This window comes from Coregonus lavaretus (genome assembly GCF_964263955.1).
Source record: "Coregonus lavaretus genome assembly, contig: HAP1_SCAFFOLD_2164, whole genome shotgun sequence".
NCBI classification, from domain to species: Eukaryota; Metazoa; Chordata; class Actinopteri; order Salmoniformes; family Salmonidae; genus Coregonus; species Coregonus lavaretus.
Window position 1 is genome coordinate 1 of NW_028159453.1, and position 72,089 is coordinate 72,089.

Sequence of the window (72,089 nt, forward strand, 5' to 3'; positions counted from 1 at the left end):
AGAGAGATCATAGACAAATACATTCAGTCAGCTCTCCACTTCACAAAGACAAGGCTGAACACAGTTGGGCTAAAGAGCAACTTATCAAGAGAATCTATTTGTAAAAATTGTAATTCTCAAAATGGATTGAAGCGGCATGAACAATGTTATTGTCTAACCTCTTCCTGGTTCCATCCTCTGTGCTCAGAGTTGTGTTCCTGGTCATTCATCATTGTCTGGTCGGGGTCCCCGGTAGCAGGTGAACCAGGGGGAGCTCTCTGGTAGTTCACACCAGCTTTAGGAATAGGATGGACCAACTGCAATACAACAAGAGCCAGACACTCTCAACAGTTAAGGGTGGTTATTATTATGTGCCAATCATAAGGTAGCAGATATGGTAAGAAACAGCGATCAAGATGAATCCATGGATATAACCCCATTAATGACAGTGGAATGTTTTGCATTGGTCACAGATGTGAGAGCAACCAATTTAAATGTTGTTGTGAGAGTGAACTGATAAATCTGCACCTGAGAAGGCTGGGCAGCCTGAGGAGATGACTGTGCTGTCTGATAGCATGGAGTGAATGAAAACTCTTGGTTTATAGGTTGTGTATGTCTTCTCCAGCCATTATAACATGAATCAGTGAAGACAGGAAAGGATATACTGTATTGGGTGCTAAAGAAAATATTTAAATTGAAAAGCTCTTCATTAGGCCCATAAGTGTGTGACTAGGCAGTGTGGTTCACATACCTCGTCCCGGGCGGTCATGGTAGAAGCAGGTGTGTTGGCCACTCCAGAAGAGCTCTGAGGATCAGCATCACCAGCCACGTCATGGATCTCCCTGGCCAAGATGGCCAGATCTTTAGCCAGGTCCTGACTCAGTCTAGAAGGGGAGAACAGACCAACATAGGGACACCTCAGGCACTCCTCCAAGAGCGAAAAATTGAAGTTTTGCAGTTCTGAAGCAAGTTTTACACATTTTGCCATGGGGCAGAGATTTTTTTGCGCATTCTTACAGCCTATTTCCTGCAATTCTATACATTTTGCCATGACTTATGCCATGCTAATTATATCTGAGTGAGAGTGACTAACAAAATCCATGGGGGCCCCCTGGAGGTCAGGGTCCCTGGGCACGTGCCCTGCGTGCCTGGTCGGTATTTGGCCATGATTACTAAAGGTATAGCTAGCTTGCTAGACTAACTTACCAATCAAAGAATTGCTAGTCATCATTGAGTGACTGCTAATGACTGACATAACAAGAGAAAAAATGCTGATGCACAACCAAATTTCGAACTTGCACCTTGTGCATTGTACTATTCTAACTCTCAAAAGTAAGTTGAGATGTCGACTGAGATCCTAAAAATAAATACAAAAGGTCTGGGGCCCTAAGCGACCGCTTATGACTGGAGCCGGCCCTGGCTGTCCACCTGCTATCTCAACTCACTTTGCTATCTCAGCACTGTGGGAGGACCAGTTCTGGTAGGCGTCTCCCTCGTGACTCTCCTGGTCCGAGTCTCTTAAGTGAGGTTTGGGGCGCGGGGGGATGAGGGGCTGGGAGCGGGAGGCTGAGGGGGTCTGGGAGCGTTTGTGTTTAGGGGTACTCTGGTTACCAGAGTCATACTCCTCCTCCGAGGTGGAGGTGTAGTCAGAGCCTTTCTGTCGTCGTCTGGAGCCTTGGAGCCATGAATTGGTTTGAACGGTGTTGAGATTAGGAGAAGGAAGGCAGGTAAAAACAGAGAGACACCATGAAAAGGACACCGCAAAAAAACTACAAACCCCACATATCCCATAATACCCAAATATACCCCAGAGACCCATACAGAAGGGTTTTGTAGAAGTGCTCATTCAGATGGTAAATGTACTGATGCAAGATCACAACCAAAATATTTCTGTATATGTTATTCATTAGGATTTTATTTTATTCAAAAACATTCACAACCTGAAATGAGCACTCAACCCAACAATAGTAACGGCTACTGTAAAAAATAGTAATGTTGTTGAAGACCATAGAAGAAGTCACAAAGTAAAGAAAAATGTAATTATTATCGCTCAAAAGGATAGTGTACGTACGTTATTCGACATTTGACCCACCTTATTCTCACAATATTTTCTAGACAGTCATGTTATCATGATTGAACATTAAATAATGATTATGAGAACATTGTGCAGATGGTATCACCTTTCACCACAGGTATTCTAGAGGACATTCCACGGTAGAGTGATGCTGACACTTTAAAAGCTATGTCAAATTGTGCGCTGACTCATTGGTCTCCCGGTCACGGCTGGCTGTGACACAGCCTGGGATCGAACCCGGGTCTGTATTGACACCTCAAGCACTGCAATGCAGTGCCTTAGACCGCTGCGCCACTTGGGAGGCCCCCTGTTACCAAACTTTGCATCTGCACTGTTCTTCAACTAAATGTGTTTTTGTAAAACTTTCAGTGGAAATTGTTAAAAGTCATCCTTGTGCATAGAGTTGTATGGTTTGTTTAACTTCGCAATCATTGGTTTTTGTTATGCATACATTTTAAAGTGAAGAATCGGCATCTCATGATCATTCTGTTACCGTGAAATTGCCCCTAGAGGAAATTATTGAAGGTGTTATATAGCAATACAGCATAAGTGTTGTTAGTGAAGGTCCTTATTACAAAGCCAAAGGTCAGGGACCTTTAAACAATGGCTTATGAAACCAATCTCCAGAAGAATACAACCTCGGCTTGCCCCCTTGTAACTTGTTAGTTGAACTAATTGTTTCAAACTCACTTAAACCAATTCATCCAGATCATTAATAGGACTGGCCTCCTTTATGCAGACCTAAATTGTGATGCTTCCAATCCAGAAGTTGTCATTTTTATGTTTCATTACATTTCTGTAGCATTTCAAGATTGGCTGGGACATATTTAAACACTTATTAAGACATATTTTTCCACCTGTAATGATCTCTTTGTCAAGAGACTGCAAAATATGATATAACATTACAAAGAGGAGACTGTGTGTGTAACTCACTGGCTGTGCTGCTGGTGTATTTGGCACTGCTGGAGCGGGTGATGGGCTTGCCGGGAGCTCCAGAGGCCCTGCCTAGCGCAGGCTTAGAGCTGGGCCCGGCGACGGAGGCCTTACGGCCAGAGCCGCTGTTGGACTCTGTGCTGCGGTTGGAGAAGCCTGTCCTGGGTGCGGAGGACTCTGTATCACTGGGAGTGGTGAAGGAGCTGGTCCTCTTCCGGGGCAGAGCCAGCATGTCCAGCCTGGAGAGCTGCTTCTTACTGTCCTGGGAGGCCTTGGTGGTCCTGCTGGCCTCCTGGGAGATCCTGTCCGTCTCTGTGCCTTCGTTGTCGGACGCCTCGCCCAGGCGAGCCCGGCGAAGCATGGAGGCTCTAGTAGGCCTTGGGGCATACATGCTGTTGGAGCGGCTCAGGGCCTGGGCCACTTTGGAGGACTTAGAAGAATCCTCCTTTTGCAGGGGGGCGGTGTACTTCTTGCGTGCAGTGGGCCGGGAGCCCTCCTGGTCTGAGGAGATGGTGTCAGGCCAGTAGGGTAAGCTGGAGCTCTGGGGGTCATCACTAAGGTCCATGGAGCCATGTTTTCCCACACTGCGTCTCATCCCCAGCCTCCTGCCTGGTTCAGGCTTACTGCTGCTGTCCGCTCCCTGAGACCACCGCTTCTCTGACAGGCGACCATGGGCTGATGGCTGGCGGATGGACTCCTGGGTGAAGGAGCTGGCAGAGGACCTCTCCCTCTGAAGGCCACAGGTGATAGAGGGCTTCTTGGATCCGGTCTTGGGGGCAGTTTGGTTGCTGTGCTGGCTGGCGGTGCTGGCTGAGTCCATGTCAGACTCACCAGACAGAGCGTCATCTATGGGGCGGGGAGCTACGTCAGTCTGGGCCTGGAGCTTGGCCTCCAGGGCAGCCAGAGCGTCCTCAGTCTCCTTGAGGTAGGAGTGGGTGTCCTGGCTGCAGATACCCTGGAACACCTCAGCAGGGTCTGGGTCATTCAGAGCAGGCTGGCTGGAGATGTGGGGGAGTTTGGTGACCTGTGTAGCATCACTTGGCTGGTCCTTAGTGAAGCTCTCCTGCCTGACCAGAGACACTGAGATCTCCTTGGGCTGAGGGCTGACTCTGCCCTGGTAGTCCAGGTTGGAAGCTGATGAGTTGGGCTTCACAGTCTTCTGTGAGTCCTGTCCACCCCGTTGTTTGGTCAGGGTGGCTGTAGAGAACTGTGGTGTATTGTGAGGAGGTGGTTGTTTTCTCTCAGTCTTGGGCGTATTGGGTCTGGATCCCCGCTCCTCAGAGTCAATGTAGAATGATGTAGACTTGGCTGGGAGTCTGGGCCTCTCCTCTTCTCTGTTCTGAGATAAACTCTTGTCTGTTGTCTCTGGTGTGGGCGTCGTCCTCTGCTCCACAATGGAGCCGTCGTCTGACTTACTGGCATCACTCAGGCTGTCTGGGTCCAGGTCGTCCTGTACATACAGGTTGTGGCCCTCCTGTGGGCAGGGGGTTCTGGAGCTCTTCTCTCTGATATCATAGGTAGAGTAAGTGTCCTGATGGATTAGAATGCTGGGAGTTGGAGTCTCATTCTTCTCCATCAATGGTGCCTGAGGCAGAATCCGCCGTGTTCTGGAACTCTGGCCTTTCGATTCCACACTTTTGACATTCCGACTGAGCATCGCCTGATAGCCGGTCCTCCCACCAACTGAATGGAAACAGAAGGATGCATTTTTTATGAAGTTGATAATCAGGACTATAACTTCAAATTCTGTGCAAATTCCCATGTCTTACCTCCTCCTGACAGCTCAATCTGTGAGGGGATGTCGAAGAGGCCTGAGGTGGGGCCAGAGTCTGTGTAGCTGTCTGCCAGGCTGGCCCAGCGAGACACCCACTTAGAGCCACCAGACAACTGCACGAAGGATCACTCTAGTTATTCACGTCTCAACAGCAGTCAGTAAACACAATAACGCTTACAATAGGAGGAAAAATAACACAATCCCGTTCAAGAAATTATATTCTATGATTGAAAAATCTATTAGGCGAATAGACACTTTTACAGCTTGGGATGTTGGGATATTTTTTATATCTGAAAATGACACTTTATGACAACAAAAACATTCCAACCGCCACAAACCCATTCCTATTCCTCAGATAGAAACCAAGGACACCACCAGAGAAAACCAGTTGGTCACACCCAAACCCAGCAGGAAGTAAAGAACTACAACAACAACACCCCCAGAAACCAATAGAGACTACACGATATCTGCGAGGGAGATGAGGAGAAACCATTGAGAATCAAGAGACCAAAACATGCAGATTTGTGCTTCCCAACTCGAAAAGCTTATTGACCCAGCAGATTAATTGATTGACTGATTAATTAATTGACTGATTGATTGTTTTTTAAAATTGCGTTAACTCTGGGAATCTGTCACCACACTGAGGCCAGCTGGGGGTTTACCTGCAGCAGATTCTGTCCTTGCCCTGGAGCTGGACTTATATCCACAGAGCTACTCTCCCTATGCTCCTCCCTGTCCTGAGCCTTAACAGGCTTATATGCTGCTGCTTCAATGTGGCTGGGCTGCTCTGGCCCCTCAACAACACCAAACACCTGTCAGAAACAAAGCATGATGTGTGAGTGTGAATGCTGTCGCTACAGGGCTGGAGGCTCATGGGGGCTTTTGTTAGATAGCATGGCTGTTGGATACTTGACAAGGCAGGTTATCTCAGGCTGAAGCTTATAGCATGACAAGGTGTGATATTAAAACAAACTTGGAGAGATAAGACTACTACAGAGAGTAAGGCAAAGAGACTTGCCTGGTTTATCTTGCTGCGTGCCTCCACCAGCTCTTCATCCTGGACCTCTGTCTCAATGGTGTAGGTGCCTGCTTCACTCAAGGCATCATCCTCCTCGTTCCCCAAGCTTCTGGGGCTTCCGACCTCCATGGTAAATGTGGCCTCCAGGCTCTGTGCGGCCTCCAGGCTCCGTGCGGCCTCCAGGCTCCGTGCGGCCTCCAGGCTCCGTGCGGCCTCCATGGTGTGGTTGGCCAGGGACATTAGAGGGGCTTTCAGGGGCACAGGCTGGTTGACGGTGGAGGTCTGAGTCAGGTATGGGACAGGGGGCTGAGGGGGACTTGGTGGGGTCTGGTGGGAGTGGGGCACTGCTGCCATTTCTGTTGGTGGTGGGCTGGTGGTAGGAGACACAGGTGAAGTCTTCCTCTCCCAGGTTGTGTTCATGCTTGGTCTAGTCTCCTGTCTGGACTCCCTCAGGAACTCAGCAGTGAAGTCCTGGGAAAGTTTGGACCTGCGGCCCACACTTCTAAAGGGCCTGGGCTGTATGGAGGAGGAGGGGGAGGAGAAGCTAGTATTGATCCGATCTTCCGTCTTCTCCCGCCTCAGGGAGCCGGCCCTCTGGGGGCCTCCAGAGCCCGGGCCCTTCAGGGGGATGGTATACTGCTGGGTGGGGGTGCTGGGGCCCAACTTCCTCTCCAGCTTGTTCCTGAGTGCCGGGCTGTCGGGCTGGACTGTGTTGTTGGTGAAGGTCTGTGAACGCTTCTTGCGTGGATTGTCATCAAAGAACTCGATGACGAAGACTTTCTTGGGGTCTGCTTTGCCCTGGCTCTGAGGAGGGGAGTGAGACTCTGGAGGGGAGCTGGACAGAAGCTCCTCTGAGTCAGGGGGGGTGAAGGGTCGAGGGGGGGACAGCTGGGTTGGTAGAGACGTGTGAGGCCCCATCGGTGGCTTTGACTGGATAACCTGCTTCCCGTTCACAACAGGATCCTCAGAGTTGCCCCGAGTCCCATCCTCATGGTGATGGCCTGATGATAAATACAGAAACATGTTAGCTTGAAAGCTCTGACAGTAACAGTGGATAGTAACATTGGATTCAGTGTATAAATCATTGAGTCACTCACCTGTGGAAGCCTTGTTGTAGATGGGCAGGTCACTGTTGGTGCTGAACATGTCCTCTGTCCGAGACCACCTCCGGATCATGCTCACGTCGCTTTGGACCAGCCAATCAGCCACCTTGCTCTCAGCTGACATCACCTCAGTGGGTGTGGTGACCGCCTCCTTACCCGGGAGCTTGCGTTGCTGGCGGAAGGAGAACTTGGTCACATGGTCCTTGATCTTGACTTTGCCCGGCGTGCATTCGTCAAACTCGATGGTGAAGGAGGCGTGGCTCTGCACCACAGGGGGTGTGGGGGTGGAGTTGGGGGCTGGGGGGAGAACAGGGACAGGGACAGCAGGGGGATCAGTGTCCTTAGTGGGAACCTCACGGAGCTCCCGCTGCTGGAACTCCTTGGTGGGGATCTCAAAGTAGCTGGGCTCCCTGTGGTATGAGTAGATGGACTTGGCCTGGCTGTCTGACAGGGAGCCGTTGACCTCCTGTCTGTAGCTCTCTTTAGTATTCTCTGTGGGGGCAGACACAGGGGGAAGACAGCAGGACAATATAGATCAATACTATATAGACCAATACTGTAAACTAGTGATGGGGGGGGGGGGGAATCGATACAGTTACATATAGCAATATTATTTTGGACGATATCATATCGATATTTGACTCAAAGTATAGATTTTTTTTTAATCATTAGCGTTAGCTAGCGCTAGTAGGCGCCAAAACTCGCACTTTTATTTCCCCGACTGATCAAAACTCATTTTCTCATGCTCTCTCGTCTCTCTGCAGCAGACATATAGTGAGCAATATTTTTGGAACATCAAATCGCAATATCGAATCGACAATACACAGAATTGTGAGAATCATGAGAAACGCAGTACACATCATAATGGCACCTAAGTATCGTGATAATAACGTATTGTGAGGTCCCTGGCAATTCCCAACCCTATTGTCAACTGCAGGCACAAAGGACATGCAGTATGAGGTGGGTAAGGGAAGGAATCACAGACACTACTCTAATGAAATATTACTGGGGAGAAATAACAACTGTGACATACTACAACAGTCAAGGAAAACAAATCACGGAAAAACTCAGTCTGCCAAGTATTCCCTATAAATCTGGAGCCACAAATAACAAGATGGCTTGACTAAGCAAACATACAAATACATTAGCCAATCAATGGGTGCCAGGCCAGCTGGGCGTGAAGAAATGTAACTGTGGGAGCTTGGAGTCCAAAGGAGAGTGGGCAGCATGAGGCTAACAGTCACCCTCCCTCCTCCACCCTGTACCCTGGGCTTACAGGGGTAATCCATCACGAGGCACTGCCCGCTGGCCTGGCATGGCCCTGGACCAACCTGGCTTAGTGTGACACTGGCAGCTCCTGGTCACTACTGAGGCACTACTGAGCTAAACACCATCCATCTCTCAATGGATGCATTGAAAACCTTTGGTGTGATGCATAACAAAGTGTTATATTTGTCACTCTAATCAAATACAATGGGTGTAACCTTTATGAGTCAGCACAGCTAATAACAATATTGAAGTGCCAGGCCTCTTTCATAGTGACACGCTCACTCTCACATATCCAGAGAAACATATGAATTGATAGTATAGTAATAGTAGAGTAGTGTTTGTTCCAGACCTGCAGGGTCCTCGTCTGGCCGCTGTCCTTCACTGTGTTCAGCATCATCCTCCCCCCACCACGACGGCTGTCCATACAGAGGAGTGGGCCTGGACACTGGAGCCTCACTGGCCACTAACAGACACGCAAGCAGATACATGGACAGAGAGAGGGAACAGAGTTAGTACAGCAGCAACTGAAAGATTTAGTCATGGTAGAATTATTGCAAACACCATAATGTCTGGGTTTGAAGTAAAGCTTTACATTGAAACATTCCAAAAAAGCGTAACACAGTCGCAGTGGATACTATTAGGGATAACATTGTGCATTTTGTCCTACTAAAATGTTTCATCATAATTTAATAACTTTGATAAGAATCAGCCATTGACAAAGCAGGTAGAGGGGCCTGGCGTTATAAACGAGGTCATGTGATACACAATACATAATCCTCCTGGGAGGAGAATGAGAGTGGACATGGTAATCCTAATCTTCACTAAAGGGAGGAAACACTTTTCAAACAACATCACTGGCCTGCTGAGTTTATGATGACTCATCTCTCCAGAGCAGAACATTGAGACAAACTGATAACCTTCCATCTACAGTATTTGGTCATACAGTACTTGCTGCTGTCCTGCTTGAATGCATACATACATTATCATGGCTGATCCATTAGTGGTGGTCCCTAGATTCTAAAAGGCCACTTCTATAGACACCAAAATACAGGTTGGTTCCATACGCGTTTCCATATACAGTGAGGGAAAAAAGTATTTGATCCCCTGCTGATTTTGTACGTTTGCCCATTGACAAAGAAATGATCAGTCTATCATTTTAATGGTAGGATTATTTGAACAGTGAGAGACAGAATAACAACAACAAAATCCAGAAAAACACATGTCAAAAATGTTATAAATTGATTTGCATTTTAATGAGGGAAATAAGTATTTGACCCCCTCTCAATCAGAAAGATTTCTGGCTCCCAGGTGTCTTTTATACAGGTAACGAGCTGAGATTAGGAGCACACTCTTAAAGGGAGTGCTCCTAATATCAGTTTGTTACCTTTATAAAAGACACCTGTCCACAGAAGCAATCAATCAATCAGATTCCAAACTCTCCACCATGGCCAAGACCAAAGAACTGTCAATCTCCCTCGGCCTGGGGCTCCATGCAAAATCTCACCTCGTGGAGTTGCAATGATCATGAGAACGGTGAGGAATCAGCCCAGAACTACACGGGAGGATCTTGTCAATGATCTCAAGGCAGCTGGGACCATAGTCACCAAGAAAACAATTGGTAACACACTACGCCGTGAAGGACTGAAATCCTGCAGCACCCGCAAGGTCCCCCTGCTCAAGAAAGCACATATACAGGGCCGTCTGAAGTTTGCCAATGAACATCTGAATGATTCAGAGGAGAACTGGGTGAAAGTGTTGTGGTCAGATGAGACCAAAATCGAGCTCTTTGGCATCAACTCAACTCGCCGTGTTTGGAGGAGGAGGAATGCTGCCTATGACACCAAGAACACCATCCCCACCGTCAAACATGGTGGTGGAAACATGATGCTTTGGGGGTGTTTTTCTGCTAAGGGGACAGGACAACTTCACCGCATCAAAGGGACGATGGACGGGGCCATGTACTGTCAAATCTTGGGTGAGAACCTCCTTCCCTCAGCCAGGGCATTGAAAATGGGTCGTGGATGGGTATTCCAGCATGACAATGACCCAAAACACACGGCCAAGGCAACAAAGGAGTGGCTCAAGAAGAAGCACATTAAGGTCCTGGAGTGGCCTAGCCAGTCTCCAGACCTTAATCCCATCCCAATCTGTGGAGGGAGCTGAAGGTTTGAGTTGCCAAACGTCAGCCTTGAAACCTTAATGACTTGGAGAAGATCTGCAAAGAGGAGTGGAACAAAATCCCTCCTGAGATGTGTGCAAACCTGGTGGGAAACTACAAGAAACGTCTGTCCTCTGTGATTGCCAACAAGGGTTTTGCCACCAAGTACTAAGTCATGTTTTGCAGAGGGGTCAAATACTTATTTCCCTCATTAAAATGCAAATCAATTTATAACATTTTTGACATGCGTTTTTCTGGATTTTTTTGTTGTTATTCTGTCTCTCACTGTTCAAATAAACCTACCATTAAAATTATAGACTGATCATGTCTTTGTCAGTGGGCAAACATACAAAATCAGCAGGGGATCAAATACTTTTTTCCCTCACTGTACGAGCTGAAAGGTTGCTGATGTAGTTAAATGATATTTATTGCTCACAAATGTTCATTGATTGCAACACAGATTCCAGGTTGGTAAGTGGTAAAAGAAAGCATTGTAATCCAGACAAGGTTTGACAGGTTCGAAGTGATAAATGGTAAAAAGGTAAAATCCCAAAGTACTACATGATAAGTAACAACAGGAAAATGTAATCCAAAAGAAAAAGGTAGAAAAGTGTTACTCTACAATGAGTCTTCTATCAGGTCCATCACCTGTCCTAATGAGTTCAACTAATGACGCCATCTTAACCATAATATGCCAGGGTTTCCCAAACTCGGTCCTCGGGATCCCAAGGGGTGCACGTTTTGGTTTTTGCCCTAGCACTACACAGCTGATTCAAATAATAAACTAATCAAATTTTTATAATTTGAATCAGCTGTGTAGTGTTAAGGCAAAAAACTAAATGTGCACCCCTTGGGTCCCTAGGATCGAGTTTGGGAAACACTGCTTTATGCTATTCTATAGGTAAACCACACGTGACCACCATGTGTCAGTATACCATAAAAGGATATCAATATACATAATTAGCATAAAGCTCAGTTTCCATACAATTCTATAAAATAATAAGCATTTCTACACAATTTCTATACGTTTATATTCAATAACAAATAAACCAAAATATCTTCTTTACATTTTCTTTCATATAAAATGGCTCTAACAAACCATATTAATCTGTTTTTATCCCCTACAATTGACCAATAAGGGCACTATGGCAGATTTCCTGTCACCCTCATTGCTGTGATGATGTCTAACAGCTGGCTGGCCAGCCCGGGACGCTAGGTTATATGGCATAAATCAGATTATCCACATGCCTGGTGTCTATGAAAACAAAACAGCCACATTAGGGCTCTCACACTGGCCTAAATAAACTAAAGCACTACAACTCCAAAGTGCTGTTGCCCAGGACACACAATAAGACATCAACAGAGGGAGGGAGGGGAACAGAAGGGCATGTCACTAATTCCATTTGGCTTACCCAATGCTTCATTTCTAGCTACACAGGATGGATGACACAACCTAAAATGGCTTGTGGACTCTCTCTAGTGCTGCACTGAGAAAATTTAAGCTTTTCTATGTTGGTGTGTATCAGGAATGATGAAGCCACTAATGAAAGACATGAAAATGAACTTTAAATCCAGCGCTCTTCTTAGGCCGTGGAAACCATAAGGATACATTTCTACATTATGTTCTACACTGAACAAAAATATAAACGCAACATGCAACAATTTCAAAGATTTTACTTAGTTACAGTTCATATAAGGAAATCAGTCAATTTAAATAAATTCATTAGGCCCTAATCTATGGATTTCAAGACTGGGAATACAGACATGCATCGGTTGGTCACAGATACCTTAAAAAAAAAAAAAGTAGGGCGTGGATCAGAAAACCAGTCAGTATCTGGTGTGACCACCATTTGCATTATGCAGCGCGACATCTCCTTTGCATAGAGTTGATCAGGCTGTTGATTGTGGCCTGTGGAATGTTGTCCCACTCCTCTTCAATGGCTTTGCGAAGTTGCTGGATATTGGCGGGAACTGGAACACGCTCTCATACACGTCAATCCTAAGCATCCCAAACATGCTCAATGGGTGACATGTCTGGTGAGTATGCAGGCCATGGAAGAACTGGGACATTTTCAGCTTCCAGGAATTGTGCGCAGATCCTGGCGACATGGGGCCGTGCATTATCATGCTGAAACATGAGGTGATGAATGGCACGACAATGGGCCTCAGGATCTCATCACGGTATCTCTGTGCATTCAAATCGCCATCAATAACATGCAATTGTGTCCATTGTCCGTAGCTTATGCCTGCCCATACCATAACCCCACCGCCACCATGGGGCACTCTGTTCACAACGTTGACATCAGCAAACAGTTCGACCCCACACAACGCCATACACTGTCTGCCATCTTCCCGGTACAGTTGAAACCGGAATTCATCCGTGAAGAGCACACTTCTCCAGCGTGCCAGTGGCCATCGAAGGTGAGAATTTGCACACTGAAGTCGGTTACGACGCTGATCTGCAGTCAGGTCAATACCCTGGTGAGGACGACGAGCACGCAGATGAGCTTCCCTGAGATGGTTTCTGAGAGTTTGTTCAGAAGTTATTTGGTTGCGCAAACCCACAGTTTCATCAGCTGTTCGGGTGGCTGGTCTCAGACATTCCCACAGGTGAAGAAGCCGGATGTGGAGGTCCTGGGCTGGCGTGGTTACACGTGGTCTGCGGTTGTGAGGTTGGTTGGACGTACTGCCAAATTCTCTAAAACTACATTGTGGGCAGCTTATGGTAGAGAAATTAATATTAAATTCTCTGGCAATAGCTCTGGTGGACATTCCTGCAGTCAGCATGCCAATTGCACGCTCCCTCAAAACTTGAGACATCTGTGGCACTGTGTTGTATGACAAAACTGCACATTTTAGAGTGGCCTTTTACTGTCCCCAGCACAAGGTGCACCTGTGTAATGATCATGCTGTTAAATCAGCTTCTTGATATGCCACACCTGTCAGATGGATGGATTATCTTAGCAAAGGAGACATTCTCACTAACAGGCATGTAAACAAAACTGTGTATGGAACATTTCTGGGATATTTTATTTCAGCTCATGAAACATGGGACCAACCCTTTACATGTTGCCTTTAATATATACTGAACAAAAATATAAAGTACATGGCCTGTCAGGGTAGACTACAGTAGGCCAGACAGGGTCACATCCTGGCCTACTGTACACTCAGAGAGCCAGCAGGTTCTTTCTCCTCCTGCTGCTTTACAGACAGCAGAAGGAGAAGACAGACTCCACAGTCCACACCCTGTAAGGCTTCAGGAAAAACAGACATCTCTGAGCCTCACAGTGTGAAGTCCCTGGACTGTCAACAGGGTGTGGCCTGTGGGGACCCGGACACTGTGGTCACCTCAACAGTCCAGCTGCTTCAGGAGGAAATAAGGAGTCAGTCAGCAGCTACATTAACCCATCACATACATCACATATAGGCAGAGTGGGAGAGGAGGAAGCTGAATGTATTCTATTGTATTGGTTCAGATTATTCCAAAATGGCGTAGCAGTGCGGTCGTGTAAATAGCCCGTTTTTATATTTTTTTCCGCCTCACCCAACGTGGAAAGGATTCTATTATTTCTTTATAACTTTTATCAAGAACCTTAAGCTGAAACTAGTCTAGCTGCAACCGAATGGCTACTTGCTATTAGCCACCGTTAGCGTCTTCACCATTGTCCGTGGCCTGCACTACCCACCAGCCAGCTCTAGCCTGGACAATTTGTCGGCCAGTCTGCACAGCGTGCTATCGACCCAGAGCATATCGGATTTTCTGACGGAATCACTGGACACTAGCGCCGGATCATCGCAACCAGCTAGCTGCAACCAAATGGCTGTTGTCGTTGGCTAATTACCATTGCCCCTTAGCAAGCACCAGTTAGCCTTGAGCTAGCCTCGAGCCAGGCCTATCTCCCGGCTATCTACCTCTCTGTCAACCGGACGTGACCTAGTGTTGACACGGAGTCCCGCCGATCCAACACGACTGGTTTGCCGACGAAATCGTCTGATGTGGTTTCAACAGGCTTCCCGTTACGACGTCGACCACGAAGATCCATCTGCTAGCCCGGGCCCACTAGCACACGCAAGCCGGGCCTCTTGCTCGCCAGTGCTGTAGCAGCCCCCAAACTACCTCCGAACTCTCCTATTGGTGTTCACCGGACCTTAAGATAACTCAGCTATACAGCTGATGCCTGCTGTACTGTTCCTTTTTACGGTACCGCATCCTGTCTATGTTTAGCCTCAGCCCAAACTTTGTCGCCATTACCAGCTGTTGTCTTAGCTCTGTCGAATACCATCTATGATTGCTTTATGCCTCTCTCCCATGTCAATATGCCTTGCTTATTGCTGTTTCGGTTATTTCTTAATGTACTATTTCACTGTAGAGCCCCCAGCCCAGCTCAACCTGCCTTAGACAGCTCCTTTGTCCCACCCCCCATACACGCAGAGACCGACTCAATCGGTGCCTCCAGTGATGCTCTCTCTTTCATTGTTACCCAACGCTTAGGTTTACCTCCACTGTACTCATATCCTTGTCTGTACATAATGCCCTGAATCTATTCTACAACGCCCGGAAATCTGCCCCCTTTTTTCTCTGTACCCAACGCACTAGAAGACCAGTTCTTAAAGCCTTTAGCCGTATCCTTATTCTACTCCTCCTCTGTTCCTCTGGTGTTGTAGAGGTTAACCCAGGCCCTGTAGCCCCCAGTATCACTCCTACTCCCCAGGCGTTATCATTTGTTGACTTCTGTAACCGTAAAAGCCTTGGTTTTTTGCACGTTTACATCCGAAGCCTCCTCCCTAAGTTTGAGTTATTCACTGCGTTAGCACACACCGCCAACCCTGATGTTCTAGCAGTGTCTGAATCCTGGCTTAGGAAGGCCACCAAGAATTCAGAAATGTCCATCCCCAACTACAACATTTTCCGTCTCGATAGAACTGCCAAAGGGGGTGGGGTTGCAATCTACTGTAGAGATAGCCTGCAGAGCTCTATCATACTATCCTGGTCTGTGCCCAAACAGTTTGAGCTTCTACTTCTAAAAATCCACCTTTCCAGAAATAAGTCTCTCACTGTTGCCGCTTACTACAGACCCCCCTCAGCCCCGAGCTGTGCCCTGGACACCATATGTGAACTGATTGCCCCCCATCTATCCTCAGAGTTCGTACTGCTTGGTGACCTAAACTGGGATATGCTTAACACCCCGACCATCCTACAATCTAAACTAGATGCCCTAAATCTCACACAAATTATCAACGAACCTACCAGGTACAACCCAAAATCCGTAAACATGGGCACCCTCATAGATATCATCCTGACAAATTTACCCTCTAAATACACCTCCGCTGTCTTCAACCAGGATCTCAGCGATCACTGCCTTATTGCCTGCGTCCGTAATGGGTCCGCGGTCAAACGACCACCCCTCATCACTGTCAAACGCTCCCTAAAACACTTTAGTGAGCAGGCCTTTCTAATTGACCTGGCCCAGGTATCCTGGATGGATATTGACCTCATTCCGTCAGTAGAGGATGCCTGGTTGTTCTTTAAAAGTGCTTTCCTCTCAATCTTAAATAAGCATGCCCCATTCAAAAAATTCAGAACTAAGAACAGATATAGCCCCTGGTTCTCCTCAGACTTGAATGCCCTTGACCAGCACAAAAACATCCTGTGGCGTGCTGCATTAGCATCGAACAGCCCCCGCGATATGCAAGTTTTCAAGATAGTCAGGAACCAATATACACAATCAGTTAGGAAAGCAAAGGCTAGCTTTATCAAACAGAAATGTGCATCCTGTAGCACTAACTCCAAAAAGTTTTGGGACACTGTAAAGTCCATGGAGAATAAGAGCACCTCCTCCCAACTGCCCACTGCACTGAGGCTTGGAAACACTGTCACCACCAATAAATCTACAATAATCGAGAATTTCAACAAGCATTTTGCTACGGCTGGCCATGCTTTCCACCTGGCTACCACTACCTCGGCCACCAGCTCTGCACCCTCCGCTGCAACTTGCCCCCCCTTCTCCTTTACACAAATTCAGACAGCTGATGTTCTGAAAGAGCTGAAAAATCTGGACCCCTACAAATCAGCTGGGCTAGACAATCTGGACCCTTTCTTTCTAAAATTAGCAGCCGAAATTGTCGCAACCCCTATTACTAGCCTGTTCAACCTCTCTTTTGTAACCTCTCTTTCTGAGATCCCCAGAGATTGGAAAGCTGCCGCAGTCATCCCCCTCTTCAAAGGGGGTGACACTAGATCAAAACTGTTACAGACCTATATCCATCCTGCCCTGCCTTTCGAAAGTTTTTGAAAGCCAAGTTAACAAACAGATCACTGACCATTTTGAATCCCACCGTACCTTCTCCGCTATGCAATCCGGTTTCCGTGCTGGTCATGGGTGCACCTCAGCCACGCTCAAGGTCCTAAACGATATTATAACCACGATCGATAAAAGACAGTAATGCACAGCCGTCTTCATTGACCTGGCCAAGGCTTACGACTCTGTCAACCACCGCATTCTTATTGGCACACTAAATAGCCTTGGTTTCTCAAATGACTGCCTTGCCTGGTTCACCAACTACTTCTCAGATAGAGTTCAATGTGTCAAATCGGAGGGCCTGTTGTCTGGACCTCTGGCAGTCTCTATGGGGGTGCCACAGGGTTCAATTCTCGGGCCGACTCTATTCTCTGTGTATATCAATGATGTTGCTCTTGCTGCTGTTGATGATCGGATCCACCTCTATGCGGACAACACCATTTTGTATACATCTGGCCCTTCATTGGACACTGTGTTAACAAACCTCCAAACGAGCTTCAACGCCATACAACACTCCTTCCGTAGCCTCCAACTGCTCTTAAACACTAGTAAAACTAAATGCATGCTCTTCAACCGAACGCTGCTTGCACCCGCCCACCCAACTAACTACTCTCGGCGGGTCTGACCTAGAGTATGTGGACAACTACAAATACCTAGGTGTCTGGTTAGACTATAAACTCTCCTTCCAGACTCACATTAAGCATCTCCAATCAAAAGTTAGATCTAGAATCGGCTTCCTATTTCGCAACAAAGCCTCCTTCACTCATGCTGTCAAACATGCCCTCGTAAAACGGACTATCCTACCGATCCTTGACTTCGGCGATGTCATTTACAAAATAGCCTCTAACACTCTACTCAGCAAATTGGATGTAGTCTATCACAGTGCCATCTGTTTTGTCACCAAAGCCCCATATACTACCCACCATTGTGATCTGTACGCTCTTGTTGGCTGGCCCTCACTACATATTCGTCGCCAAACCCACTGGCTCCAGGTCATCTATAAATCACTGCTAGGTAAATCCCTGTCTTATTTTAGCTCACTGGTCACCATAGCAACACCCACCCATAGTCTGCCCTCCAGCAGGTATATCTCACTGGTCCTCCCCAAAGCCAACACCTCCTTTGGCCGCCATTCCTTCCAGTTCTCTGCTGCCAATGACTGGAACGAACTGCAAAAATCTCTGAAGCTGGAGACTCTTATCTCCCTCACTAACTTTAGGCGTCAGTTGTCGGAGCAGCTTACCGATCACTGCACCTGTACACAGCCCATCTGTAATTAGCCCATCCAACTACCTCATCCCCATATAGTTATTTATTTTGCTAATTTGCACCCCAGTGTCTCTATTTGCACATCATCTTTTGCACATCTATCATTCCAGTGTTAATACGAAATTGTAACTATTTTGCACTATGGCCCATTTATTGCCTTACCTCCATAATTTACTACATTCGCACACACTGTATATATATTTTCTGTTGTATTTTTGACTTTATGTTTTGTTTACCCCATATGTAACTCTGTGTTGTTGTTTTTTATCGCACTGCTTTGCTTTATCTTAGCCAGGTCGCAGTTGTAAATGAGAACTTGTTCTCAACTGGCTTACCTGGTTAAATAAAGGTGAAATAAACAAATAAACAAATAAAAATGGCTGGAGGTCTGGCATGTCATAACCTTGTGACTGTCAGTAGTTAAAGCCACTAGAGATGGTCCATCCTTCCATTCCACTGCTGGGTAATGGGCTTGGATGAGCTGGATTACAGAGTGGGATCAGCTGGGTTTACTCTACTGTCATACAACAGGGTTGATCAACTTACAGTCATGGAAGCTATGACATCCAGTTTTAAAGATTGTGGGGTGAGACAGCAGTACTGCTTATAAAGAGTTACAACATATGATCAATAGGCTTGGCTGGATTACACAACCTCAACTGACATACCCAAATTCCAAATCCAAACTTCAAGACATCAAGGCTATTTACAGTATGATGAGAATTCAAGAGAAAACATCAAGCGATCAGTGAACTGCGCGTAAAAATGTGCCCCACTCATTTGGAATAAAGAGCACTTTTGTTAAGTAAAGTTCATGTCTGCATCTTGTTAATGGATACTATTTGAGAGTAGTGTGGAAATTGCTCAGCCAACAGTGTGTTTTGACCCTGTGAATGAAACTCATTCAAAGAGGACAGCTTTGAACCTTCCATTTCCCTGTGCTATTTAGATGCTTATCAATTTGCCAGAGGTACTGACTGTGTGTGTGAACAATGAACATCTCTACAAGATCTGAAAATAAAGATACAAAATAAGATATCACTGGTTGAAATCAGACAGAGTACATCCCTCAGTGATTTAGGAACATAACTGCCCTGAAAATCATATTAAAGTAGAGCCCGACCAATATGTTTTATCGGGTCCGATACACATTTTGATTTTATTGGGGACAAAAATTACAGATACCGACATATGACGATATACTGATTTACAGCGGGGAAATAAAAAGTGTAATTTTTCCACACTAAGTTATCATAAATTGCCATCCAAAAGAGCATTTGTCCACTAACTATGCTTCAAATGTTGATTTCATACATTGTGGCAATAATTTACATTTACATTTTAGTCATTTAGCAGATGCTCTTATCCAGAGCGACTTACAGTTAGTGAGTGCATACATTTTCATACTGGCCCCCCCATGGGAAACAAACCCACAACCCTGGCGTTGCAAGCGCCATGCTCTACCAACTGAGCTACAGGGGACATTATCAGAATGGCCGCAAGTGTTCAGATAAGCATGAAATTCCCTTTTTTCATCCTATTTATTGAATATCGGTTTAATTATCGTCTGATACTAGGGCTGTTACGGTGAACGTATTACCGCCACACAGGCAGTCAGGAGTCATGACCACAGTCAAATTCCACTTGACCGTTTAGTCACGGTAACTAGGCTTCTCCAAGCTCTGATGTTGCCGATCGTCATTAGTAGCCTACCAAACTTGCTAACTGCCTGGTACTCAGCACTCTATTGTCCCTCTAATCACTCTGACATCAATGCAAATGTAATCGAAAATCTAATCAAACACTTAATGAGAGCCCAAGAGCTCATGTTGTGCAACATTTGTATAGGCTATGCAATTGCGTGAGAAAACAGAATGATGGCCTCTATTAAAAAGAGGAGGGCTCCCATCAGCTTTCTATAGGCTAGGCCTACTATATTTATTTCTCAACTTTCCTAATATTAAGCACATTGCTTTGCTTCACAACAGGAGTATAGCCTACCTGGCTGGCATGAAAATGAACCACGGGAAAAGCGTCCTCCATTCGCTATTTAAGTGCATAATTGTATTATTTTCACCCATGCCCCAGGTGCATGATAAATGGTCCATTCTAAATCAAAACTAATTTCACACATATATTATTTAGTATATGTTAAGACAACATTAAATTAAGAATAGTCTGATGGGTGACAATATTAGCCTATCACTTGTGAATGATGTATTACCACTTGTGAATGAAGCCCAGCGTGTGCATGTAGCCTAGCCTATAGGCCTATATGTTTTGATAAGGTTTGTATCACAACTAAAGTGGCCAAATAATTTCTTAAAATGAAGCACATTAATCCGCTTTACAACCGGTGTAGAGCCTTACTGGCATACATACAGTGAGGGAAAAAAGTATTTGATCCCCTGCTGATTTTGTACGTTTGCCCACTGACAAAGAAATTATCAGTCTATAATTTTAATGGTAGGTTTATTTGAACAGTGAGAGACAGAATAACAACAAAAAAATCCAGAAAAACGCATGTCAAAAATGTTATAAATTAATTTGCATTTTAATGAGGGAAATAAGTATTTGACCCCTCTGCAAAACATGACTTAGTACTTGGTGGCAAAACCCTTGTTGGCAATCACAGAGGTCAGACGTTTCTTGTAGTTGGCCACCAGGTTTGCACACATCTCAGGAGGGATTTTGTCCCACTCCTCTTTGCAGATCTTCTCCAAGTCATTAAGGTTTCGAGGCTGACGTTTGGTAACTCTAACCATCAGCTCCCTCCACAGATTTTCTATGGGATTAAGGTCTGGAGACTGGCTAGGCCACTCCAGGACCTTAATGTGCTTCTTCTTGAGCCACTCCTTTGTTGCCTTGGCCGTGTGTTTTGGGTCATTGTCATGCTGGAATACCCATCCACGACCCATTTTCCATGCCCTGGCTGAGAGAAGGAGGTTCTCATCCAAGATTTGACGGTACATGGCCCCGTCCATCGTCCCTTCGATGCGGTGAAGTTGTCCTGTCCCATTAGCAGAAAAACACCCCCAAAGCATAATGTTTCCACCTCCATGTTTGACGGTGGGGATGGTGTTCTTGGGGTCCTAGGCAGCATTCCTCCTCCTCCAAACACGGCGAGTTGAGTTGATGCCAAAGAGCTCCATTTTGGTCTCATCTGACCACAACACTTTCACCCAGTTCTCACCAAGCTGCTTGGCGATGGTCTTGTAGCCCATTCCAGCCTTGTGTAGGTCTACAATCTTGTCCCTGACATCCTTGGAGAGCTCTTTCGTCTTGGCCATGGTGGAGAGTTTGGAATCTGATTGATTGATTTCTTCTGTGGACAGGTGTCTTTTATACAGGTAACAAACTGAGATTAGGAGCACTCCCTTTAAGAGTGTGCTCCTAATCTCAGCTCGTTACCTGTATAAAAGACACCTGGGAGCCAGAAATCTTTCTGATTGAGAGGGGGTCAAATACTTATTTCCCTCATTAAAATGCAAATCAATTTATAACATATTTGACAAGCGTTTTTCTTGATTTTTTTGTTGTTATTCTGTCTCTCACTGTTCAAATAAACCTACCATTAAAATTATAGACTGATCATTTCTTTGACAGTGGGCAAACGTACAAAATCAGCAGGGGATCAAATACTTTTTTCCCCTCACTGTAGGCAGCGCGTGAGTTTCAAGTTTGGGGCAGATAACTTTCACCATAAAAATGCACCTTTATAATTAAGCATTACATGCATAATCGCATTTGCAGTCACTTTTGAGAAAAGTGTTTTCCTGCTAATTGATTGGATTTTGGAACATTCATGCTTATAACCTACTGCCGTGTGCGCATTGCTGCGCTTATAATGTGAAGAAATAGCCTAATAGTTTATCAACATTTTAAGCTAAACGTTCTGAACTGTTGCATCAGCCTCATTGTTTTAAAAAATAATAATTATTATAATAATAATAATAATAATAATAATATTGTAAAGTGGTTATCCCACTGGCTATAGGGTGAATGCACCAATTTGTAAGTCGCTCTGGATAAGAGCGTCTGCTAAATGACGTAAATGTAAAAGTTTTTTTGATGCGAGTGGTTGTATTAATTTGGGATCCATCACATCCAACAACTGTCCCAGAGTATGTTTGGAATATTGATTTATTGCACAGAAGGACAAGTTGACTTTTGTACTATGGGTGATAGTAGATTGACATAGGGTAGTGCTTTTGCAGTTCGTTAGGCCTACTCATCTTGTTGGCTGACGAAAAGTAGGCTAACATCTTCTAACATCTTCAATATGCGCCTCGGAATTTGATAAGAGGGACGCGTGCAGTTGCGTTCCCGATGTGTCTTCACTTGTAGCCTACTTCTTAGCGGAGATGCCTTTGAGAAGGACCCGATCACGTGACAGGCATTGGCTAATAAGAATTGAGATATCTGAGAGCCATGTGAGTGAGAGGTGCTTTGGAGCACGGCAGGGAATTATAATTATTTTATTCAGCCCAAGGGCACAACGGCCACTTTGGCTGCAAAAGGCATGGATTGTTTAGGGGGCATTGCGGCCACAGAAGGGGGATGCCGCCGGGAAATTCGAGGCATTCGAGGCACTCCGACATTGCTCGTCCTAATATGTCTATATTTCTTAATTCCATTATTTTACTTTTAGATGTGTCTATTGTTGTAAATTGTTAGATACTACTGCACTGTTAGAGGTAGGAACACAAGGATTCCACTACACCCGCAATAACATCTGCTAAATATGTGTATGTGACCAATAACATTTGATTTGATGACAAAGCGAACAGGTTTGTAGAAATGTTGCCAAAAATAAAATAAAAACAGAAATACCTTATTTACATAAGTATTCAGACCCTTTGCTATGAGACTCAAAATTGATCTCTGTGGAGAACCTTCCAGAAGGACAACCATCTCTGCAGCACTCCACCAATCAGCCCTTTATGGTAGAGTGGCCAGACGGAAGCCACTCCTCAGTAAAAGGCAAATGACAGCCCGCTTGGAGTTTGCCAAAAGGCACCTAAAGGACTCTCAGACCATGAGAAACAAGATTCTCTGGTCTGATGAAACCATGATTTAACTCTTTGGCCTGAATGCCAAGCGTCACATCTGGAGGAAACCTGGCACCATCCCTACGGTGAAGCATGGTATCATGCTGTGGGGATGTTTTTCAGCGGCAGGGACTGGGAGACTAGTCAGGATCGAGGCAAAGATGAACGCAGGAGTGGCTTTGGGGCAAGTATCTGATTGTCCTTCAGTGGCCCAGCCCGAGCCCGAACTTGAACCCGATCGAACATCTCTGGAGAGACCTGAAAATAGCTGTTCAGCGACACTCCCCATCCAACCTGACAGAGCTTGAGAGGATCTGCAGTGAAGAATGGGAGAAATTCCCCAAATACAGGTGTGCCAAGCTTGTAGCGTCATACCCAATTAGACTCGAGGCTGTAATCGCTGCCAAAGGTGCTTCAACAAAGTACTGAGTAAAGGGTCTGAATACTTATGTAAATGTATTATTTTAGTTGTTTTTTTATAGATTTGCAAACATTTCTAAAAACCTGTTTTTGCTTTGTCATTATGAGGTATTGTGTGTAGATTGATAAGGAAAAAAACAATCGAATCCATTTTAGAATAAGGCTGTAACGTAACAAAATGTGGAAAAAGTAAAGGGGTCTGAATACTTTCCGAATGCACTGTAGGAGGTCCTGTTTCTTTGTTAACCTCGCAACAAAGAATAGCCGCATGGGCGCACTTCCTTGGAAATCGTTTGAAGAAAATATCCTTTCAATTTTATTCAGCTATATTCAATTGTATTATTCATACTATAAAACAATAAAAAATTATGCCACGGAATTCTAAGCAACTCTTGTCTGCTATATGAACTAGTATAGCCCACAGCAATATGGCATAGTCATATCAGGGCCTAACATTTTCTTCATATTATGTTTCTTTAGACCTGTCTAAAATAAATAATGGATTCATTGTGATGGTGTAGGCTATATTAAATGTATTTATTAGACTAAAATGTAGATGTTCCAAAAGGTCTGCATTGGTGGCTTGTAGGCTATGCATGTCCATGCGCCAGGAGATGATAAACGTGTTTATGTTAATTAACGGTCAATTACTGTGAGACCGGCAGTTATTTGTTTGACAATGACCTGCTGACAAAATTTAATGAATGCCACAGCCCTATCCGATACCGATATAAAGGTAAAAGGCCAATATCTGCGATAATATTGTTGAACCAATACATCGGTTTGGCTCTACATAAAAGCCAAAAAGATGCAGCCAAAAAGTGGAGCCGAGGACAGAAGGACACCTGTATGTACTGGACGGTGAGTGAGACAGCAAAACTACAATCCCCCTAACCAACTGGCCAGTGACGCTCGCTTCGCATGGAAAAACACAGCCTCACATACACCTTGTGCTAGCTGCACCAGGAGTTGGTTCAGCACTCCTCCCCAGTCCAGAGGCATGGCAGACAGAGATAAGGCTGTAACTGTCCCAGCTCAACAGGCAAGACCAATGTCACTTCACTCATCCTGCCAACTGGCATTCCATACTAGTAATGCTGCACGTCTGACCCTACTGGATTGAACCTTTGAACCTGTCATCTCATAAGGTTGCTTTATCGCACACTCCTTAACAAGGAGAGCTGTGCGCATCTTAACAGATCGTCTAACACTTTGTGGTATAAAATGCTTATGAGGAGACAATCTTCCTCACTTGAATAAGATATTAGAATAGACGTCAGCAGCTATATTTTACCTGAGGTATAACAGACTGATATGCTGGTACTGTATGTGACAAAAGACAAACAGTTAAATTCATCAATTGTATTTGCTTAAACATTTCAAATCAAATATTACTTGTCACATGCGCCGAATACAACAGGTGTAGAAATGCTTACTTACAAACCCTTAACCAACAATGCAGTTAAGAAAAATAAGAGTAAGAAAAATATTTACTAAATAAACTAAAGTAAAAAATAAAAGGGCAACAATAAAATAACAATAACGAGTGAACAGCGCCGGAAGAAGATGGCTGCCGTTTTACAGCCCTCTAACCAATTGTACTATTATGTGTGTTTTTCCGCGTTATTTGTAATTTATTTTGTACATAATGTTTCTGCCATCGTCTCTTATAACCAAAGAGAGCTTCTGGATATCAGGACAGCGATTACTCACCTCGCGTTGGACGAAGACTTTTTCTTCAACGAGGCGTTCGCGAAGGATATTCTACAGACACCCAACAAGGCCCAGATCCCCGTCATTCGCGTGAGGAAGAGACGGAGATATCGTGGACGCAGATCCGGGTGCCTTGTAAGGATCCGACGGCGAACGAGTAAACTGCCTCTCCCATCAATCCTATTAGCCAACGTTCAAGCTTTTGAGAATAAAATGGACGATTTAAGATTACGGTTATCCTACCAACGGGACATTAAAAACTGTAATATCTTATGTTTCACGGAGTCGTGGCTGAACGACAACAATGACAACATTCAGCTAGCAGGCTATACGCTACATCGGCAGGATAGAACGGCAGACTCCGGTAAGACAAGGGGTGGCGGTCTGTGTATATTTGTAAACAACAGCTGGTGCACAAAATCAAATACTAAGGAAGTCTCGAGGTTTTGCTCGCCTGAGGTAGAGTATCTTATGATAAGCTGTAGACCACACTATTTACCAAGAGAGTTTTCATCTATATTTTTCATAGCTGTCTATTTACCACCACAAACCAATGCTGGCATTAAGATTGCACTGAATGAGTTGTACAAGGCCATTAATCAACAGGAAAACGCTCATCCAGATGCAGCGCTCCTAGTAGCCGGGGACTTTAATGCAGGGAAACTTAAATCCGTTCTACCTCATTTCTACCAGCATGTTAAATGTGCAACCAGAGGGGAAAAAACTCTAGACCACCTTTACTCCACACACAGAGACGCATACAAAGCTCTCCCTCGCCCTCCATTTGGCAAATCTGACCATAACTCTATCCTCCTGATTCCTGCTTATAAGCAAAAACTGAAGCAGGAAGCACCAGTGATTCGGCTAATAAAAAAGTGGTCAGATGACGCAGATGCTAAGCTACAGGACTGTTTTGCTAGCACAGACTGGAACATGTTCCGGGATTCTTCAGACAGCATTGAGGAGTACACCACATCAGTCACTGGCTTCATCAATAAGTGCATCGAGGATGTCGTCCCCACAGTGACCGTACGTACATACCCCAACCAGAAGCCATGGATTACAGGAAACATCCGCACTGAGCTAAAGGGTAGAGCTGCCGCTTTCAAGGAACGGGACTCTAACCCGGACGCTTATAAGAAATCCCGCTATGACCTCCGACGAACCATCAAACAGGCAAAGAGTCAATACAGGTCTAAGATTGAATCATACTACACTGGCTCTGACGCTCGTCGGATGTGGCAGGGCTTGAAAACTATTACAGACTACAAAGGGAAGCACAGCCGCGAGCTGCCCAGTGACACAAGCCTACCAGACGAGCTAAACCACTTCTATGCTCGCTTCGAGGCAAGCAACACTGAAGCATGCATGAGAGCACCAGCTGTTCCGGACGACTATGTGATCACGCTCTCCGTAGCCGATGTGAGTAAGACTTTTAAGCAGGTCAACATTCACAAGGCCGCAGGGCCAGACGGATTACCAGGACGTGTACTCCGAGCATGTGCTGACCAACTGGCAAGTGTCTTCACTGACATTTTCAACATGTCCCTGACTGAGTCTGTAATACCAACATGTTTCAAGCAGACCACCATAGTCCCCGTGCCCAAGAACTCTAAGATAACCTGCCTAAATGACTACCGACCCGTAGCACTGACGTCTGTAGCCATGAAGTGCTTTGAAAGACTGGTCATGGCTCACATCAACAGCATAATCCCAGAAACCCTAGACCCACTCCAATTTGCATACCGCCCCAACAGATCCACAGATGATGCAATCTCTATCGCACTCCACACTGCCCTTTCCCACCTGGACAAGAGGAACACCTACGTGAGAATGCTATTCATTGACTACAGCTCAGCATTCAACACCATAGTGCCCTCTAAGCTCATCACTAAGCTAAGGATCCTGGGACTAAACACCTCCCTCTGCAACTGGATCCTGGACTTCCTGACGGGCCGCCCCCAGGTGGTAAGGGTAGGTAACAACACATCTGCCACACTGATCCTCAACACGGGGGCCCCTCAGGGGTGCGTGCTCAGTCCCCTCCTGTACTCCCTGTTCACCCATGACTACAGGAGAGGACTGAACACACACTCCTGAGGGGCCCCCGTGTTGAGGATCAGTGTGGCAGATGTGTTGTTAACTGCCCTTACCACCTGGGGGCGGCCTGTCAGGAAGTCCAGGATCCAGTTGCAGAGGGAGGTGTTAAGCTCGCGGCTGGGCTTCCCTTTGTAGTCCGCAATAGTTTGCAAGCCCTGCCACATCCGACGAGCATCGAAGCCGGTGTAGTAGGATTCAATCTTAGTCCTGTATTTAAGCTTTGCCTGTTTGATCTTTTGTCTGAGGGCATAGCAGGATTTCTTATAAGCGTCTGGGTTAGAGTCCCGCTCCTTGAAAGCGGCAGCTCTACCCTTTAGCTCAGTGCGGATGTTGCCTGTAATCCATGGCTTCTGGTTGGGGTATGTACGTACGGTCACTGTCGGGACAACGTCATCGATGCACTTATTGATGAAGCAGGTGACTGATATGGTATACTCTTCAATGACATCGGATGAGTCCTGGAACATATTCCAGTCTGTGCTAGCAAAAAGGTCCTGTAGCGTAGCATCTGCATCATCTGACCACTTCCGTATTAAGCGAGTCACTGGTACTTCCTGCTTTAGTTTTTGCTTGTAAGCAGGAATCGGGAGGATAGAATTATGGTCAGATTTGCCAAATGGAGGGCGAGCGAGAGCTTTGTACGCACCTCTGTGTGGAGTAAAAGTGGTCTAGTTTTTTTCTTTTCTTGTTGCATATGTAACATAGGCGGCAGGTAGCTTAGTGGTTAAGAGCGTTGTGCCAGTAACCGAAAGGTCGCTGGTTCTAATCCCCGAGCCGACTAGGTGAAAAATCTGTCGATGTGCCCTTGAGCAAGGCACTTAACCCTAATTGCTCCTGTAAGTCGCTCTGGATAAGAGCGTCTGCTAAATGACCAATTATTTATTATTATAACATGCTGGTAGAAATGAGGTAAAACGGATTTAAGTTTCCCTGCATTAAAGTCCCCGGCCACTTGGAGCGCCGCCTCTGGATGAGCATTTTCTTGTTTGCTTATGGCTTTATACAGCTCGTTGAGTGTGGTCTTAGTGCCAGCATCGGTTTGTGGTGGTAAATAGACTAAAAATATAGATAAACTCTCTTGGTAAATAGTGTGGTCTACAGCTTATCATGAGATACTCTAACTCAGGCGAGCAAAACCTAGAGACTTCCTTAATATTTGATTTCGTGCACCAGCTGTTATTGACAAATAGACACATACCACCACCCCTTGTCTTACCGGAGGCATCTGTTCTGTCTTGCCGATGCACGGAAAAACCAGCCAACTGTTTATTATCCACGTCGTCGTTCAGCCACGACTCAGTGAAACATAAGATATTACAGTTTTTAATGTCCCGTTGGTAGGATAGTCTTGAACGTAGCTCATCCAGTTTATTCTCCAATGATTGCACGTTGGCCAATAGGACGGATGGTAGAGGCGGGTTAGCCACTCGCCGACCCCTGTATCGGCGTCTTCTCTTCATGCGAATGATGGGGATTTGGGCCTGGTCGGGTATCTGGAGTAAGTCCTTCGCGTCCGACTCGTCAAATAAAACATATTTGTCCAGTTCGAGGTGAGTAATCGCTGTTCTGATATCTAGAAGCTCTTTTTGGTCATAAGAGACGGTGGCAGAAACATTATGTACAAAATAAGTTACAAACAACACAAAATAGCACAATTGGTTAGGAGCCCGTAAAATGGCAGCCATCTCCTCCGGCACCATTCTTCTACATTTGCAGAGACCTTGCAGAGAAAATGCATAGGTGTACATTAGTGTAATGTTAGCTAGCTACATAGTTGTATTTGTATCAAAGATAAAGGTGTAGTATAGAGAAACTATCGAGGTTAGCTAGCCAGCTACATTCGTTCGCAGCGACGCCGTTTTTCAAACAAAGTCAACACCGCAGCCATTGCTAGCTAGCCAACACTACCAGCTAGCAGTACTATAGCAACTAAACACAATATCCTTTTAGCCAGCTACATTCGTTCGCAGCGACGCCGTTTTTCAAACAAAGTCATCACCGCAGCCATTGCTAGCTAGCCAACGCTACCAGTACTGTAGCAACTAAATACAATATAATTTTTGCCAGCTACATTCGTTCGCAGCGACACCGTTTTTCAAACAAAGTCAACACAGCAGCCATTGCTAGCTAGCCAACTACCAGCTAGCAGAACTGTAGCAACTAAATACAATATCATTTTAGACAGCTACACTCGTTCGCAGTGACGCCGTTTTTCAAACAAAGTCAACACCACAGCCATCGCTAGCTAGCCAACACTACCAGCTAGCAGTACTGTAGCAGCTAAATACAATATAATTTTAGTCAATGAGAATTTTGCAACATAAAGCTTCCCTTTCTGAACATTCGAGATGTGTAGTCCACTTGTGTAGCTAGCATGACTGACTTTGTGCTAGCTAGCCAACGTTTAATTATTGCTGCGTTATGAAAGGAACTAGACACGGACACGAATTATCTGTTTAGTGTGTTAACACACTATTGGTAGTTTGTTGTAACCAAGTATTGGTGCTAAACCGTGTGTTATTGGATGCTAGCATGCTAGTTAGCTATGGCGCCATATGATACGGTGCCCTGGGCGGTTTTCATGGAAGAATACTGTAAGTTAGCTATCTGAATAAAGTAAGTTAGAGTCTATTCCTAGAAACATTGAACCGCTGTAGTTTACAACAATTCGAATTTCTAAAGTGGAAGTTGGGAGAGTTATATTTGGGAGTTGTGGTGAGGGAGGCCCCGCTCTCTCCTTTCCCAGATGTTTAGTTCATTTCATTCCGATCTCCTCTGCATTATTGTAGCCATTTGCTGCAGCCTGTCAACTATGCCTCTGCCTATCCCTGTTCTCTCCTCTCCGCACAGGCTACACAAACGCCTCACACCGCGTGGCTGCTGCCTCTCTAACCTGGTGGTCCCTGCACGCACCACACACCTGGAGTTCCAGGTCTCAGGCAGCCTCTGGAACTGCCGTTCTGCTGCCAACAAGGCAGACTTCATCCCAGCCTATGCTACCCTCCAGTCCCTCGACTTCTTGGCGCTAATGGAAACATGGATTACCACTGAAAACACTGCTACTCCTACTGCTCTCTCCTCGTCTGACCATGTGTTCTCGCATACCCCGAGAGCATCTGGTCAGCGGGGTGGTGGCACAGGAATCCTCATCTCTCCCAAGTGGACATTCTCAATTTTTCCCCTAACCCATCTGTCTATCTCCTCATTTGAATTCCATGCTGTCACAGTCACTAGCCCATTTAAGCTTAATATCCTTGTCATCTATCGCCCTCCAGGTTCCCTTGGAGAGTTCATCAATGAGCTTGACGCCTTGATAAGTTCCTTTCCTGAGGATGGCTCACCCCTCACAGTTTTGGGGGATTTCAACCTCCCTACGTCTACATTTGACTCATTTCTCTCTGCCTCCTTCTTTCCACTCCTCTCCTCTTTTGACCTCACCCTCTCACCGTCCCCCCCGACTCACAAGGCAGGTAATACGCTTGACCTCATCTTTACTAGATGCTGTTCTTCTACTAATCTCACTGCAACTCCCCTCCATGTCTCCGACCACTACTTTGTATCCTTTTCTCTCTCGCTCTCCTCCAACACTACTCACTCTGCCCCTACACAGATGGTAATGCGCCGCCGCAACCTTCGCTCTCTCTCTCCCGCTACTCTCTCCTCTTCCATCCTATCATCTCTTCCCTCTGCTCAATCCTTCTCCCTCCAATCTCCTGATTCTGCCTCCTCAACCCTCCTCTCCTCCCTTTCTGCATCCTTTGACTCTCTATGTCCCCTATCCTCCCGGCCGGCTTGGTCCTCCCCTCCAGCTCCGTGGCTTGACGACTAATTGCGAGCTCACAGAACAGAGCTCCGGGCAGCTGAGCGGAAATGGAAGAAAACTAGACTCACTCACCACCTGGAATCTTTTCACTCCCTCCTCTCTACATTTTCTTCATCTGTTTCTGCTGCTAAGGCCACTTTCTACCACTCTAAATTCCAAGCATCTGCCTCTAACCCTAGGAAGCTCTTTGCCACATTCTCCCCCCCCCCCCCTCCCCCTCCTCCCTCTCTGTGGATGACTTCGTCAACCACTTTGAAAAGAAGGTTGACGACATCCGATCCTCGTTTGTTAAGTCAAATGACACTGCTGGTCCTGCTCACACTGCCCTACCCTATGCTTTGACTTCTTTCTCCCCTCTATCTCCAGATAAAATCTTGCGACTTGTGACTGCAGGCCGCCCAACAACCTGCCCGCTTGACCCTATCCCCTCCTCTCTTCTCCAGACCATCTCCGGTGACCTTCTCCCCTACCTCACCTCGCTGATCAACTCATCCTTGACCGCTGGCTATGTCCCTTCCGTCTTCAAGAGAGCGAGAGTTGCACCCCTTCTCAAAAAACCAACACTCGATCCCTCTGATGTCAACAACTACAGACCAGTATCCCTTCTTTCTTTTCTTTCCAAAACTATTGAGCGTGCCGTCTTTAGCCAACTCTCTTGCTATCTCTCTCAGAATGACCTTCTTGATCCAAACCAGTCAGGTTTCAGGACTGGTCATTCAACTGAGACTGCTCTTCTCTGTGTCACGGAGGCTCTCCGCACTGCTAAAGCTAACTCTCTCTCCTCTGCTCTTGTCCTTCTAGACCTGTCTGCTGCCTTTGATACTGTGAACCATCAGATCCTCCTCTCCACCCTCTCCGAGCTGGGCATCTCCGGCGCGGCTCACTCTTGGATTGCGTCCTACCTGACCGGTCGCTCCTACCAAGTGGCGTGGCGAGAAGCTGTCTCCGCACCACGTGCTCTCACCACTGGTGTCCCCCAGGGCTCAGTTCTAGGCCCTCTCCTATTCTCGCTATACACCAAGTCACTTGGCTCTGTGATATCCTCACTTGGCTCTGTCATATCCTCACATGGCCTCTCCTATCATTGCTACGCTGACGATACACAACTAATCTTCTCCTTTCCCCCTTCTGATAACCAGGTGGCGAATCGCATCTCTGCATGTCTGGCAGACATATCAGTATGGATGACGGATCACCACCTCAAGCTGAACCTCGGCAAGACGGAGCTGCTCTTCCTCCCGGGGAAGGACTGCCCGTTCCATGATCTCGCCATCACGGTTGACAACTCCGTTGTGTCCTCCTCCCAGAGTGCGAAGAGCCTTGGCGTGACCCTGGACAACACCCTGTCGTTCTCCGCTAACATCAAGGCGGTGACCCGATCCTGTAGGTTCATACTCTACAACATTCGGAGAGCACGACCCTGCCTTACACAGGAAGCGGCACAGGTCCTAATCCAGGCACTTGTCATCTCCCGTCTGGATTACTGCAACTCGCTGTTGGCTGGGCTCCCTGCCTGTGCCATTAAACCCCTTCAACTCATCCAGAATGCCGCAGCCCGTCTGGTGTTCAACCTTCCCAAGTTCTCTCACGTCACCCCGCTCCTCCGCACACTCCACTGGCTTCCAGTTGAAGCTCGCATCTGTTACAAGACCATGGTGCTTGCCTATGGAGCTGTGAGGGGAACGGCACCTCCGTACCTTCAGGCTCTGATCAGTCCCTACACCCAAACGAGGGCATTGCGTTCATCCACCTCTGGCCTGCTGGCTCCCCTTCCTCTGCGGAAGCATAGTTCCCGCTCAGCCCAGTCAAAACTGTTCGCTGCTCTGGCACCCCAATGGTGGAACAAGCTCCCTCACGACGCCAGGACAGCGGAGTCACTCACCACCTTCCGGAGACATTTGAAACCCCACCTCTTTAAGGAATACCTGGGATAGGATAAAGTAATCCTTCTACCCCCCCCCCCCCCCCCAAAAAAAAAATGGTAAAGTGGTTATCCCACTGGCTATAGGGTGAATGCACCAATTTGTAAGTCGCTCTGGATAAGAGCGTCTGCTAAATGACGTAAATGTAAATGTAAAAGGACAACAAGAGGACTGGGACAGGGCTGAAGTTGTGAGTTAAACAGAGTTTTACCTGCTGCGAGGGCAGCTTTATGCTCAGCTTTCTCCTGTTTGGAGCGGGGTGAGTCTCTGGTTCTCTCCTCAGCATGCTGCCTCTCCTTCTCCCTCTTTCTGGCCTCCAGGGCCTTCATACTCATCTGCAGCTGGCTGGTGTACTTCTCATGCTAATACACGCAAAAGGAAAGCAGGATATGAAAAAGCCCCTACCAGACTATCACTTACATTCATAGATGACATGTACAGTGGGGGGAAAAAGTATTTAGTCAGCCACCAATTGTGCAAGTTCTCTCACTTAAAAAGATGAGAGGCCTGTCATTTTCATCATAGGTACACGTCAACTATGACAGACAAAATGAGGAAAAAAAATCCAGAAGATCACATTGTAGGATTTTTAATGAATTTATTTGCAAATTATGGTGGAAAATAAGTATTTGGTCAATAACAAAAGTTTCTCAATACTTTGTTATATACCCTTTGTTGGCAATGACACAGGTCAAACGTTTTCTGTAAGTCTTCACAAGGTTTTCACAAACTGTTGCTGGTATTTTGGCCCATTCCTCCATGCAGATCTCCTCTAGAGCAGTGATGTTTTGGGGCTGTCGCTGGGCAACACGGACTTTCAACTCCCTCCAAAGATTTTCTATGGGGTTGAGATCTGGAGACTGGCTAGGCCACTCCAGGACCTTGAAATGCTTCTTACGAAGCCACTCCTTCGTTGCCCGGGCGGTGTGTTTGGGATCTTTGTCATGCTGAAAGACCCAGCCACGTTTCATCTTCAATGCCCTTGCTGATGGAAGGAGGTTTTCACTCAAAATCTCACGATACATGGCCCCATTCATTCTTTCCTTTACACGGATCAGTCGTCCTGGTCCCTTTGCAGAAAAACAGCCCCAAAGCATGATGTTTCCACCCCCATGCTTCACAGTAGGTATGGTGTTCTTTGGATGCAACTCAGCATTCTTTGTCCTCCAAACACGACGAGTTGAGTTTTTACCAAAAAGTTCTATTTTGGTTTCATCTGACCATATGACATTCTCCCAATCCTCTTCTGGATCATCCAAATGCACTCTAGCAAACTTCAGACGGGCCTGGACATGTACTGGCAGGGGGACACGTCTGGCACTGCAGGATTTGAGTCCCTGGCGGAGTAGTGTGTTACTGATGGTAGGCTTTGTTACTTTGGTCCCAGCTCTCTGCAGGTCATTCACTAGGTCCCCCCGTGTGGTTCTGGGATTTTTGCTCACCGTTCTTGTGATCATTTTGACCCCACGGGGTGAGATCTTGCGTGGAGCCCCAGATCGAGGGAGATTATCAGTGGTCTTGTATGTCTTCCATTTCCTAATAATTGCTCCCACAGTTGATTTCTTCAAACCAAGCTGCTTACCTATTGCAGATTCAGTCTTCCCAGCCTGGTGCAGGTCTACAATTTTGTTTCTGGTGTCCTTTGACAGCTCTTTGGTCTTGGCCATAGTGGAGTTTGGAGTGTGACTGTTTGAGGTTGTGGACAGGTGTCTTTTATACTGATAACAAGTTCAAACAGGTGCCATTAATACAGGTAACGAGTGGAGGAGAGAGGAGCCTCTTAAAGAAGAAGTTACAGATCTGTGATAGCCAGAAATCTTGCTTGTTTGTAGGTGACCAAATACTTATTTTCCACCATAATTTGCAAATAAATCCATTAAAAATCCTACAATGTGATTTTCTGGATTTTTTTCTCTCAATTTGTCTGTCATAGTTGACGTGTACCTATGATGAAAATTACAGGCCTCTCTCATCTTTTTAAGTGGGAGAACTTGCACAATTGGTGGCTGACTAAATACTTTTTTTCCCCACTGTATATGTGTGGAAGTTCTCACTTACTTTGAGAGCCTCCTCTGGCACCTTGTGTTGACTCCTCTCCAGGACGTACATATGAGAATGTGGAAGAAGAGTTAAGGAAGGCATTTTCAATCTGGAGCCATTGGGTTAGAATAATACATGTCACTGACACTTGCCATTTTAGATAATTATTAGCCTATGCAGTCCTTGAAGCTCTAACTTTCTGAGAACTCTGAGACATGTGGCATGTGGCATGGCAACGCATACTAAAAACGTCTACCTTTAAGCATCTTTTGTCCCAGTTATCTAAACTCAATTTCACTATTCATGTTTTTCAGCTCAGAGGTTCAAGGGTCCAAGAGCTTTTCAGTCCAGAGTTGAGCATAATCTAAAAACCCTGACTCAAACCACAGGGAATTAACATGCTGGGAGAGTTTGGTGCACAAACCACTGAGGGAAAAGAAAATGAATATTTGAAATTCCTTTCTACCAGCAAGTATAGACCAAAGCTTTATGGAATCCAATTGTTTGTAAGAAACAAGCATAAGAGAGCACTCAGAGGTTCAAAAGTATGCATTCTTCTGATCCAATCAAGAAAATCCCCAAACAATGAAGATTGAATAATCAATAAAACACTAAAAAGAATTACAATCATTATCAGATAATCAAAAGGATATCATATCCAAAGCGGATGACATCAGAGGGCTTCAGGGTGATGTAAGTCTGGTCTGGGATTCTCAGATCATTCACAAAAGTCTAGGGAGAAAATAGATAAAACTGTTTGTTTTGGTGCGTTTACATTAAAAGCTTCAGAAAAATCAACAATCATGATTAGTTCACTGCCATTGGAATAAAAACAGATACTGATGATAAAAGAGTTAGTTGTCACACTGGCAACAGGTCATTCCATTGCACACACATCCTCTGGAGTTTTCCTAGCTAGGTGCTGCTTAGCAGTTGCCTGTCTCCTAGTGAAATGTAAGATATACTACCTGTAAATTAAGGGATTAATGAGATTATGCAGTTATGCAATGGCCATCTGCCCTGAGTAGGCTCAGGAAGGCAGTCAGGGGACAGGTGGGTAGAGAGCAGGCTAACTCTGAGAGCACTCACACACCAGCAAAAGCTACACGACTTAATTACATTACACTCTGCATAATCTAAATTAAACCCACAATCCAGAGGTATAGATACTGTATCAAGTATCGCTTAGTGGAAGGCTATAGCCTAACAGTGCTTAAAAAAGGGCTCACCACCATAAGTAGACTAAATAAAGATAATTGTCAAAGTAATAGGAAAACAAACTGCCATGACACATTTCAGTAACATGCTTCTGACATTCTATTCTGCTCTGTTTAGAGTTGGCTGCTCCAACTGCTGGTGCCAAGAGAAACACTACAGTGAAACAATGGACAGTCTTTCCCTCTCCTCAGTCCTGTGCTTTGCTGGAACAGTGCAATGAAGTGGCAATAGTAAAGCGGGAGGCGTCAGGGGGAGGGAGAGAGAGAAAGAGAGAGAGTGAGGCAGAAATAGAGCGAAAAAGACAGAGAGAGGGGTAGAGAGAGAGAAAGAAGGAGACCATAGAAAAGGCCCAGGCCAGCAGAAAATGCTGTGCTCATTGCTGCTCTAGCAACTGTCTCTGGCACTGAGAGAGGGCTCTTTTGTGCTAAAGCCTGGGGGACTGGTAGTGGTCCTCTGGACCCTCCATGAAGTGGCTAGCTGGATCCTTTATTCAACATGTATGCAGGGGACAAGATGAGACTCACCCCGTTCAGGCTGCCCAGGTCCTTCACCATGTGCTCGTCTGTGGCTGGGTCGTAGTTGACGACAGCATGTTGCTTGTCCACACTGCGCGACTGTAAAACAAGACAGAGAACATACCTGAGCATCTCATACTGATGGGCAATGGCTAAGAAACCTCAGAGATTGGATACTGTCATGAGTTTAAGCAGTGAAACAAAATATCTGCAATGAAGGCTACATGCATGTACAGTAGATAACTGTGCTCATAGTCAAACAGATAGGCCTTTGAGTTTGCTTACATTCCTGCAAAGAATCACTATTACTCCTAACCAATACAAGCCGGGTCATTCTGGTACCCGCTGGATGAAGACGACCCAAGTCTGACACTGAACAGGCAAGGAGAGCACTTTACACAACTCAACCAATCATCCCTGTCCTCAACAAGCCACCAGCCGGCAGGGCAGGAGGATTAGAAAGACAGCTCTACTGTAGTTCTGCTCATTAATTAACGGGCAGAACAAAAGCAGTAATTACGGCAGGCTGAGCCACTCTCTCTCTCTCTTCCACTCATTATCCACTCCAGGCCTCCTCTTCACCACATCAAAGACAGACCTTTCACCCACCTAACTCATTTGTTTAGTTATTACTGTTACTATCGTTCATTCATATTGTTGTCACCTACTGCATGTTAACCACAGTGGCAGTCGGTGCCATTTAAGATTAGGGAGGACAATCTTTTTTTTTTTATGAGCATGGCCTTATTTCTATTACAGGATATTGGATGACTGTCATTCATATTCCATTCACCCAGCTCAATGTAACATAGGCTTAGGCTACTACATGACTCTCAAATTGTCCCTATACTCATCATGAGGTTGCTACAACCTAGCCTACAAATGAAAGTTTAACGTAGGTGCACATGTCGAGAGACAAATTGGAGTAATCAAGGTGACAGACAGTGACACATTCAATACCACCTTGCACACGCTTGCCTGCATCTAGCTCATCTAGGGTGTAATCGTTAGTCCAAACAGTTGCAAAACTTTACGTTTTGGAACCAAAACTAGTGTTTCTATTGGACAAATTCAGGTACATGTCCTTCAGGTAGACCTTCATTGCAAAACAGTGTATTTTAAATCAGTTATTTGGTGACGTGAATATATTTAGTAGTTTTATCTAAAAAGGATAACTTTATTAATGTTGCACAATTTTTATGAAGTTCACTGAGTAGGATGGTCCTCCCCTTCCTCCTCTGAGGAGCCTCCACTGGTTAACCACTAATTTGGAGATTTTAGAGGCTCTAGTTTTATGGAGTAGCTATTTTCCTTTCTCAAATCAGCAGTGGGCAATTATAAATTGAAGCAATGCCTAGTACGATTATCCTGGTTTGTTTGGTATTACCATCAACACTTTGAAAGCTCTACAGTATTGGGTAATGTCCATGTAAAAGGATCCATGAGCATCAACATGAAGTTCATTGGAGCATATCAAAATTGGGTGTTAAATGAAAGCTAAGATTATTGTATAAATTTTTTAGATGGAGGCATATATACATTTTCCAACCATTTTCGATCCTATAAATTAGGAAAAAGCAAAGGCTTTGATATTTCTGGTCAAACAGATGGAAAGGGGGTCTTAGAAAACATCTACCAGAAATACATCACAACACACATCTTTTAGAGGGTGATGTCCATATACCTTTTTTTTTTTTTTTTTAAAGACTACAAACTGGCAGCTGCCTCCTGCTTCATATCTAAATCTAAAGGGGTGCTTATTCTACATAAATGCAATCTACCCCTTACAATTGAAAAAAGTGGAAATGATAAACATGGCAGATTTACTTACATATGTTCCACTCTGTATGGAAGTAAAATAGCATTTGTATCTATTGATGCTTATAACTCATATGACAAAGATTTTCTCCCTTCTGTAACCAGAAGCCTGCTCAATTGATCAGATTATACGCTTATTATTGGAACTGGCATGAATGCCATTATTGATTCTAAGCTAGATACAGTACCAGTCAAAAGTTTGGACACACCTACTCATTCAAGGGTTTTTCTTTAGTTTTACATTTTTTTACATTGTAGAATAATAGTGAAGACATCAAAACTATGAAACAACACATATAGTATAATGTAGTAACCAAAAAAGTGTTAAACAAATCAAAATATATTTTATATTTGAGATTCTTCAAAATAGCCACCCTTCACTATTATTCTACAATGTAAAAAATAGTAAAAATGAAGAAAAACCCTTGAATGAGTAGGTGGGTCCAAACTTTTGACTGGTAGCGTAGATCTGGACCTTCTCATAGCTCATCACAAGTGAATGCTTCCAATGCACTTAAACAATTTCTTAAAGATCTTAATCTTAATGACTGTTGGAGATTTCATAATCCCACAACTAAGGACTATACATGCTTTTCTGCTAGATTTTAGACTTTTCTCGAGAATATCTACTGATATTAAAGGTAACATGGAATTTATAAAAAACATTCTGACCATAATCCCATTCTTTTGTACATTTCAAATCTTCCCAATGAAAAAATGTGCACTGAGATGGTTTAATAATACTTTACTACACAACTGACTTCATCTTTCAGTTTAGATCCAATTTAAAATCATTTTTAGAAATAAATTATCACTCAGTGGAGGACTCAACTATGGTATACACTACACATTTTCCCTCTAATTTACAGAAATGAAGACTTCAGAAGTCATTGGAAAATGCTGGAAGACAACTATTCAACAGAGAGAGAAATGTAGCTATAAATAAGTAGACTGGAACTTAATGACCTGTTTTGACAGAGCAGAATTCATTATGCAGAGGGTGTGACAAAAACACTATTTTCAAGGGAGTAGGCCTAGCCACTTACTGGCGCTGCATCTTAAACATGCTGAAACAAGATCATCAATACAGCTATTTAGATCCCCTACTAAGGGACTGATTTCTGAGCAACTTTTAGAGCATATTATTCAGTTATTCACATAGCTTTGATACTTCCTGGAGAACCTTACGTTGCCCAAACTTTTTCAGAAATAAACAGTTTTATTAGAGGAACCAGTCACTTTATCTGAACTGAAAGCTGCTCTTTTAAATATGAAGAAAGATAAAACGTCTGGTATTGATGGAATATCTCCTGAACTCATTCACAACTTTTGGGATGAGCTATGACCAATTATTATTGAATCGCTTAACATTGCTATTGAAAAAGAACAATTCCACAGAGACATCAACACAGCTACTATATCCCTAATCCCTAAGAAAGGAAAATAACTCACAAATTGTGCTAATTTACAGCCAATCAGTTTAATCGGAACAGAAATGAAGATGTACAGTGCATTCGGAAAGTATTCAGACCACTTGACTTTTTCCACATTTTGTTATGTTACAGCCTTATTCTAAAATGGATTAAATTGTTTTTTTTCCCCTCATCAATCTACACACAATACCCCATAATGACAAAGCAAATACAGGTTTTTAGACATTTTAGCAAATTTACATAGGTATTCAGACCCTTTACTCAGTACTTTGTTGAAGCACCTTTGGCAGCGATTACAGCCTTGAGTCTTCTTGGGTATGAAGCTACAAGCTTGGCACACCTGTATTTGGGGGGTTTCTCCCATTCTTCTCTGCAGATCCTCTCAAGCTCTGTCAGGTTGGGGAGCGTTGCTGCGCAGCTATTTTCAGGTCTCTCCAGAGATGTTAGATCGGGTTCAAGTCCGGGCTCTGGCTGGGCCACTCAAGGACATTCAGAGACTTGTCCTGAAGCCAGTCCTGCGTTGTCTTGGCTGTGTGCTTAGGGTCGTTCTCCTGTTGGAAGGTGAACCTTTGCCCCAGTCTGAGGTCCTGAGCAGGTTTTCATCAAGGATCTCTCTGTACTTTGCTCCATTCATCGTTCCCTCGATCCTGACTAGTCTCCCAGTCCCTGCCACTGAAAAACATCCCCACAGCATGATGCTGCCACCACCATGCTTCACCGTAGGGATAGAGCCAGGTTTCCTCCAGATGTGACGCTTGGCATTCAGGCCAAAGAGTTCAATCTTGGTTTCATCAGACCAGAGAATCTTGTTTCTCATGGTCTGAGAGTCCTTTAGGTGCCTTTTGGCAAACTCCAAGCGGGCTGTCATTTGCCTTTTACTGAGGAGTGGCTTCCGTCTGCACACTCTACCATAAAGGCCTGATTGGTGGAGTGCTGCAGAGATGGTTGTCCTTCTGGAAGGTTCTCCCATCTCCACAGAGGAACTCTGGAGCTCTGTCAGAGTGACCATCGGGTTCTTGGTCACCTCCCTGACCAAGGCCCTTCTCCCCCAATTGCTCAGTTTGGCTGGGCGGCCAGCTCTAGGAAGAGTCTTGGTGGTTCCAAACTTCTTCCATTTAAGAATGATGGAGGCCACTGTGTTCTTGGGGACCTTCAATACTGCAGAATTTTTTTGGTACCCTTCCCCAGATCTGTGCCTCGACACAATCCTGTCTCTGAGCTCTACGGACAATTCCTTCGACCTCATGGCTTGGTTTTTGCTCTGACATGCATTGTCAACTGTGGGACCTTATATAGGCAGGTGTGTGCCTTTCCAAATCATGTCCAATCAATTGAATTTACCACAGATGGGCTCCAATCAAGTTGTAAAAACATCTCAAGGATGATCAATGGAAACAGGATGCACCTGAGCTCAATTTCAAGTCTCATAGGTTCTGAATACTTATGCAAATAAGGTATTTCTGTTTTTTATTTTTAATACATTTTCAAAAATTTCTGAAAACCTTTCGCTTTGTCATTATGGGGTATTGAGTGTATATTGATGAGGAGCAGTTTTTATTTAATTCATTTTAGAATAAGGCTGTAACGTAACAAAATGTGGAAAAGGGGAAGGGGTCTGAATACTTTCCGAATGCACAGTATGCCAAAGTTCCAGCCATGCGCCTAGAGAAAGTTATTAACAAGCTCATCCATCCTGACCAAACAGGGTTTATTAAAGGGTCTACCAACTGAGCTACAGGGGACCATGTATGTGAATCCTTCTTTTATTATATCTACTGGCACTACCCATTCTAATCCATTTACCATTCAACGAGGATGTAAACAAGGTTGTCCCGCCTCCCCTATGCTATTTGCTCTCTCTCTTGAACCTCTGGCACAAAGCATAAGTCAAAATTCGTCTTCCTCGCATATCAAAATCAAACAAACTGAACATGCAATTTCTCTGTATGCAGATGACATAATGCTCTACGTCGCAAACGCTCAGAAATCCCTCCAGCCAATAATGTCTATTTTCACAGCATTCAGCCCATGGTCTGGTTACAAGATAAACTGGTCCAAATCAGCTCCACTACCTCTTAACTCAGCTATGGGAAGCGTGCAACTACCACCCATGATCCGTGTGAAGAAGCAAATCACCTACTTATACATTACCATATCCCCCGCTATTCACACTACTTGCAGGAATAACTACTTAGAAACCTTTCAAAAGATCAAAAAATACATAAAAAGATTAACCGCTATGGCCACTTCTTTGAATGCTAGAACCTCAATTATTCAAATGAATGTCCACCCTTGTATCAATTTTATGAATTCCATGTTACCACTGCCGCCTCCTATAGGTTATTGTTCTAAACTTGACTCTGTCATAAAGAAGTTCATTTGGGGGAGAAAGAGACCAAAGATTAAATATGCAACACTCCACATATTTTCATATCTGTCACATGAGAATTGTGTTTTCCCGCTAATTGCATTTTGGAACATTCGCTCATAACCTATAGCCATGTACGCATTGTTGAGCTTATAATATGAAGAAATAAAACATTATCAACATTTTAAGCTAAACAGCCTCATTGCTTTAAAAAAATGTTTATGTGCAGTGGTTGTATGAATTTTGGATTGGTTGTCCAAGAACTGTCCCAGAGTCTGTTTTTAACCGTATATTTTTTGGGTGATGGGATGCCCATAATTTCGAGCCCTGGAGGGAATTATTTTATAAAAACATTTTTAAAAAAGTATATTTTATAGACTACCAAGGGTGGCCAACCATCCTCCAGGAGAGCCTTAAAAGGGGAGTATTGTATTTTGAGACAGGCTTGAATATGCAAAGAAGCCAATAGGAAGAGTGTAGCCTACATTTTTGTCTTTGGTAAAAAAAATTGTCATGCATTTTATTTGTAAAGTGTCATCCTTACATCATACAATTGTGTTACAGACCAAGTCACTTGAGCTTAAAAAATATATATAAAAAAATCTGTCCTACAAGTGGCAAAAAAAATAGTGAATGTCAAGCCCTGGATTGGTTCAGATTTGGTCCGGTCTGGACCAACCAAATTTGGTTTTGTTTGGGGGCAGAGCTCATTAAAATAATAGCCAGTGTGTAGAATAATATCCAAATATGCAAAGGAGGATATTACATATTTCTACCTGTGTACCTATTTAGGATACATCACCATGAAGAGAATGGCATTCATATCCATAATTATGCACTTCTGTGTATTACAGATCAGGGACCCATGATGAAATTCCGTTACTGGGTGTAAATCCACAACTTACTGTAGTTCAATAACCAAAATAGATTTTTTCAAAGTCAATATGTTATGTCATAGCTGACACCCCATTCTTTCTGCAGAGTTTTTGGGAAACGTGTGGACACAAAAAACAGATGGAGATTTTATCAAAATTATTTTACCAAACTTTGCATCTGCACAGTTCTTCCAGTAAATGTTTTTTTTTGTACAATTTTCAGTGTAAATTGTTAAAAGTGGTCCTTGTGCATAGAGTTGTATGACTTGTTAAACTTGAAATCATTTTTTTTTGTTTAGCATACATTTTAAGTGAAAGTTCCGTTACCGTGGAATTGCCCTTGACATCAAAAAGTCTGGTCTCAAATAATCAATAAAACACCACTCAGTTACAACATTACCCCACTTTCCAAGAGGAATGTCAATCTATCTTATCTGAGACTAATGCGACCTCTGGCACCCCACAGCCGTGCAGATGTGCACAGTGACCAATACAGTTGCTCTATTTATATAGGGACTTCATGGCCTACTTGTTGGGCTTGTGGAGGCACATACTGTTCACACAGACTGTAACTGTTAAGGAGAGACAACATCAAGGCCCTAAACAACTTTCACTTGAAATGGCTCCAGTTCCACATCTGTCAAAAAGCCAAATGGAATGCTCACGTTACAGACAGTCACCAAACTTCGGTTTATGTGGGTATTGTCATTTTACATTGTGCTGCAAATACAAAAACAAAAGATTGTACAATGCCAAAAAGGGACAAGACTGAAATATGCTTGGGCTATAGCACATGCCAGACCAGAAAGCATGCACACTTAAAAAGAGGGATTATAAGTAAGCATAATTTCCAATAGGAGAGGCTGAGGTTTTGCTGGAGCCAGTGATGCCTGAATGTGGACAAGAGCAACTTTTCAATTCTACAAGCAGATGTGGTGGGCTGGTCATTTTGAGCAGACCACAGTCTGAGGAAAGTTTATAAACTATTTTCAAGACAGAATTCTTTTTTTCCAGTGGCTTAAATACAGAGAGAAGGCAAGAGCGAGAAGTACACAGAGAGAAACTCCCAAATGATACCAAACAGAAAACTAGAACTAGAAAACATGGAGAAAAATAGCACGGTGGAATGTGTCAGTTGCATTTTGCTTTGACATTTGCCAGAGGCAATTCTCCCAGCAGGCACTGCTCTTAAAACACCCTTGTAACACACAAACACAAATAAACACCTCTCATGTACACACAGGTCATCTCCCACAGATCTCTCGTACATTAACCTAACTTACTTTCCTTGAGTCAGGACCCTAATATAGGCTACGTCCTTTCACAAGAAGGTGGATGGACAGTTGATTGGCTAAGTGTCACATGACAGGCTGATGGTGTTTGGTGTCTAAACAGAAGGTGCTACGGATGTCATACGGTAATCCCTAAAAACGCACCACCTCCATACAGCTACGACTGGAAGTGACTTTTCATAGCAGGTTAGGAGATAATTTTCGCTAATCCTAACCCTTTTCCTAACCTTAAGCTAATTCTCCTAAATTGCTATGTTAATTATCCTAACCTGCTGCATAAGTTCTCCTAACCTGCTACGAAAAAGTCACTTCCGGTAGTAGCTGTATCGAAGTGCCGTGTTTTTAGGGAATCTTGACGTCGTACACACCTGCAGCATGAGCTCGCACTCCTCCCGGCCCACAAAGATCATCTCCGGTGGCAACCGGTGTCTTGTGCCTGAGCTGCTGACCAGGAACCATGACGTCACACTCATCTTGGAGCCCCAACTCAGAGCCTTCTTAGCATCCTGGGAGGGGTGAGAAGACGTGATATTAGACAACATGTAAAGCAGTATATTCTTGTTGTCACCACATTCACAGCAATTCTGGTACAACATTTGGACAACTAACAACGCAATCAAATCTTTTCAGATCTATTAACAACACACATCTGATAATCTGCCTTGACAGTTGACATTATCCTAAGGCAGGGGTCGGAAACAGGCGGACCGTGGGCCAAAACCACCCCCCGCCCCCAAAGTTAAAAATAAAAATGTTTTAGAAAGAGGGGGATTTTTGTTTTTGGTATAAAAAAAAAAACTAAAATCATCAGGAATTAAGATACAAAAAGTAGTTTTATTTAGGAAATCTTATCCCAAGTATTCCCATGAATAAAACAAAATGTGATTGTGTCTTACTAACTAGGTTTCCATCCAATTGGCGACAAATTTATGCGAATATTCTAAAATCTGCATAAAGAAAATATGAGCATTTTCCTACCAGTGGTGTTTCCACCAAACTGACTTGTTGTGGGTAAAAATCAGTGCATGATGATGTAGTCCACACATTTACTTTTCACTTACGTTTTCATGCAACCAATAAAAATCTAATGTTCATTGTGTTTCCATCGCATTTTCACAAATGGTTGCGTTAAATAGCAAATGTGCCTACTCTGGTTTTAGCACTTGCACTACAGCCAACAACTTGCAGATACAGTGCGGGTAAGCTCTGCGGGTAGGCTACATGATTGGATTGTTAAGGATAAGATCATTTTTTTATTTGTCAAACGGCAGTCTAGCATCGATCATGATGTCACCAGAATAAGACCCTTGACAGTTATTGGAAAGGAGCATCAAGCTCATTCCGTGCACTTTCACCACCCTGTGAAGTTCATCATAATTTATTTAATCTGTAGCCTAATAAACTGCATGGTTTCCCGAGTCGTAGTGGGAGGACCACACACCATATCATCACGTGACTCCAGGTTTACCTCAATATGGTGATTATTATATCAATATATGCGCAAAAAGGTGTTCCCACCACCATGTCGCGCATAATTAAGTGTACAGACACAAAAAGATCCCACCACGTCGAACGAACAAATTATCTGTCAGCATTTTTTTTATTGTTCCGAAACTTCCCGTTTCCATCACAGCTTTTTAAACGGTATGACTTTACTAGCATAAAAACTGTGGATGGAAACATGGTTAATGTAATCAAGGCTGAATCTAGTTGTGTCCCCCTCTTCTCAGGTATGTCTGGTTGTGTCATCAAGTGATGCTCATCACACACCACACTCAACAAAGGCTGACAACACAAACACAAGGATTCCTTCTTCAATACAGGCCCGCGGAAAAGGATAAGGAGGAATTTCCTACATGTTTATGCCCCAATTTATTTTCCTAAAAGCTGAGCATGACACTTAGCTCGAACTGTTTCAAACACAGCAACCTACAGTCTACAAAAGTCTACATGAGGGTATTATCTAGCTCTCGAAAACCCTTATTATACATAGGATTTTCAGCGGTTAGCGTCGCCCACGGTTGGCTGCGTGTGAACTACAATTCCGACGCAATGTTTTCACGTTTAGAAACGTCAACAATCATCGCTTGCGAAACGGTTTTCGAAACATATGCTGACATGCCCCTTATTTTTCATATCAGCGAGAAATAATCTTTCAAATGAAAAATGATACACTTACTGTAGCAGTTTTGCACATATCCATACGCTGTGTGCGCCTCCAGTTGACGAACTACACTTCCTCCCCAGTTACGCTTACACACAGGCATTTGGAGCACGCTGGATAGCTAATTAGCACAGGTGGCTGCCTATGTCTTCCGTCTGTCTCCCGTAAACAAGCGCTGTAACATGGAGATATTGCAGTGTGGGAACACCAACCATAACCCTATAAAAGGTGTGTAGTAATTTCACTTTTTTAAATGTTTTATTATTATTTCTCCCCGATATGAAAGATTAGTTCCTTATGTTTCCAAAACATTTTCTTCTCAGGACAACCAGGGCTACAAGTACAAGACAAAACAAGTTGACATAAACAGTTGCATTCATGAGTTTTATTGACAAATGTAAATAAAAAATAAGGTCCGCGAAAGCAAAAACCAGATAAAAATGAATTTATATGAATTCTTTAAATACAGAAATGGTTTGCTCACTGGGAAATGAATATCCAACTAGTCAGTGACAACTGTGTGAAGTTTGAAGTTTGTGACATAAACTATGTGAGCTTATTACAGTATTATAGACCAGGTCCTGGGATTTCCTATGATCTTCTATGTAGAAGAACCCCTTACCTTCTAACATCCTGTGTAGCTTGTGAGCGCCATAAAGCAAAACATGTTACATGTGCGTGTTCGTGAGAGTCCCAGCTTTTCATAGATAGCTTTAATAGTTTGTAGCTTTATTTATTATTATTATATTTAATAGTTTGTAGCTCAAACCAGTCGGACTCTACAGACGTCTTTTTTTACCCGGCCCAGGGCTCCTTCGGGATCCGCCCTTGTCTCACAAACAACGCTCTAGCTCAGCCCCAGTTAATCACACAGACTAACGGGACGCAGAAGACTAATCCAATGGTACAACCCAGAAGTCTATAATTCAAACACACAATATTTAAAAGGGGTTAGAAGGCCAAAACACGGCAACGTTAGACAGACTCATTGGCTTAAGAACATTAAAATGCCTCGCTTGCGATGCGGTTTTGGAAACATAAGGAACTTATCTTTCATATCAGCAAAAAATAATAAAAAATCATTTAAAAAAGTGAAATTACTACACACCTTTATAGGGTTAGTGTTCCCTCACGGGCATATCTCCATGTTACAGCGCTTGTTTATGGAAGACAGACAGAAGACATAGGCGACCACCTATGCTAATTAGCTATTTATCGTGCTCTGAACACCTGTGTGTAAGCTAACTGGGGAGGAAGTGTAGTTCGTCAACTGGAGGCACACACAGTATGGATCTGTGCAAAACTGCTACAGTAACTATATATTTTCTTTGAAACATTATTTCTCGCTGACATGAACGATAACGGGCATACCTGCATATGTTTCGAAAACCATTTCGTAAGCGATGATTACTGACGTTTCTAAACGTTAAAATACAACGTCGGAATTGTAGTTTACACGGAGTCAAATGTGGGGTAATGTAATGGCTGAAAACCCTACATACTGAGAAGGGTTTTTGAGAGCTAGCTAGGTCTTATCAAGTTAGTCTGTTTGTTTGGGTACCTGAACTAGGCTAACTCCTCAGTTCTGATCACCTTATGCTGATACTAGTCCTACAATTCTGCTCAATCATGCAGCCAACCTAAATTGCAATTTGTTTAAAATGTAGGCCTAAAATGACCTACCATTCAGTCAAGGACATTGATTTGGAGCGAGGTGCAACTAACTACAAATGATAGGCCTATGGCTATGCTATAATAATACCAGAATTATCTGTGGTCAATGCCATTGACAATGGCGGGTTTTACTGTAGTAGGCTAGTTGCTATCAGTCTCAGCCACTAGTAACCAATATTTCCCATATTGTTATCTGGAAAATGTTGCGTATGCAAATCATCATGTCTAGCCAACTCACTTGTTAAACAAGCTAAGCCAGGTGGAAAGCTACAAAACATCTCCAACAACAGAAAACGATACTAAAGGTTACAATGTTTGTAACAACACTTGTTGCAACGTTAGCCAGCAGTTGACACTGGCTTTGTTATGGTGAGTTTGCAAGCAGACTGACCCTCCACTTATGGCAAACTAGCTAGCTAAATTATCTTATTTCGAAAGAACTTTGAAATTACTGGTCCGTTAGCTACTGTCTGTCTCTGGATATCTAGTACCTGTTTTAGTTGAAGGCCAAACATCATCATCATACAGGAAATAGGAAAGGTTTTCCCGAACGACAAAAGCAGTAGACTCCCCCTTCACAAGCATACCTTTAATCCGGACTCTGCTTTCTCCAGACTAGTAGCCAGCGTTAACACAATAAATAATAATTTACCGCTGTATCTATGTCCTCTTGTTTAGTAAAGTACTTTCAATAAGAAATTAATGTTACTCCAGGTAAATGGCGAACACACCCTCACTTCAATATTTGACAAGCCGACGAAAACTGACATTACACTTCCACCGCCACGCGCAAGGTCCGGATCAACCTCCTCCAGATGAGTGACGCAACTAGTCAGTCCCACTTGTCAAATCAAATGCTTAGCACCTGAACGAAAGATAAGAATAATGACTAAAAAAAGTAAGTAATAAAATATCTAAAGTTGCTAAATAAAAGCGCGACCAATTATGGGAGGTTGTTCAACTTTGCTCTACAATTTTGTGAATAAAAAAAATAGAAAACTTTAGTGTGATGTTTTTACAATGAATTAAATAATGTCACAAAGTTATAAATAACATAAAGTAAATATAACTTTTGTAATAACAGTTTTCGTGAAATTATGTTTCAGAAATGGTCAGTAATCTCACAACTCGCCCACATGGAGACAGCATTCCTATTAAATTACCAGATGCAGTGGATTTCAATACAGTGTTCTTTCTGGTGGATGCGATGTAGTATGTTGACAGGTGTGGAGTTCTTTTCACTGTCAGGCCACAGAAGACTGGAAATAATGTTATTATATGTGCTATGTATGCTGTAGTAGTGTCATCAATCACTTTGATTAGCGTAACGGCAGCGACACTAGCTGGATCCTATCCACACATTAAGACTTCCGGTTTCCGGATTTTGCCTTCAAAATAAAAGTCCGCGGTAAAACTTATCCGTATGATACGAAATCATTCTTTTTTTGTTGTAGTTTTTCATAGTGCATAATGTAAAAAATAATAATAATAATTAAGAAGTAACTAACTACATGTGGGAAAAGTCTAAACTAAAGAGAATTACTACTTTATATATGCTAAATAATATTTTGAGGTGGAGCACATTGAAAAACAGTTGGAGCTTAAGTAAATGCATGTCAAGAACAAAATAATAGCCTATACAGTACCAGTCAAAAGTTTGGACACACCTACTCATTCCAGGGTTTTTCTTATTTTTTACTATTTTCTACATTGAAATAAACAATCTATGAAATAACACATATGGAATCATGTAGTAACCAAAAAAGTGTTAAACAAATAAAAATATATTTTATATTTGAGAGTCTTCAAAATATCCACCCTTTGCCTTGACAGCTTTGCACACGCTTGACATTCTCTCAACCAGCTTCATGAGGTAGTCACCTGGAATGCATTTCAATTAACAGGTGTGCCTTCTTAAAAGTTAATTTGTGGAATTTCTTTCCTTCTTAATGCGTTTGAGCCAATCAGTTGTGTTGTGACAAGGTAGGGGTGGTATACAGAATATAGCCCTATTTGGTAAAAGACCAAGTCCATATTATGGCAAGAACAGCTCAAATAAGCAAAGAGAAACAACAGCCCATCATTACTTTAAGACATGAATGTCAGTCAATCCAGAAAATGTCAAGAACTTTGAAAGTTTCTTAAAGTGCAATCGCAAAAACCATCAAGTGCTATGACAAAACTGGCTCTCATGAGGACCGCCACAGGAAAGGAAGACCCAGAGTTACCTCTGCTGCAGAGGATAAGTTCATTAGAGTTACCAGCCTCAGAAATTGCAGCCCAAATAAATGCTTCACAGTGTTCAAGTAATAGACACATCTCAACATTAACTGTTCAGAGGAGACTGTGTGAATCAAGCCTTCATGGTCGAATTGCTGCAAAGAAACCACTACTAAAGGACACCAATAAGAAGAAGAGACCTGCTTGGGCCAAGAAACACGAGCAATAGACATTAGACCGGTGGAAATCTGTCCTTTGGTCTGATGAGTCCAAATGTGAGATTTTTGGTTCCAACCGCCGTGTCTTTATGAGACACAGAGTAGGTGAACGGATGATCTCCGCATGTGTGGTTCCCACCGTGAAGCATGGAGGAGGAGGTGTGATGGTGTGGGGGTGCATTATTGGTGACACTGTCTGTGATTTATTTAGAATTCAAGGCACACTTAACCAGCATGGCTATCACAGCATTCTGCAGCGATACATCATGCCATCTGGTTTGCGCTTAGCGGGACTATCATTTATTTTTAAACAGGACAATGACCCAACACACCTCCAGGCTGTGTAAGGGCTATTTGACCAAGAAGGAGAGTGATGGAGTGCTGCAACAGATGACCTGGCCTCCACAATCCCACGACCTCAACCCAATTGAGATGGTTTGGGATGAGTTGGACCACAGAGTGAAGTAAAAGCAGCCAACAAGTGCTCAGCATATTTGGGAACTCCTTCAAGACTGTTGGAAAAGCATTCCAGGTGAAGCTGGTTGAAAGAATGCCAAGAGTGTGCAAAGCTGTCATCAAGGCGAAGGGTGGCTACTTTGAAGAATCTAAAATCTAAAATATATTTTGATTTAACACTTTTTTGGTTACTACATGATTCCATATGTGTTATTTCATAGTTTTGATGTCTTCACTATTATTCTACAATGTAGAAAATAGTAAAAATAAAGAAAAACCCTTGAATGAGTAGGTGTGTCCAAACTTTTGACTGGTACTGTATATACAGTGGGGGAAAAAAGTATTTAGTCAGCCACCAATTGTGCATGTTCTCCCACTTAAAAAGATGAGAGAGGCCTGTAATTTTCATCATAGGTACACGTCAACTATGACAGACAAATTGAGGAAAAAAAATCCAGAAAATCACATTGTAGGATTTTTAATGAATTTATTTGCAAATTATGGTGGAAAATAAGTATTTGGTCACCTACAAACAAGCAAGATTTCTGTCTCTCACAGACCTGTAACTTCTTCTTTAAGAGGCTCCTCTGTCCTCCACTCGTTACCTGTATTAATGGCACCTGTTTGAACTTGTTATCAGTATAAGACACCTGTCCACAACCCCAAACAGTCACACTCCAAACTCCACTATGGCCAAGACCAAAGAGCTGTCAAAGGACACCAGAAACAAAATTGTAGACCTGCACCAGGCTGGGAAGACTGAATCTGCAATAGGTAAGCAGCTTGGTTTGAAGAAATCAACTGTGGGAGCAATTATTAGGAAATGGAAGACATACAAGACCACTGATAATCTCCCTCGATCTGGGGCTCCACGCAAGATCTCACCCCGTGGAGTCAAAATGATCACAAGAACGGTGAGCAAAAATCCCAGAACCACATGGGGGGACCTAGTGAATGACCTGCAGAGAGCTGGGACCAAAGTAACAAAGCCTACCATCAGTAACACACTACGCCGCCAGGGACTCAAATCCTGCAGTGCCAGACGTGTCCCCCTGCTTAAGCCAGTACATGTCCAGGCCCGTCTGAAGTTTGCTAGAGTGCATTTGGATGATCCAGAAGAGGATTGGGAGAATGTCATATGGTCAGATGAAACCAAAATATAACCTTTTGGTAAAAACTCAACTCGTCGTGTTTGGAGGACAAAGAATGCTGAGTTGCATCCAAAGAACACCATACCTACTGTGAAGCATGGGTGTGGAAACATCATGCTTTGGGGCTGTTTTTCTGCAAAGGGACCAGGACGACTGATCCGTGTAAAGAAAATAATGAATGGGGCCATGTATCGTGAGATTTTGAGTGAAAACCTCCTTCCATCAGCAAGGGCATTGAAGATGAAACGTGGCTGGGTCTTTCAGCATGACAATGATCCCGAACACACCGCCCGGGCAACGAAGGAGTGGCTTCGTAAGAAGCATTTCAAGGTCCTGGAGTGGCCTAGCCAGTCTCCAGATCTCAACCCCATAGAAAATCTTTGGAGGGAGTTGAAAGTCTGTGTTGCCCAGCGACAGCCCCAAAACATCACTGCTCTAGAGGAGATCTGCATGGAGGAATGGGCCAAAATACCAGCAACAGTGTGTGAAAACCTTGTGAAGACTTACAGAAAACGTTTGACCTTTGTCATTGCCAACAAAGGGTATATAACAAAGTATTGAGAAACTTTAGTTATTGACCAAATACTTATTTTCCACCATAATTTGCAAATAAATTCATAAAAAATCCAACAATGTGATTTTCTGGATTTTCTTTTCTCATTTTGTCTGTCATAGTTGACGTGTACCTATGATGAAAATTACAGGCCTCTTTCATCTTTTTAAGTGGGAGAACTTGCACAATTGGTGGCTGACTAAATACTTTTTTCCCCCACTGTACAATTAATTAAACAAAACAAATCATTATTTTGATTGTATGATTTTTGTTTATTTACTGGTGCTATTGTTCAAGGATGTAATTTTGTGTCCATAAACCAGGGTCCAGTCTACTCATTAGGGTCCCTAGGTAGTGGGTTCGATCCCCGGGACCAACCATCCACAAAAATGTATGCACGCATGACTGTAAGTCGCTTTGGATAAAAATATAATTATTATTATATTATAGAATACAAAACAGGTTAGTTTGAACAAAAAGCTTGGTCACAGCAAGTGTTGCTGGACTTTTACTGTGATCAAACAGCTTAAAATATGGTGCCTGGACACTATATGGTTAAAATATAGCACTGTGTCATAGGGCATATTGTCACACTAAAATACCTTATAATGTAAAAGACAAATATCTTATAATCTTCCTTCTGGTGGATACTTTGGAATTTATACAACATAGTACAATATGTTCATTCAAAAAGTCAAGAGAGATTACATTTGGTATACTTTATTCATAACAAATATTACAATGAAGTTAATTAATCAAATTGATAATCAACAGTTACACAGAAGTTTAAAATTATATGCAATATCAGGGTTCAGGATATTAGCTCATGAAATACACCTTTACAGAATTCCCTGTTCGGTGACGTGGAGTTGGGAAGAGGGCATTCGTGGCAGCTGTGCCCTCTATATAGCTCTATAGCCAGGTATTTATATGGGCAGTCATTGAGGGCGCCTCCTTTCAATCCAGCTCCTTCACCCAGACCTTGTTGAGGAGTTTAGCACACCAACAACTCTCACAACAACAACCAGTATGCATAATAAAATGTGAGTAGTAAGTACCAACATCCTTTATTGCATAGAAAATAACTAAGAACAGGACTTCCTCACCTCTGTTATGTTTGTTTGGGATTTTGTCTGCTATTTTGGCCGCCACATGCTAATGGGTAAAATCAGGCAGCCATTGTGAGTTTATTGATCTGTTCCTTTGTTACATGTAGCTGGTAATACAATTAATAGTTCACACACGTTTTGTGCAGCTGCCTTTGGTATGATCATTATTTATATTTTAGTCATTTAGCAGACGCTTTTATCCAGAGTGACCTACAGTTAGTCCATTCATCTTAAGATAGCTAGGTGGGACAACCACATATCACAGTCATAGTAAGTACATTTTTTCTCAATAAAGTAGCTATCAGCAAAGTCAGAGCTAGTAAGAGGGAAAAGGGTCAAGTGCGAGAGAATAGTCAAGTGGGAGTGTTAGTTAACTAAAGGCTTTTTTTCTAGTAATTTGTTTGGGGGGAGGGGGGAGGAGGGGGTGCGAGGTGGGGGGATTGCTGTGGGATTATTTAAGATACATTTTGAAGAGGTAAGGTTTCGGATGTTTTCAGAAGATGGGCAGGGACTCTGTTCTTCTAGCTTCAGGGGAAGGCTGGTTCCACCATTGGGGTGCCAGTGCAGAGAAGATCTTGGACTGGGCTGAGCTGGAGCTGCCCTCCTGAATGGGTGGGAGGGCCAAGAGACCAGATGTGACAGAACGGAGTCCTCAGGTTGGGGTGTAGGGTTTGATCAGAGCCTGAAGGTAGGGAGGGGCAGTTCCTCTTGCTGCTCCGTAGGCAAGTACCTTGGTCTTGTAGTGGATACAAGCTTTGATTGGAGGCCACTGGAGTGTGCGGAGAAGCGGGTGACTTGGGAGAATTTGGGAAGGATGAACACCAAGCAGGCTGCAGCGTTCTGGATAAGTTGCAGGGGTTTGATGGCACAAGCGGGGTGCCCAGCCAACAGCGAGTTGCAGTATTCCAGACGGGAGATGACAAGTGCCTAGATTAGGACCTACGCCGCTTCCTGTGTGGGGTAGGGTCGTACTCTACGGATGTTGTAGAGCATGAACCTGCAGGAGAGAGTCACTGCTTTGATGTTAGCAGAGAACGACAAGGTGTTGTCCAGGGTCACGCCAAGGTTCTTTGCACTCTGGGAGGGGGACACCGTGGAGTTGTCAACCGTGATGGAGAGGTCTTGGAGCGGGCAGGCCTTTCCCAGGAGGAAGAGCAGCTCTGTCTTGTTGAGCTTAAGGTGGTGGGCTGACATCCTAGCTGAGATGCGTGTCTCCACCTGTGTGTCAGAAGGGAGGAAGGAGAAAAGTAGCTGAGTGTCATCCGCATAGCAATGATAGGAAAGACCATGTGAGGATATGATGGAGCCGAGTGACTTGGTGTACAGAGAGAAGAAGAGAGGGCCTAGAACTGAGCCCTGTGGCACCTGGTAGGAGCGGCCTGCCAGGTAGGATGCAATCCAACAGTGTGCAGAGCCTGAGACACCCAGCCCTGAGAGGGTGGAGTGGAGGATCTAATGGTTCACGGTGTCGAAGGCAGCGAATAGATCTAGGAGGATGAGAACATAGGAGAGAGAGTCCGCTTTGGCAGCACGGACAGCCTCCGTGACACAGAAGAGCAGTCTCAGTTGAGTAACCGGTCTTGAAGCCTGACTGGTTAGGGTCAAGAAGATAGTTCTGAGAGAGATAGCGAGAGAGTTGGTCAGAGACAGCACGCTCAAGTGTTTTGGAAAGAAAAGAAAGAAGGGATACCGGTCTGTAGTTTTTGACATCAGACGGGTCGAGTGTTGGTTTCTTGAAGAGGGGAGCGACTCGGGCCATTCTGAAGTCAAATGGATGGGTTGATGAGGGAAGTGAGGAATGGGAGAAGGTCTCCAGAGATGTTCTAGAGAAGGGAGGACGGGATGGGGTCGAGTGAGCAGGTTGTCGGTGCGGCCCAACCTCATAGTCGCAGAATTTCATCTGGAGAGAGAAAGAGGTCAAGGCGTAGTTCTGTGTGAGTGGGACCAGTGGACTCAATAAGCTGAGTGAATGAGGAGCGGATGTCGTCAACCTTCTTTTCAAAGTGGTTGACAAAGTCGTCCGCACATCACAACCCCTCTTTCTGCCATTTGTTGTGAAGTACTGCTATATTATGTGTAGCTTTACCCATTCATATGCTTATTACATTTGCATATAGCTGTTGCTAGCCTCATGAATAGTCAATTAATTATGGATGGAGGAAGGTGGAACAGAGTTTCCTAGGGTTAGAGGCAGAAGCTTGAAATGTATAGTGATAGAACGTGGCTATAGCAGTGGATAAAGAGGAAGAGAAGGTAGAGAGGAGAGAGTGAAATTATGATAGGTCCTCCGGAAGTTTACTTTTCCTCCATTTACGCTCAGCTGCCTGCAGCCCTGTTCTGTAACCCTGCTTTAATGGCCATTGCTTGTTACTTGAATATTATTGCATGAGCTTTATTGTTTGTTAGCCACATGCCATGCTACGTAGCCACTGTTCATATAACCTGCTCTAGCTTCGGCCTACCATACCTCATGCTATCACAACCCCTCTTTCTGCCATTTGTTGTTAAGTACTGCTATATTATGTGTAGCTTTACCCATTCATATGCTTATTACATTTGCATATTGCTGTTTCTAGCCTCATGAACAGTCAATTAATTATGCATTGTTATTGCACATTATTGCCTGCTATTATTTGTACTCTGTGTCCCCTCTTTAGACAAACCATACTTCATACTTACCTGTTTCCTATCCTACATAACCAACCAGCTGGTTATTGAGTCAAGTCAATGTTCAAGACATCAAGACTATTCTAGATTGTAAAACAATCAAACCATCTGAATGACGTTCCATGCCCTGATCACCTATCTCCTCTGAATACCACAGTAGATGGGCATCACCCTCACCTAAACCTTCATTCAGTTACATTGGTCCTTCGAGCCAGATGCAACACACCTACTGTGACATGGCAGAGGAGCAAAGAAAGACAGCAACAGTCTCATCGTCAGAAGATCCCATCCCAGGACGTGATCTCAGAAACCGATGAATACCGATACCTCTACAACATCGACAACAACCCGTGGCAGCACATGCCCAACCTCTCCAACCAGCCCCCACAGTTTTACCTGACTTCCTCAGCAGTAGGAGTACAGGAGCAGAGTGCCAGCACCATTGAGCTGCAGCCCATCGGAGGGCAGGCCGAACCAGCTATCCCCTGTGCTCAGGTCCGCTGCCCCAGAATTGCAAGGAGAGTTCACTAACCTCGACTACATTGTATCACGGGTAGGCAACCTGAGTGCCCAGATCACCGCCAGGGCCTCCCAGCTCGGTGAGGCCGTACGGATCCATTCCCCCGTATCAAGCCTGCTCAGTGAGGGTCCAGGTCCCTACAGTGCTACTTCAACCACCTCACAACACACCCTGTACAACGAACTGCCACTATCCAACACTCCGCTCATGGCTATACCAAAGGACACTGCTGCCAAGTTTCAGTTCCTCTAACGCTAACATACCCCTCGGCAGTAATGGAAGCGCTGGTAAGGTCGACCCTGTGGATGCTTTTAACCCCACCGAACCAGCCATGGTCTGAGCTACCAGTCTTCCAACCAACAGCTGTTCCAACCAGCAGCTCAGGCTCAGTCTGCGTCACACCAGCCATCATCCACTGCTCCGGTCTATTCTGGGTATAGGCCATCAGCTGCTCAGACTCAGTCCACCTACCAACCTCAGTCATCTGCTCGATCCTATTCAACTGACCAACCGTGGACTGCACCTGCCCAGCCAGCTTATCCTCCATGGACCGCTCCTCTCCAGCCAGCTCACCTGCCTGGACCTGCTGCACCTCTTCAGCCAGCTCACCTGCCTGGACCTGCTGCACCCTTTCAGCCTGTTGATCCTGCTCCACATGCACTGGTACCTCAGCAACCTCCAGCCCAGCCTGTACAGCTAGTGAACACACCTATACCAAAGCCAGCTTATCCGCTCCGACCATACCTGCAACCAATCTAGTCCACGACAGTGAAAGGGAGTTCAGACCTCAAGATGGCACTGGACTACCTCTTGAACCCTCATACAGAACACTACAAGTATAGAGTCCTCATGGAGCACCTGACACTGGTTGAGGCCAGGCTGATAGCACAAGCATGTAGACACTACCAGCAGCCCTACACTGCAGCTATGCAGGTCTTGCAGATGCAGTACGGGCAACCACATCAGCTGGCACAGAGCGAGATCGCTGCAATCCTCAATGCCCCTGATGTCAGAGGTGGGGATTCCAAGGCCTTCCAGAGCTTCGCCCTCAGTGTAAATGTAAATGTAGAGTAGACCTCCTGGTTAGCATGCTGAAATCCCTTGAAGGTCCCCAAGGCGTGGAGCTGTCATGCACAAGCCACATAGACCGCCTGCTGAGCAAACTCCCAAGGTACTACAGGGACAGATTTGTGGAGCACTTACAGGCACGGGGCAGGCTGCAGACAAACAGGCTCAACCCGTACAACCTGACAGACCTCTCCGAATGGCTCAAGACCAAGGCCGAAGCACAGCGGCTCTCTTCCAAGATGGAACAGCGCTACCAAGCAGAAAAGCTCAAAGCCCTCATAGGGTACGACCATCACCTCCAAGGCCAAAAAGTCAACCTGTCACCACCATTGCTCTGTCCAATCCAGGTCCAGAGACGGCCAGGTCGGCAACACTCTCAGAGTCCAGACATCCACTGTTTCAAGGAACCACATCAAACATCTGTGCCTCTTCTGCCATTGTCAAGCATTTTAAATTATATCTCAGTGCACAGAGATCGTGAATCAGTCGTCAGAACAGATGAAAAAGTGGATCAAAGACTGCAAGTGTTGCCTGAAGTGTGGTCTTACTTACCACGGGCAACAGTATACAGTGATTCCCTTACAAAAAAAGATTGCAGTTTTGAAACTGCAGTAAATGTGCACCAACTGCAGTCGACTGTGGTATTTTGGACGCAGTAATTACAAAATTACTGCAGTAAAAAAAACTACAAAAAACTTTTACATCGGCACAAATAAATAGTTTTTCCTGTACAGTGTTATATTTGTACCTTATAGTGTCCAAGCATTTTAAGCTGTTTGACCACAGTAAAAGGCCAGCAACACTCCGTATTATTCGGAGCTCCATGAAATGACACCATATATAGATTCTACAGACCCTACTGAGTACTCCCCACGTCCCATCAGCACAAATAATCATTTTTTCTCTATAAGCCAATATGTAATGCATATGCAGTGATTTGCATTGAGGGCATTTATTTGATCTTGGAACATGTTTTAAAACCCCAAATTAATGCAAATGTCACTTAACAATGAAAACATATGAATCATTGTTACTGTTTAGACTATTTTTCATACATCATGAATAAATGCAGGTTAATTACACTTTTCTACTATTACGTGGGGGACTTTTATTTGGAAAATTCAGTGACCCGGAAGTACTGACGATCACTTTGTCTAATGAGAATTACCTATCAAAGATGTTCTGCTACTCTCCGCTAGATGGTGATCTATGACTAAGTAAAACATGTCTGTCTCAAAATTCCAGTTGCTAGTAAGCACCTGAAACTACTTTAACATAGTACACAGATCACTACATTTTACTTTTCCATAGCTTATGCAGGTGCAACATAACTACCAAGGGCTGAGTACATGGCATAAGTCATAGAAGTTCGTTTAAGCACATCTGGGTCCAGACTAGCTCACATTGACACCAAACTTTCCCCAAACTCAGACTCTCTTACTCCATTGTTGAGACTTAATCCCTGTCCTTCTTTAAAACTGGTTTCTCTGAGGTTGTAACCTCTCTCTCTCTCTCTCTCTCTCAGGGAAACCCCCTTTTGTTTCCCTGCTCACTTTGAAAGTATCGACAAAGAAACCTGTCATCCCAGTCAATTACGACCACCAGTTTCTTTAATCTTAACACACCCTCTTTTATTCTAGCCATTGAGGGCCTTGCAGGCAGCCATGTGAGTAGTTGGGTATTGATAATCATGGGCATTGACAGTAGGGAAAGCACATCTTATATATGCCTAAAGCCTTTTCTTGGAGCCCTCTTCCATTCCGTCCTGGATCTAAATGGCCTCTAATGGCAGTAAGGGTTGATTCTCCTCTAGCAAACTTCACATGAAGACTTCCAACTTTAGTGGGACGCGGGAGACTTAGTCAGTTGCACAACTGAATGCATACAACCAAAATGTCTTCCACATTTAACCCAACTCCGGGGAGCAGTTGTTGTGAGGTGGGTTAACTGCCTTGCTCAAGGGCAGAACGGCAGATTTTTCCACCTTGCTGCTAACCTTTCGGTTACTGTCCCAACACTAACTGCTAGGATACCTGCTGCCCCGGGATATATATATAAAGCATAGATGAGTTTTAAATCCTCAGAGATTAAAAGAGGAAAGATTGGTACAGTGAGGTAAGGGGAAAGAGGTAGAGACTGTGTAGTCAGTAATTGACAAGTTCCCTACAACACATCCCAGGAGTGGGCAGAACATCATTGCTAACACAAAGAGGTGCATTGTGGGTTGTGCAGCTGGAGCCAGGTGAGAAGCGGTTGTCAGGTGAGCCCCACACTGGGCACAACCATGGTCCTGGGGTGAGGAGCAGTGCAGCTGGCCACAGACAGACTGAGCCCTGGCTGTCAACATCTGCTCCAGAGACTGTACCATCTGGGTCTGGCCCAAGGGAGCTTCTCCTCCAGCTCTGACCAGCTGCAGAGAGAGCCAGACAGACATGGACCTAAGCAATCCTGTAGAGGTACAGTTACGGGGCCAAATCCAACCACTCAGTATTTAGGTTTATTCATCATTTGTTTCAGATGCTCGCCTCATGAGTGATTTTTAAAAAAGTACTTCACTCAGATCCAAAGCATTAGCAAGTCAAGCTTGTGCTATGACTGTTGGTTAGAAGCATATCAGAGAAGATAGAGGTTCTGTAACGATGGCTGAATGATCACCTGAACAAAAGACAAGTTGGCACAGGTTTAGTTAAGACCTTTTATATAATCAATTTGAAAGAAAATACAAAACCGTAAAAACAGTGTGTACAAAGGTTATATTATTTGTTTACTAAAGCTGGTGTCCTCAGTTTCAGGAATGGGAAAGGGCAGGCACAAACATTTGAAAAAGAAAGGTATAAAAGTAATTTCCCCATTTTCATAGGGTGACAGCAAAGGGTGAGAGCACAGGAATAAGCAATAATCCAATCTAACAATTGAACAATTGTTTGTTTGAGAAAAAGGAATTGAGGTGAAAATAAAAATGCCTTTACATTCAATAACATATGATTAACTTTTGAGTTATCAGTCATCTGAAAACACTGCAGTTTTCTTGAAACACTCATTGCGCAGTTTCCCCAAAAAGCATTTCCAAGATTCTCAGTTTATCTACAGCAATCTGTATAGGGGGGGTTAATTACGTAAACAAGCCTTTCATAGTTCACACCTTTCAGAATTGACATCGAGAGATTATGCTCTGATTCAGTCATTTCCGACTGCAAAGTGTAACAAGTACAAATAAGTGTACAAATACATACATGTTTTGGGGCAGGAAATTGCATATCATTGGCACAGTCAAACTCATTTTCATTGCTGGTTTTCTATAAATAACAACTCAGAACCATGTACAGAGGAATGGATCCTCATCCCTACCTATAGAGATCAAAGCTGACTCAACTTGTTTTCCCCTTAACCACAGCCCAGCTTGTTTATGGAGTAAGTCCTAAAGGAGTGTGTGTTGTTATAGTGACCTCATTGAGGCTGTAGTGAGTGCACTGGGAGGAAAACACCCAATACTGTAGAAGAGGAACAACCCAGAGGAGACAGAAGAGAGAAGATTCCCTGATTGGGCAGAAAGGATCAGTACCTGACTGGCCAGTTCAGAAAGAAGCAGCCGAGAGTGTTTTGAACACAGCATTCAGACAGGAAGGCATCATGATCCAAGCACATAGTCCAGAGTAACTGTCTTTTCAATGGGACAACAGCAAATGGATATCCAATTGACCGTGTAGACACAGTTCTGAGATTCAGTGATGGCAAGCTTTAACACATTTACATTGTATGCCTGCTCTCAGAATCAGTTCTTTAAGTGTCTGCCATTGTATTGCACAATTTCTCATTAGACTGATTATGGAGTGGCAGCGCTCTGACAGTGGTCATTCTCACTTTCTTCTATAATGTTTCGGGGCTCTAACAGTCTGATAAGAATGTTATTTTGAGGGATGGAAGTCATATGAGAATCAACCATGTTCTACAACAGTTAGGTATGCAGAATTATACATTTTATTGATTGGGTACATTCAATGGCAGCCCAAGGTGTTTCAAAGTGATAGTGTAGTGTGAAGGTCTTGATAACAATATCTAAATAAGATGAACCTCCCACTACATGGAAAATTAAGTCATTGGTCATCTAATGTTGTTGCTGTTGGTCCACAATATGTCTTTGTCTTAAACAAAGAACAGCAAAATACATTTACATTTTACATGGCTAATTCCGATACAATCCTTATGGTCACCTAAAATGTTCAGGGCAAATGTTAACTTTGTGAATAGTATGTGACAAATATTACAGGTGCTGACAGAAGCAAGGCAAACAGAAGTTTAGGAAAGTGTAGCCTTATCATTCTAAAATGATATACCACATTGCTGCATTGCCACCCTTTTCCTATAAAGTGTGGTTTTATGAACATCAAGCTTGTCTGACTGTACACATCAAGACAAACATGAAATGCACTGTAGTGTTATCTCTCACCATTAGAAAAGTCTTAAGAAGCCACAGAAACAACCAGTTTTTCATTTGTGTAGTATGAAGTATTTTCCCATATAATTACCGAACCTGCAGATAGCAAATGTCTGTTCAACAATACTATCTGCGACACTGGTGAAGTAAAAAAAGGATAGGGCGAATGTAGTTGGATGTGCAGTCTGGTGGGGTGAGGGGAAATGGTGGGACCAGAGAAATGAGAAGGGGTGTTTAGGCTGTCCCACTCGCTGAGTAGGAGAACTGTGGGAAGTGGGGCCTCCGTTCGCTGTCAAACGACTCCATGCTGTCTTCTGGAATACAAAATGAGTGGGAAGGAAACAGCGGGATGGCACAGAGAGAACTCAATTAGTGTATAACGTTAATCTAATCACATTTGTTTAATTCCATTTGTTCTTTTTCATCTCGGTGACTACCAAAAGCATTTTGATTTAGTCCTAATGCATAATGTACCTAGAACTAGCCCAGTGTGCAGTTTGGAACACACTGCTAGCGCTCTAGCACCACCATTTGAGGGACACAGTGAACTATGGATTAACATAGATGTTACACACGCGTTCCAGGAGAGGGCACAAATCCCCCAGAGGAATTGAATAAGCTCTATGTAATTTGACCTCGCATTAATTGCACTGGGATAGGGAACATGGACCTTCCCCATGGACTTTCCCCCATTCTCATTTCAATACTTGCCTTGGAGAGTGCAATCTATACCTCTAAATGATGATCAAACTTCTTTTTTTTTTGGGGGGGGGGGGGGGGGGGGGTAGATCAGCTTAATATTGCAGATAGATTGTAACTTCCATCAATGTAATTGTCTGCATCACTTCCAATCCCCCATGTTTTTTATATATATACTCCCCTTTGTTACTTTTCAACCCCGCCATCCTTTCCCTACTTGGGGTAAATTAGTGAACAACAATGCTTAGGCCTCTACTTCCAGCTTATACTTACTATCTACATTTTATGGACACAGTCAATTTTACAATAATATATCATATGTAATATATTGTAATAATATTTTGTTAGTTTTTTCAACTGGACTTCTTCTCCTCTCAACCTCTCCGATCATTTTCATGATGTCCATCCGGTTTGCTTCTATATGCCATATCTTTCTAACTGTGCTCTTTCCCAAAAGCTCCCAACATACAACCTATATACTTATTATGGACACAGTATGCTTACATTATTAGTTATCTTGTTATTATTTGATGATGATCAAACTTTGTAATTTCTTTCTCTCGTGGGATTTAATTCCTTGACTACTACAGTACAGATATACAGTATCATATACAGTACCAGTCAAAAGTTTGGACACACCTACTCATTCAAGGTTTTTTCTCTATTTTTGATATTTTTTACATTGTAGAATAATAGTGAAGACTTAAACTATGAAATAACACATATGGAATCATGTAGTAACCAAAAAAGCGTTAAACAAATAAAAATATATTTTATATTTGAGATTCTTCAAATAGCCACCCTTTGCCTTGATGACAGCTTTGCACACTCTTGGCATTCTCTCAACCAGCTTCATGAGGTAGTCACCTGGAATGCATTTCAATTAACAGGTGTGCCTTCTTAAAAGTTCAACTGTGGAATTCCTTTCCTCCTTAATGCGTTTGAGCCAATGAGTTGTGTTGTGACAAGGTAGGGGGAGTATACAGAAGATAGCCCTATTTGGTAAAAGACCAAGTCCATATTATGGCAAGAACAGCTCAAATAAGCAAAGAGAAACGACAGTCCATCGTTACTTTAAGACATGAAGTTCAGTCAATACGGAATATTTCAAGAATTTTGAACGTTTCTTCAAGTGCGGTCGCAAAAACCATCAAGCACTAGGATGAAACTGGCTCTCATGAGGACCGCCACAGGAATGGAAGACCCAGAGTTACCTCTGCTGCAGAGGATAAGTTCATTACAGTTACCAGCCTCAGAAATTGCAGCCCAAATAAATGCTTCACAGAGTTCAAGTCACAGACACATCTCAACATCAACAATTCAGAGGAGACTGTGTGAATCAGGCCTTCATGGTCGAATTGCTGCAAAGAAACCACTACTAAAGGACCCCAATAAGAAGAAGAGACCTACTTGGGCCAAGAAACACGAGCAATAGACATTAGACCGGTGGAGTCCAAATTTGAGATTTTTGGTTCCAACCGCTGTGTCTTTGTGAGACGTGGTGTGGGTGAACAGATAATCTCCTCATGTGTATTTCCCACTGTAAAGCATTGAGGAGGAGGTGTTATGGTGTGGGGGTGCTTTGCTGGTGACACTGTCTGTGATTTATTTAGAATTCAAGGCACACTTAACTAGCATGGCTACCACAGCATTCTGCAGCGATAAGCCATCCCATCTGGTTTGGGCTTAGTGGGACTATCATTTGTTTTTCAACAGGACAATTACTTAACACACCTCCAGGCTGTGTAAGGGCTATTTTACCAAGAAGGAGAGTGATGGAGTGCTGCATCAGATGACCTGGCCTCCACAATCCCTCGACCTCAACCGAATCGAGATGGTTTGGGATGAGTCGGACGGAAGAGTGAAGTAAAAGCAGCCAACAAGTGCTCTGCATATGTGGGAACTCCTTCAAGACTGTTGGAAAAGCATTCCAGGTGAAGCTGGTTGAGAGAATGCCAAGAGTGCACAAAGTTGTCATCAAGGCAAAGGGTGGCTATTTGAAAAATCTCAAATATAAAATATATTTTGATGTGTTTAACACTTTTTTGGTTACAACATAATTCCATATGTGTTACTTCATAGTTTTGATGTCCACTATTATTCTACAATGTAGAAAATAGTAAAAATAAAGAAAAACCCTTGAATGAGTAAGTGTGTCTAAACTTTTGACTGGTACTGTACATCAAGGACTATTTGCACATGGAACTCTTATGGAGTGCACCTTTAAAAGGGTTTCTTTTCTTTGTTCAATGAATAGGTTGTAAAACTACTGGGAGTACCCAAAACTCATTCCATTCCAAGTACTAGGCAGTCTGATAGTAAGCAAAGATAGGACTGCATTTAAAGTAGAAACAAGGGGCATTCTCTCATGAGCCTAACAACAAGACGAAGAATATTATTGTCTTCAATCAAAATTCTATCTATAACTAAACAATGTAGAACAGCTAGGGTTTTCGTTTGATACACTGCAATTCTGTAACCCCCCAAAAATAAACACTGACCTTTGGAGCCATGATAATAATAATTTAAAGTTCAGTTCAAGTTCTCATTTTACAGAAAATCTCTGAAGAGGGGGATGGGAATTTATGTGAGATTCTGAAACTCAGTAAGTGGCTGTCGTATTCTCTACAGTAATGACATTTAGAACCACTTGTGTGTCCAGTTCATCCTTACTGAGTCAGACTATGATCAACACTATTAAACAAAAGCATTCAGGTCCAGTGAGTCAGTGAAAAACATTAGTATGATGATTGTCTATTGGGCTCATAATACTGTTCTCTGTGATGCGAGTGTGGTGTGTGTGGGTATTCTGTAAAGATACAGTGGCAGTGGGTGAGGTAGGACCTTGTCCGGGCGGCGTAATAGTGATGGTCTGTGCTGTGAACTCCTCGTCAAAATACCGTGTGTCCGTTTCTGAGGTAACCTGCGGCTTGAAGGGCGGGACCAGCTGTGAGAGAAGAGAGGACATCATGAGCACATTGGCACATCTGTCCTGTCAATAAGAGTGTAGACAGTTGCAGGCCTGGTCATATGTATTGGTTGTTCTCTGAAGTAATGGAAAGTGGAACACCGATTTACCTTCTTCTCATAAACATCTTGCCATTCAATCCCAGCAAAGAATTTGTGCTGCATGATCTCCTTAGCATCATTCTGTCCACCACCTAACCTGGAAGACACAGGGACCAATGGACAAGAGTAACTACAGAGGCCTTTTTGGTTGGAATGACAAGGGAGGAGAGGCCTACTTACCGCTGCTTGGGGTCCTTCTTGAGCAGGCCTGAGAGCAGGGACCTGCCCTCAGGGCCCAGGGTGCGTGGGAAACGGATGTCCTCCATGAGGATGAGCTCAAACAGCTTCTCGTGGTCCTGATTGTAGAACGGCAGCCGACCGCACATCATTTCATACATGACCACGCCCAGACCCCACCAGTCCACCGCCCGGCCGTAGTCATTGTCCTCCAGAACCTGGACAACACAGTACAACCACAACTCAATACAATATAATACAACTTTACTAATACCACCATGGACAATTACACAATCATACTTGGAAGCATAGAGGACAGTACAAGGACAATAGTAGGGCTAGCAGGAGTTCAAATGTACGTTCAGCCCTATGACGGCATCAAGAGAGACACACATACTATACATTCTTGGTTTAGATCTCTGAAACCTATCTATTAGCTAAGTGGTTGGACATTAGGTGAGTAGTGAGGTCAGCAGCTCTCCAGCCTGTATAAAGAACCCTGAGGCCATTGTACCCCCCTTCTCCTGGTCTGGGCTTTCCGACCAGCCACAGCAAGCACTGACTCACATCTCACAATAGGAGCAGGGATAGAATTTCCCCTGGAGCCCTGCATATTTAATCACCAGAGGTCTGCAGTACACACCAACATGAGGGAGGGACAGGGACTGGGGCGGACCACTTAGAGGCAGCAGAGGTCCCCATAGCAGCTGAAGTAGAACAACATTCCTTCAGTGCATTCGACCCCTTCAATTTTTCCACATTTTGTTACGTTACAGCCTTATTCTAAAATTGATTAAATTGTTTTTGCCCTCTCATCAATCTACACATAATACCCCATAATGACAAAGCGAAAACAGGTTTTTAGAAATGTTTGCAAATGTATTAGAAATAAAAAACAGAAATACCTTATTTACATAAGTATTCAGACCATTTGCTATGAGACTCGAAATTGAGCTCAGGTGCATCCTGTTCCCATTTATCATCCTTGATGTTTCTACCTTGATTGGAGTCCACCTGTGGTAAATTCAATTGATTGGACATGATTTGGAAAGGCACAAGACCGTCTATATAAGGTCCCACAGTTGACAGTGCATGTCAGAGCAAAAACCAAGCCATGAGGTCGAAGGAATTGTCCGTAGAGCTCAGAGACAGGATTGTGTCGATGCACAGATATGGGAAAGACTACCACACATTTCTGCAGCATTGAAGGTCCCCAAGAACACAGTGGACTCCATCATTCTTAAATGGAAGAAGTTTGGAACCACCAAGACTCTTCCTAGAGCTGGCCGCCTGGCCAAACTGAGAAATCGGGAGAGAAGGGCCTTGGTCAGGGAGGTGACCAAGAACCTGATGGTCACTCTGACAGACCTCCAGAGTTCTTCTGTGGAGATGGGAAAACCTTCCAGAAGGATAACCATCTCTGCAGCACTCCACCAATCATCCCTTTATGGTAGAGTGGCCAGACGGAAGCCACTCCTCAGTAAAAGGCACATGACAGCCCGCTTGGAGTTTGCCAAAAGGCACCTAAAGGACTCTCAGACCATGAGAAACAAGATTCTCTGGTCTGATGAAACCAATATTGAACTCTTTGGCCTGAATGCCAAGCGTCACGTCTGGAGGAAACCTGGCACCATCCCTACAGTGAAGCATGGTGGTCGCAGCATCATGCTGTGGGGATGTTTTTCAGCGGCAGGGACTGGGAGACTAGTCAGGATCGAGGGAAAGATGAACGGAGCAAAGTACAGAGAGATCCTTGATGAAAACCTGCTCCAGAGTGCTCAGGACCTCAGGATCACCTTCCAACAGGACAACAACCCTAAGCACAGAGCCAAGACAACACAGGAGTGGCTTCGGGACAAGTCTCTGAATGTCCTTGAGCGGCCCAGCCGGAGCCCGGACTTGAACCCGATCTAACATCTCTGGAGAGACCTGAAAATAGCTGTGCAGCGACGCTCCCCATCCAACCTGACAGAGCTTGAGAGGATCTGCAGAGAAGAGTGTGAGAAACTCCCCAAATAAAGGTGTGCCAAGCTTGTAGCGTCATACCCAAGAAGACTAGGCTGTAATGCTTCAACAAAGTACTGAGTAAAGGGTCTGAATACTTATGTAAATGTGATATTTCAGCTTTGTCATTATGGGGTATTGTGTGTAGAATGATGAGGGGAAAAAACAATTTAATCCATCTTAGATTAAGGCTGTAACGTAACAAAATGTGGAAAAAGTCGAGGGGTCTGAATACTTTCTGAATGCACTGTATATCTAACCACATCACACCACACCCCGGCCACAGCCCTTAGTCACGGAGGTGGAGGTTCACACACCATGGAAGATGACGTGTTCACACGTTCTAATCAATTGGCTTGCTTCAGCTCTGTGCTGACCAACTGGGGCAACCTGTTGAATGTCAGTACACTCTTTGATTTGTTACTATACAAGGCCTTCTGGGATGTGTAGTTGGGTCAACAGTACCGGAAGGATGTTGTAGGTGAAATCAAGTCACTGAGAACAGGCCGTTCTTTAAAACATCAAAGGTTATATGAGGTGAGATAGACCGGTCCAGGAATAGATTCATAGGTAAGGGGGCAGCCTAATATAATTAAATATAAACATGAAGGTACACAGACCCAGAGAGAGGAGGCAGGCCGAACAGATGGACGGACGTGGCCGAAATGGAACAAAGCCGGAGTGTTTGTGCGCGTGGGTGGGCAGTGTGTGTGTGTGCGTCTGCGGGAACGCTGCTTGGCGCTGCGGTTAGGGGCGAGGAGGACTCGGAGGGCAGGGGTAACCTGAAGCCGGCACGGTGCTAGGATTACTGGACCGTCTCTATTTCCAGCGCTGCTGTCGTGTGATTCACACCGTGCGACAGCTGGGCCTGCAGCTGCCCCATATACAGTATGTAGAAGAGCGCCACAGCTGTGGAGTTGCCAGGACCACAGGAGCCAAGCTCATCCCTCACACGTAACCAGGGCTGCCTGGACCGACTCTGTTACACTGGCCCAAAGGACAGCACAGTGCAGAGTGGAGGGAGGAGGGGAAGAGAAATATAAACTTGCTGTGCTTTTCCTCCACTTGATACTACCCTCCATCTTACTCTTCTCCCTCTAACACAAACACAGCTACCGTCCCTCTCCCAAACACATATCACTGGGTCACATATGTGATTTCCTTCACTCTCCTTAATTTCATTGTTCATAACTTTCCCAAATCAGCTTCAGTCATTACTGTTCCAATGTTTCTGTAAAACTACTCTATTTCACAGTGGATTAGGTGAAACTGGTTCCATGGGTGTACTCTAGAGGCAGGTTTACAGCACTGAGCTCCTGGCCTTTGGAATATTCCCAGACATTACAGCATTCCTGTGCAGCACACACAACAAGGTCATTGTTTACCGCAGAACAACCTGTAACACTGCCTGGCCCTGGCTCCATAGAGACGCTCTGCGGCGACCCTGTCTCCACGGAAACGCCCCCTGATGTCTCCGCTGCTGGAGCAAGAGCAGAGCTGGGGCTGTTATAGGATGCCACTAGCTAGAATGTTACTGTGTACAGAATGGAAGAGGAAGAGCTGGGGGTGGACAGGTGGGGGTTCCAGTTAATGGAGGTTGTTTTTCAGCACATTTCTAACATACCCCACATAAAACATGAAATGATATAAACAGACTTTTTCCTTTTACTTATCATTTGCCTTTTGCTTGCCCTAGTATGAGTGGGTGACATTATGGTTATATAGTAATTCATGCTCTGGTTGGCTTTTGTGATGTTCGCTACTGTAGGCTATGCCCTAGATCAGGATGGTCCTCTAAGAGAGATGAATACAGTGAGGGAAAAAAGTATTTGATCCCCTGCTGATTTTGTACGTTTGCCCACTGACAAAGACATGATCTGTCAATAATTTTAATGGTAGGTTTATTTGAACAGTGAGAGACAGAATAACAACAAAAAAATCCAGAAAAACGCATGTCAAAAATGTTATAAATTGATTTGCATTTTAATGAGGGAAATAAGTATTTGACCCCCTCTCAATCAGAAAGATTTCTAGCTCCCAGGTGTCTTTTATACAGGTAACCAGCTGAGATTAGGAGCACACACTTAAAGGGAGTGCTCCTAATCTCAGTTTGTTACCTGAATAAAAGACACCTGTCCACAGAAGCAATCAATCAATCATATTCCAAACTCTCCACCATGGCCAAGACCAAAGAGCTCTCCAAGGATGTCAGGGACAAGATTGTAGACCTACACAAGGCTGGAATGGGCTACAAGACCATTGTCAAGCAGCTTGGTGAGAAGGTGACAACAGTTGGTGCGATTATTCTCAAATGGAAGAAACACAAAAGACCTGTCAACCTCCCTCGGCCTGGGGCTCCATGCAAGATCTCACCTCATGGAGTTGCAATGATCATGAGATCGGTGCGGAATCAGCCCAGAACTACACGGGAGGATCTTGTCAATGATCTCAAGGCAGCTGGGACCATAGTCACCAAGAAAACAATTGGTAACACACTACGCCGTGAAGGACTGAAATCCTGCAGCGCCCGCAAGGTCCCCCTGCTCAACAAAGCACATATGCAGGCCCGTCTGAAGTTTGCCAATGAACTTCTGAATGATTCAGAGGAGAACTGGGTGAAAGTGTTGTGGTCAGATGAGACCAAAATTGAGCTCTTTGGCATCAACTCAACTCGCCGTGTTTGGAGGAGGAGGAATGCTGCCTATGACCCCAAGAACACCATCCCCACCGTCAAACATGGAGGTGGAAACATTATGCTTTGGGGGTGTTTTTCTGCTAAGGGGACAGGACAACTTCACCGCATCAAAGGGACGATGGACGGCGCCATGTACCGTCAAATCTTGAGTGAGAACCTCCTTCCCTCAGCCAGGGCATTGAAAATGGGTCGTGGATGGGTATTCCAGCATGACAATGACCCAAAACACACGGCCAAGGCAACAAAGGAGTGGCTCAAGAAGGAGCACATTAAGGTCCTGGAGTGGCCTAGCCAGTCTCCAGACCTTAATCCCATAGAAAATCTGTGGAGGGAGCTGAAGGGTCGAGTTGCCAAACGTCAGCCTCAAAACCTTAATGACTTGGAGAAGATCTGCAAAGAGGAGTGGAACAAAATCCCTCCTGAGATGTGTGCAAACCTGGTGGCCAACTACAAGAAACGTCTGACCTCTGATTGCCATCAAGTACTAAGTGAGGTTTTGCCATCAAGTACTAAGTCATGTTTTGCAGAGGGGTCAAATACTTATTTCCCTCATTAAAATGCAAATCAATTTATAACATTTTTGACATGCGTTTTTCTGGATTTTTTTGTTATTCTGTCTCTCACTGTTCAAATAAACCTACCATTAAAATTATAGACAGATCATGTCTTTGTCAGTGGGCAAACGTACAAAATCAGCAGGGGATCAAATACTTTTTTCCCTCACTGTATGAAGATGTCAGATGAAA

At 44.1% G+C, this 72,089-nt stretch overlaps 3 protein-coding genes across 3 annotated transcripts in view; all 3 read right to left on the bottom strand.

The window, feature by feature from the left end:
- Positions 1-158: 158 nt before the first annotated feature.
- Positions 159-35,016, bottom strand: LOC311122831 (centrosomal protein of 170 kDa protein B-like; the record flags this gene model as incomplete). Its single annotated transcript, XM_084197146.1, has 11 exons — positions 34,964-35,016; positions 33,117-33,267; positions 8,500-8,613; positions 6,876-7,373; positions 5,779-6,779; positions 5,423-5,572; positions 4,756-4,873; positions 2,987-4,669; positions 1,425-1,653; positions 731-863; positions 159-296 (listed from the first exon to the last, which is right to left on the bottom strand). Coding segments are annotated over exons 1-11 (4,266 nt in total), but the record flags the coding sequence as incomplete, so codon positions are not given.
- Positions 35,017-35,578: 562 nt separating this feature from the next.
- LOC311122828 (centrosomal protein of 170 kDa-like) lies at positions 35,579-49,071 on the bottom strand (the record flags this gene model as incomplete). Its single annotated transcript, XM_084197144.1, has 4 exons — positions 48,890-49,071; positions 44,833-44,970; positions 36,688-36,777; positions 35,579-35,677 (listed from the first exon to the last, which is right to left on the bottom strand). The coding sequence occupies exons 2-4, from the start codon at positions 44,935-44,937 to the stop codon at positions 35,579-35,581; spliced, it is 294 nt and encodes a 97-aa protein (XP_084053270.1). The 5' UTR covers positions 44,938-44,970; positions 48,890-49,071.
- An 11,877-nt stretch (positions 49,072-60,948) lies between these two features.
- Positions 60,949-72,089, bottom strand: part of LOC311122830 (RAC-alpha serine/threonine-protein kinase-like) — a gene marked incomplete at its 5' end in the record, with an annotated part of 16,937 nt that continues 5,796 nt past the window's right edge. Inside the window, 4 exons of the mRNA XM_084197145.1 lie at positions 60,949-63,013; positions 66,243-66,345; positions 66,477-66,564; positions 66,648-66,862. Of these exons, the coding sequence (XP_084053271.1) occupies positions 62,934-63,013; positions 66,243-66,345; positions 66,477-66,564; positions 66,648-66,862 (486 nt within the window). The remainder of the gene's footprint in view (positions 63,014-66,242; positions 66,346-66,476; positions 66,565-66,647; positions 66,863-72,089) is intronic.